The sequence below is a fragment of the Quercus robur genome, chromosome 9 (genome assembly GCF_932294415.1).
Source record: "Quercus robur chromosome 9, dhQueRobu3.1, whole genome shotgun sequence".
NCBI classification, from domain to species: domain Eukaryota; kingdom Viridiplantae; phylum Streptophyta; class Magnoliopsida; order Fagales; family Fagaceae; genus Quercus; species Quercus robur.
In genome coordinates, this window is record NC_065542.1 from 14,869,417 (window position 1) to 14,937,078 (window position 67,662).

The 67,662-nt window shown below is 34.9% G+C and overlaps 1 protein-coding gene across 3 annotated transcripts; it reads left to right on the top strand.

The window, feature by feature from the left end:
* Nucleotides 1-1,666: 1,666 nt before the first annotated feature.
* On the top strand, nt 1,667-31,685 carry LOC126698919 (uncharacterized). 3 transcript variants are annotated; one of them, XM_050396436.1, is made up of 4 exons: nt 1,667-1,859; nt 2,295-2,621; nt 3,163-3,255; nt 31,414-31,685. In XM_050396436.1, the coding sequence occupies exons 1-4, from the start codon at nt 1,784-1,786 to the stop codon at nt 31,503-31,505; spliced, it is 588 nt and encodes a 195-aa protein (XP_050252393.1). In that variant the 5' UTR covers nt 1,667-1,783; the 3' UTR covers nt 31,506-31,685. The 3 variants fall into 3 exon arrangements, with proteins under 3 accessions (XP_050252393.1, XP_050252394.1, XP_050252392.1); XM_050396437.1 differs by lacking the exons at nt 2,295-2,621; nt 3,163-3,255 and adding an exon at nt 30,445-30,771 and having other exon boundaries at nt 31,321-31,685; XM_050396435.1 differs by lacking the exons at nt 1,667-1,859; nt 2,295-2,621; nt 3,163-3,255 and adding exons at nt 29,816-30,003; nt 30,445-30,771 and having other exon boundaries at nt 31,321-31,685.
* Nucleotides 31,686-67,662: the final 35,977 nt, after the last annotated feature.

The window sequence follows — 67,662 nt, forward strand, 5'->3', positions numbered from 1 at the left end:
AGTTACAAAAATACTTAATGAAAGAAGTGTTGTTAGGGGTATAAGAATTGGGTCTTGCTGACTTATATCTTGAGCAATTAATTTCCCAGGTGACGCTAGTAGCAACTTGCAATTTCCATTCAATGTCAAATTCCCCAATTTTTGTCATATTTAACTTTAACTTTCATATATTATCACATGATTGAAAAACAAAATGAAAAATAAGCATGTAATGAGTAATCATGTGATAATCTTATTAAAGCAAGCATAATGAATCTTAGAGAACTTCTTATGGCAAGGGGCTAAGGGCAAGCTGCAACTCACCCTATAATATATAGTATTAAAAATTAGAATAAAATGATCATAAATAGTATTAAACTTACGTAAGAATTTTAATATGCATCTAATTAAGTTTATTTTTCCTAATGATTCAATCAATTATGTATATTCTTATGATTAATAAAATTTGTTTATTTCGAAATGCAGTTATACATATGCATGAGTTACATGCTAGTATAATAAAGGAGAAGAAGAAAAATAATAATAATAAAATTTGAAACACAGTAAAAATTTACAATAGTTTCATAACATTCTTATATTAACCTACTACTTCATATATGCGTTCACTACAATTTGTAATTTAATTTTTTTGATAAAGTGGTAAATTAATTTGAAAATATTGTAAATATTTATTGTACTCCTAAGATAACTTAAAAGAAAAGTACTTAATTGGTTTGAAAAGTTGCTCCTTGCAAGGAACACATTTGTCAAGTTAATGGTAAGGTACCAAATTTCCAAAGACATTACGCAATGCATTCTTTTCATTCTCATTTTGTAAGGGGGAAGTCAAATCAGTTGAAGAGTTTACATTCTTATTATTTTATGGACAAAGTGTGGTTGCAAACTTAATTGTAGCCTAAGACTACAAACGTTTTTTAAAAACAAATTAGCATGCTACATATCTTAAAATCCTTTACACTTTTAATATACATGTCAAATTTTGCGTTAATCAGATGTTATTTACCATGTGATCCAAAAACTTATTTTTTAAGCATAATTTTAGACTACAAAAATTTTCAATTTAAATAATTGATTGATGACATAACTATTGATCTTTAATCTCTAAAAAATTTTACAAGTAATGTAGATATAAGAAGATAATGTGATCTATTGGTGGATTTGTTAAAATTCAAATCCATTAAAAAGATATTAAGTGAAGTTGTAGCTTTAAGCTACAATAAAGTTTGTAACCAAACTTTATCTTTATTTTTATTCTTGGAAGGCACATGTGGAAACAAAAATCAGCATCGATCATGTAAACAATTTTCAAATAAGCAACCTCTAATGTACCGTGCCAACCAAATTATATATAATTATTGAAAACCATATTTTTGTTTTTACATGCCGGTGGCGTATATGTTACAGCCATGCCTCCGCCTTTGATAGCGGCAGTGATTGACTAGTAATTACCAATCTTCTGGGGCCTCATAAAAAAAAAAAAAAGACCCCGACATTCTCAATTTCCTCATGGTGGGGTCACACAAAATGGACCATAGCTTCACACGTTTCTAAAGTAAAGGTTCACCAAGACTTTTCGCATTTCTTAACATTGAAATTACATTCTACGTGGTCGTAGTTTTTGAAGTCTACAGTGCATTTAAGCAACTATAAAATGGTCCTAACGAACCATGAAACTTCACAGCATTCCTCCAAGTAGAAACACAAAGTTTTACTAGCTTTACGAAAGCCCTTTAGCTAATTTGGCCTCAGCACCAGCTCTTCTTTTTGCATTTAGAACTGTGCAATGGCCTCTCATATTAGCTTGAAGACCCTGGCAGTCTTGGTTCTTGCAATTGCCCTCTTTGTGCAAGGCACTCTAGGTATGAATATAATTATTTCCAACACCAAAACCAATTAGTAAACCTTCATTTTTTTTTTGCTTCCCTTACATTCACTCATCACCTATTTCTTGATGCTACAAAAATTTAATTAGTTTTTTTTAGCAATCTTACAATTCAAGGGTAGAATTTATCATTATATTCATAAATCCAGAAAATTTACGTGCATTTTTTTTCTTGAAAATGAACCATTTGAGATTCTTTATTCTCTCATTTGGAGTGTAATATATAAAGTTACACTACAACTTTATATACCATTTGAAATAAATGTGTTTCGTGTCAAATCTTAAGATGTATTTAGTGCCTTAAAGTTTTAAATAACATGATAATCTATACGCCGTAAACTCTAAAAACTAAACTTTCCATATACTTCCAAACCATAGCACCTTATCTAGTTTTCTTTGTTGGTGGTTGCAGGAGCAATAACATGTGAGAATCTGGACGAGAACACATGCGCATTCGCAGTGTCATCCTCCGGCAAACGCTGTGTGCTTGAGAAGCATGTAAAAAGGAGCGGAGAGGAAGCATACACATGCCGTACATCAGAAATTGAGGCAGACAAAATACAAGACTTGATCGAGACTGACCAGTGCATCAAAGGATGTGGGCTTGACCGTAAAACACTTGGAATCTCATCTGACTCTCTCCTTGAGCCTCGTTTCACACAAAAGCTTTGCTCAACTCAGTGCTATGGAAGCTGCCCCAACATTATTGACCTATACTTCAATCTTGCCGCTGGTGAAGGTATAAACATATATCATTATAAATTATTAAAGACCAACCATTTAAATAAAAAATACCTTCTCACCATGAGTATATTGATCATTTTATAGTCAACCAATTAAGAATATCCCATGCCATGCTTTTTTTTTTCTTGTAAAATAACTAAAGTTTTAAAGTAAAGATAAAGATAAAAAGACACATGACATATTATGGTTAGTAATAGTATATAAAGTATAACGCTTAGAGCGTAATAAAGAATATTTATTCCAATTATTTACTCTACAAACTTTGTGCATGCAAGCCTTATTGCTACCTCTGTGTTTGAGGAATGCTCGAGTTAACAAATTTCACAACCTTTTTAATAAATTCTGATTACTATAACATTAATTTATGGGTTTACTTATGAGTTATAACCCTAAATTTATGGTACAAAAATGAAAGTCAATTCAATGGTTTTAGAAAAAAGTTATGAGATATTTTATATTGCTATATTTAATGTTGATATTTATTATTTAGGTACTCATTCAATTTTTTTTTTCTTTTTTTTTGGTTGTCGATTTAGGTGTATTTCTACCCAAATTATGTGAAGCACAAGGAGCAAATACGCGACGAGCAATGTCTGAGATGAAAAGCTCTGGTCATGTTGCTCCAGGACCTGTGCAGCCTGGGAAGTTGACGGGTGCACCAGGACCCGTGTTGCCTGTGGAATTCACTATTGCACCAATAGTTGCCCCAGCACCATACTAAATTCACAGTAAAAAAGAATTGTATACGAAGCTTAATTAGTTTTTATTAATTTGGTTTCAATAATAAGTCACACCAGGGTCAGTAATCTCATTGATTTGGTCTGTGCAATCACGTTGATTATGACTCCGGTGTGTTGTATTATATTAAGGAATAGATTAATAAATTTAGTTGTTTACAGACTTGCTTAAAACTGGAAAGATATAAACAACTAACCTAGTGTTCTATTCTTTATAGTGCAAAGCGAAATGACATACCAATCCGTACATAAATAGTTCATACAGATCATAGGCAGAAATCATAATCCCAAGCAATTCCAAACTAATATTTGTGGCCACTTGGAGCACAGAGCACATGAACCCTTAATAAGGACCTGCAATAATCAACTGTATTTCCCTCAGAGTATGCTTTTATCAAGTTACATGCTCACCGTAATACAATACTTTATGATACAAATGTGCAAGAAATACTCGTCACAGTGCCAACTCTGTTTCCTTCAGTAGCATTGTGTTCTCAAATAGTTTAAAAATGAAGTACGCAATTCTAAATGAACCATATTTTGTATGACAATAATCAACAAAACTATTAAAACTGAAAACATTGGCACCACCTTAGTATGAGCATATTTCTGAAACCAAAATCCCACTAGGTAGAAGGTTGGCTACAAATTAAATCAAATTGCGAATGCAGTACCTACAACGTCACCATTAAACAAGACCACACAATTATTAAGGACATAATGTTTAAAGCATACCTTATACAATACATAACCAGGAATTTTCAAAGACAAACCAAATATGCCCCAAAGCAATTTCGCAGAAGAGAACAAATGTATTTAAAAGATTTACTCAACTAGACCCATTTAATTGTTAATTCGAAAGATTGTATAGAATATGAGAGAAATCAAACCTGAGCTTTTTCAATTCTCCTTTGAAGCGGTATTTGTCAGATTCCAATGAGAGAGAGATTGAGTGTGAAAGTGAGACTAGAGAGAGCCATAAAAAGAGAGATACGATGTCGTCTGTCGGTCTGTGTATGAGAAACATACGAGGAGCATGAATTACTCATTTGCCCTTCACTTTATGATTTTAAATAATCTTGAAAAAATGGAAATAATCTGTACTTTCTTATTTTGATTTGGATATAATTAAAACATAAATTTCCATATTTTGATTCTATTTTTTTACCATGCAATTTTTTTTTTTTTTTTTGGAAGTACATGACCATGCAGTATTAATTCTTAAAAAAAAAAGATAAAAAATTCATGCTTTGAATTTTAAAATGAAAGTGTTTCTTTGTTTTATAACTTTTATAAAAGGACTAAGCATTTATATACTTCCACTGTATTCAAAAATTAAATAAATAATCAAGTACTACAGAAATAATGCATATTTTTTCATTTTTGTTACCCTTTAGTTACCACCAATGTTATGATCTATGGACTGATTGGTCCATTAACAATTGTTAAAAACATGCTCCACCCATTTTTGGACTAAAACTCTCACTTTGGTTTATCAAAAGAAAAGCCCATTGGACATAAAAATATACCATCTTATTTAAAAGTTTCTCTCTTTAGAACAAAACTTTTACCATTTGCTCACATAAAAAATATTTGTTCATGGCTCATTTTAAATTAGATTTTTTTACTTTGCTCCCCAAAACAAAAGAGTGTATCTTTCTTGGGGCCAACTTTATCTCAACTAGATTGCTCTCCAACTTCAACCAAAACTCTAAAAAACATAATAGTATTTTAAATTTCCCTATATTTAATGATATGATAAGCCATTAATAACACATATACACTGTAAGTATTGTGATGCGGTACAAAAGGTCAAATCATAGATATCCAATCCCTACTTTTGGGGAACATATTTTGTCAACTTTGATGAGAAGACTCTAACAAAGTAAGAGTTAGACATGGCAAAACGGGTCAGAATTTTTTGACCTGACCCGTTTGACCTGCAATCCGATTAGCCTGTTTAAAAATGACCCTTTTTTACCTGCAACCCGATTGACCCGACCTGACCTGCTCGTTTTTTCACGTCTACCAATGTTGAGTAGATTGAGATTGAGGTGTAATTCTTATAAAATATTTATTTATTTTTCTTTACTTAATATGTTATGTATTCCATTATAGTTTGTCATTCTTTACTTGACACCTTCATTTTCTCTTCCTACTTTAAACAGTTCAAAAATTATACCAAGATTAGCTTCTAGAAAGCAGGAATAAGAGTTGTACCAAATTTGGGTATCAAGTGTTTAGTGGTAATTGGTAAGTGGTAACAATATCACTAGTGAGAATCTAATCACAGTTAAGGAACTCAGAAACAATGATAGATTGCATCTATTTCAAAAAAAATAACAAAAAATTCTTGAAAAATACGGGTCAACTCAACCCGTCCCGCGACCCGATTGACCCATTTAAAAATGACCCGTTTTGACCTGCGACCCAATTGACCCAACCTGAACCCAATTTGACCCGCCTGTTTTGCCACATCTAGTAAGAGTGACCATAAGAATGCCAAAAAAAGATAGATTTTAGAGATGTAATAAAATATGTTCAAATAAATAAATTATAAATAATATATATATTCTATCAGAAAATCAAACTCATTAAAAAAATGTTATTTTAATGGAATAATTAATGCATAGTAGGGTACTAAGTTTGCAATCCCCAAGTATTGATGATTGAAGAGCCAAATTCGACCCCTCATTGTTCTAGTATGCTAGGCTATGTTCAAAATCTATTGTAATATTATTGTATGATCGTGTCTTAGCTTCATTTGGCTTCTTCCACCTAAAGTCATGTGTCCTTTTTGCTTTTAACAAATGCAATAATTTCATAATTCGAAGTCTCACAAAAAAAAAAAAAAAAAAAAAAAAAAAAAAACAAAAACAAAAACAAAAACAAAAACAAAAACAAAAACAAAAACCAAACAAAACAAAACAAGATTTAATGCATTCAGAATTTTATGTTTGAGAAATAATTTAGTCACCAGGCACCAATAGATGTGTGCTTCATTGATAATTGTGGAACATAGATGATGATAACTAACATGTTCCATGTACAAGCTTGGTTGCTCAGTGATAACTGAGCTCATTTTTGTAACCAAATCTAAGTTCAAGTTGTTTGGAGAAAAATTACATTAATAGAAAACTGAGGTGTCATTAAATTGCTAAATAGTACATATCATTTTCTTTCCCTCCAAGTCATTACATAATTTAGTTGGATCAGTACAATTTCTCATAAAAGGGAACTGTCCTAAAAATAACTATTTTGTGACACTATTACTCATGTATCATCTATTTTGGACAATTGAGTTATAGCAAACTGAACAAATTTAAAAAATAAAAATTTTCTGGAACTCGAGTTCTGTGAACTTAAGTACCATGTGAAGTACTCGAGTTCATGGAACTCAAGTTCCTTGAAAAAATTCAAGTGGAGCTATACTCGAGTAGTTGAGTTCATCGAACTCAAGTTCCAAAAAAAAAAAATTCTTAAGTCCACGTTCACTATAACTCGATGTTCCAAAAATCGAGTTTTATATTTGGAACTTGATTTTTAGAAAATTGAGTTTCAAAACAGGGGCATTTCCCTAATTAGTTTCAGACGTGAGGCATTTTGTTGGAAAATTTGTGAGAAAGGGGTAAAAGCCCATTTTGGCCTTTGCCCTTCTAACAATTACATTCTGTGCACGTTGTTTTTCTGTCCCTTGTACTGTTTATTCTTTACTAGTGTATGGGCTTATACTAAGCCTGTATGGTGTAATGTCATACTATGAACTCATCTGGCCTAATTACTACTTCTTAGGTTGTTTGCCAATTTTATGGGATAGATATGCAAATCTAGTTGTTTGCCATTTTTATTAATGTACAATTTAGAACAAATACAGGAGGAACTAAGACCTATTACAATTCCAAACTAATTTTTGTGCTCTTTTGGAAAGCATGAACTAGAGCTTCCTTCTAAAGCATGTACAACTAGGAACTGAAATCATCAATGTTATTGCCATTGAGTATGCTTTTAGTGTGTTACATGTGCATTGTAGTGCAAAACTGTACTTTACAAATGTGCGAGAAATAACTTGTTATAGTGCCTACTTTGTTTCCTTCTAAAGCATTGTGTTCTCAAATAATTTTAAAAATGAATTCTGCATTACAAAATGAACCATATTTCATATGACAACGGTCGAAAAAACTAGACTACAAATTGAAAATGTTGGCTCCATTTTAATATCGACATATTCTGAAATAAAATCCCACTGGGTAGACAGTTAAATATAAATTGAATCACATTTGCAGTGCAGTGTGTACAACATCAACAAGACCAAACAATTGTTAAGGACAATGTTTGAAGTATATCTTATAAAACATGATGCCTTTCACTTAATACCAGCTCACTCACAATTTCAATGAACCAATTCACTTTTAACATTGTAATCACATTGATCTTTAATGTCATTGATAAACTGAAAATCATCCTGCCTTGAAGTTCTTTTAAAGAAGAGAACTTTACAGACTCCTTAAGAACCAACCGAATATCCAACTTTCATACCTATACATGACCATGAGTATTTAGAGACACCCTCATTTTTTCTAGTTTCTTTTGAGCATTTTTGGGAAAAGGAGCTCCATTGAGTTCAATATTGGCAATGTAGCTAAATGTATCAAAACTCTTAAGCAGGGTGCCAGGGTTCATGATTGAATCATTCTCAAAAAACTGATGAATGAAAGTTCATGTATGATGTAACCAACAAAAGAAAAACCAAATATGCCATAGCTAATTTCACCAAAATGATTGTATATTCAGAGATCAAGGGATTCCAACAATATCATGTTTCTGGTTTCTAGTATCTTTCCAATCAAATGACTTTGAGACAAGTTCAAGAAACGAAATCCTGTAAGAGCTCAGTAGAAACTGACATAGAAAAGTTGCTTGAAAGGTCAAAGCTTCTTACAAATATGGAAGAATAAAAGGCTTTTACAAAGTGCTAAAGAAAAGAACTGTGAGGTTCATGTTCATTTGAACACCTTGGTATATGTCCTGAGGCTATTATTGACAAAAATCCAATACCAAAAGAGAAGTAGGTTCGCAGATTTTTGGAGGAATATAATTTCACCCATCCAGCTTGGTACAAATCCCTATGAATCTATATTCCAGTCTAGATCAAGAAGCCCATAATGTGTGTAGTTCTGCAGCAATGGAATAGGTACAATTTCTTTTTGGGATAACATAGGGAACCTTTCTAAAAAAGAGTTCATTGGACTCGCATCTAGCAAGTAAAACTTACGGACAATTGACCCCACCTACTAGTATTAATTACCAAGTAATCCAAAGGCATTCACCCCTCATGGGATAAGCAATTTATGCTCATGCCAAAACCAATTATGAAGAAGCAATTGTTGTTCAAGTACAAGGGTTCAAGCTTATACACGGGAGCCAAAGAATTGTGAATTACATCTGAAGGGTTGTTGTTCCCAGTTCACTATGGGCTAAAGATAGCCCATGCATCTGCCAATGATGAGGCTTTCTTGATAGAGATTTATCCGATACAAGCATTCATGTTTTTGGCTTAAAAATGAGGATATTGATATAGAAAAGTAATCAAGTGGAATATTCAAAATTGTTACATTAGGAAATAATCATGTTAGCTGATATTTGAAACAATTTAAGCTAAATCAATGAGTTCAAAATTTAGCAATACCTTGGATGCATTGTCATCATGTTTGTTCTCAGGGAGATTGATCAATTTAAGTTACATAGCTAAAATCTAGAATCGGTCTAGAACCATCTGAAATTGTAAGATGTCCCACTACTTAAGATTGGAAACCATGTAGGAAATTGTGGACCAATTTGACAAGAACTCACTGTGATGGCATTGATTTCAAGAGTAGGAACTCCATTGGAGCTTTCATTCATGACAATAGAGTGTGAAGACAAATCGGCAAAATGCATTTCAGACACATTACCCTCCAAGCAATTTTGTGCAAAGCTCAACCCCTTCCAATTTTGAGAGTGAAACCAAGCTTTCTAGTGTGGTGACATTCAACTAATTCAATTCAAGATGTAATATCAATAAGGTTAACAATTTTCCAAGAGATTCAGGGATGAGACCATAGAAGAAGTTATTATATAGAAAATGATATGCAAGATGCGTCCAGTAAGTTGAGTGCTAGACAAAACATGTCAAAGATGCAAAGATTTAGTTTGGTACTTGGTACTTGGCCTTGTAGATTACTGAAGTCTAAGAATAGGAATGAAAGTTTATTGCTAATTGTTATTATGCCCTTGAAATGGTTCATAGAAAGATTAAGCTATTCAAGGGATTGAAAATTTGACATTTTCAGGGACCAATGTGTGTTATGAAGTTGGTATTGAGATGACCATAATGTTGAAAAGGAAGGGGGTTGATTTATTGTCTGAAGCCTTTTTCTTTTCCCGTTGGAAGGTTCATGCCACTTGCATAAAAATATTGCGGGGGAGAGAGATAAGAAACCCTCCCTAGACCATTCACCTAAAGATATTTTCCCTGTAGGTTAAGGAAAAAAAAAGTGTTGTGATAGATTTCTAGTTTGCTAAGGAATGAATATTATAAATCCTGCAAAGGATAGGTCAAAATATCTAAGTCACTCTAAGTAACCAATATAGCTTGGAATGCCCTTACCGGTAGAATAATTAAACTCAAGTAATCTAGTTGTTCTAGTTTGAGTGATGAAGGATTAATCTTGCACCCGAAGGCAATTTATATCCATCAGCATAATATGAAATTCCTAGGTGGAGCTCAAGCAAATCTTCTACTTATGTTGTCACATCAGACACCAGTCTATCTATAGCAATCTTCTTGAATAAACAAAGAAGAGTCTATTTGAAGGATTTGTAAGAGCTTTGAAACTACAAAGGGCTCGTTTCTTTTTAGAATTGCAAGTTACATTGGAGCTCCTTCGCATAAGATGGATTTGTAGGGTAATATATAGAAAACTGAAGAAAGAGAAGCATAATACTTATGAAAGATATAGGCATGTTAAAGCAATAAATAATGAGGAATTGTGTTCAAAGGAAACTTAACACGTTCATAACAAGCTAAAACAAAAGTTTATGGTTAAATAGGCTTTTAGCCAAATGGCCCAAAACCAGCCATTGATCTAGAGCTCACATATAATGTTTATGACTCTGTTCATTTCCTGTAGTAATTAACCAAGGTAATCATTTATAAATCACCTTAAAAAGAAGTGGAATACTGTTTATGGTATCTTTTTTTAGACACAAAAATTTTTCATATATGCTAAGGTCATGCTTCTCTGAAGAGTTTTAAATAGGATTTCAAAGTTTACGAACTCAAAATTTCTGGGAGAAAGTATTCCATAGGACACTATTTAACTTGCCTTGCAAGTTTCTTTGAGACATTGTCCACCTTAATATATGGCCAATCCCAACTAAGTGTTCAAATTCCTATACAATACCTTTTCACTATTGGTCCTTTGCCAGCACAACTGTGATATTAAATTGATAACATTTATTTAAAAAATAAAATGAACCATCTAGTTTTAAATATTCTAAAACTCAAGGAAAGCACTACTGATAGATATGTTATTTAGGAGAAAGGTATATAGTAAATTAACTGCCATTTGGGAGACAAAAAAGGATTGAATTAACTGCCATTTGGGAGACAAAAAAGGATAGAAGCAGAGCACCACACTTACTACTGTATCAAATTTTTGTTTGCATTTAATTAACATTTTTAAGAAAAAAGAAAAAAAGCTGAAAATCTTAAAATCAAGGTCCAAGGTACTTTTATTTATATCTTTGATATTATAGAATATAACTAAGAATATTCTCCTCAAACATCAAAGGCCAGATTTGGTTGAGGAGGAGAAGTAAACTTTAGAATGCCACTATTTTGTAGCCTAGGCTTCCTTCTTAGAAACTTATTGGAAGGGATCCAACTGATAGCCTAGGAAATTTTCACAAACAGCAACATTTAGATTGCCCAGTTATGTGCAATTTTGTTGTTTTTCATTGAAACTTTACAAAGTGATCCCCAAGAGGTAGATGAGACTAATCAGTGCTTATGTAACCATGGTCTTCCCAGAAGCACGTGGTACGAGACTTTCATTTTTACCAAATGGAAGCTGGCTAGGGTGGCTATTGGACCCACCTTCAGCCATAATTGAATGTGGCCTGTGGTGTACTCGCCTCTTCCCTCGAATCCTATCACTTCTATTGGCCATCCTTGAATCTTACTCTCCGAAATTCCTGCCGCTTGAAGAGTGCCTAATGGGATAAGATTCACGGAAGCGTCGATATCCACCAAGTCTCTCTTAATGGGAATCTGATTTATAGATGCTGCCAAGTAAAGAGGCCTCCTATGATTCGAGTACCCCATTTCCATATCTGAGTCACTAAAAGTGATCTCACATGACTCTTACAGGAGAGCACTGTCACCTGCGACTTCAGCCATTAGACATTCTATCCCTACCCCAAAGGCAATGCTCACCAGGGCTTCTGTAGCTATTGTTCGCACTTTCGCTATGAGCCTCAATTGTTTGAACAAATTCTTAAACTTGGAACTCTTCTATAAGTTGGTAATTACTGCGACAAGCAGGGCTGGCTGTCTTCTTTGTCCTCCCCTAGATCTGTACAAATCACAACTGCTGCTACATCGTTCCCTTCATGGTTCGAGAGTGGGTTTCTTTAAACTTCCGGTTAAGACAGCTTCAGAGTCCCTTCCTTGATTCTACGGTATACCAATCTACGAAGTGCCCAACATTCTGCGATAGGATGTTGCACTTAGTTGTGCAAGTGGCAGAAGCGTGGGTCCCTCTGCTCTTCCTCTGTAGGCTCTCTGAAAACTTAATTAGGATTAAAGACTTCGTCTGCTATCCACTTGTTTAGGAGCACATCTAGCTCATTTAGAGTGCATAGTAGTGGTGGAGGGGTATCATATTCCCATCTGTCAACTTTCCTCTTTCTTTCGTCAATGGATACTGCCATAGCTTGTGGAGTGCTTTTTTTTTTTTTTTTGGTCAAAGCTCAGCTTCACTGACTGAGCAATCTTTCTGGCCTTTTGCAACAACTATGCAAACTGGGAGATTTCGAAGTTTTTCGAGACAACTTTGTACTCCTTGATCATATTTGTCATACATATTTCCACCAATGTCTTTTCTTCGCAATGATCATAGCAATCAAGTGCTATGTCTCTGAATCTTTTGATGAATTCCTTTAAATCCTCACCATTCCTTTGCTTAGTTGCTTGCAAGATCACAAGCGTTACTGCTTCCTCTCCATGGAAGTATTTTAGTGCAAAATACATACACCATGTCATCCCAAGTTGGGATTGATCTTGACTTTAGACCGATGTACCAGGTATACACACGATCACATAGTGATTTAGAAAATTCCCGAAGACATAAGTCCTTATCTGCCGCATAAAGGCCAAGAGTATTGATAAACTTGGTTACGTGCTCGACAGCACTTCCCTTCCTGCCATCATACTGCGCAAAGATTCGTGGTTCATATCTCTCTAGGTATGATTTGCTGAGTATCCTTAATGGGTAAGGAGGTCATTGTGCATAGAATCTCTCCTTTGGTGCCCTGGCCCTCTCCTACTCTAGAAGAGCTGTTACTTCAGCCATAATGATGAAACGTTGTTCCGCATTCTATGGAGCACCTCCAACTGGTGTCTCCTCTTTGTCTGTCGCATGCTCCAGGTCATGCTAGCTCCCTTTCTTCTTAGTCTTGTCTGTTTTCAACTGACGAATTTCTTCCATCATTTGTTGCTGTAAGTGCCATAATGATTGCAACACCTCAATAAAAACGATGGCATTGTCAGTGGGGATCCTTGGCTGTGGTTGGGTTCAACCCCATTCTGTTGATACCTTTCGCCTAGTTAGGTTGTTGTTGGTGAGGCATTGTTGGTCTAGACTCTGCTCATGAGGGCATGACACTAATGTTTTGTGTTGTTCTAGCTTTTAGGGGCATTTATTTGCAAGGGTTTCTGTCTTCCGTTCCTATCTGTTTCCCAACTCCCCAGCAAAGTCGCCAATTTAAATGCGGTGGGCTTTTTGAGATTTTAGGCAGGACTGCCTCCTACTGCACTAGGCCCAAGTGTTCTGGATAAGAGAATTGGGACTAGTCCAATTGCAACTCACCTTGGTCCGGTTTACACACAAACTATACCCCGTTTGCCGAAACTTTGGTCACATGCCCATGGCAAGCGAAGCTGCTACAGAAGAGTTATAGCAGATAAATGTAATAAAACAATAATAAAAGAAATACGTTATTGTTAGGCAACGCAAGTAAGAGATCCTTAATTAAAATAGGGGAAAAGAACGATATGGCAACAAGAAACATTATAGGTGAAATTGCAAAGACAAGAGAGGAAACAATGGTAATAAGTGATAAAATCAAAGAAGGAAAAGATCAGTTTGCTGTGTTCAGTTTTGTTACGGGGCTAAGGCTAAGGAAGGAACCACTTCCTTAACGTGGGTAACCTTACAAGAGGATCTTGCTGCAGAAATTTTCCACTTTAAGGGAACGAGCTTGAATGGCTTGTGCCCAAATGAGTTCTTTATCCTCCACAGAGCGTAGGCTTTTAGAGGGAGAGAAGGGACTAGCCTAATGGAGAATGCCTGTCATTCTACACTCTTTATTTCTCTTCTTTCTCTTTTTTCTCTGTTTTGTTACTTTGATTCTTCCCCACTCCTCTTTGTTCTTTCTTAGTGCTTACTTGTGTAGTGTTATGGTGATGGTGGTGCTATGATTCTCTCCTAGTGGTTGCTACTGTTGCGATGATGCTACTGTGCACGGTAAAGACCCTTTATATACTACCTGTCGTGATTGATTTTACCATTTTAGCCTTTAACTACTTCTGTCTAGTTTAAGGTGTTCTTCCTGACCACCCACTGGTTTGTCAACTTCCCAGCTACCACCACTTACCTATGCTGGCTATGCCACTCCCCATTAGCAGACAAAGAAGACTGTTTTGTTTGCTTGCTCACTATGGTATTCTTATCCACCACAGTGTGGGTATTTTCTCTTACTATCCCTCATGGCATATACCTAGTAGTTCCAACTCATCCTTCCTTCTTTTGGGTGGTATGTCATCTTAGCAGGACATCACCTCCAAAAGAATCTGAGCATGAACCCCAAAATAGGCTTTCCCTTCTCCCCACTACTAAACCATACCCTCTCTTACCTCTGACCCATGACCCATCACTAGACATGGCAAAACGGGTGGGTCAAGTCAGATCAATTGGGTTTACAGGTCAAACGAGTCACGGGTCAAAACAGGTCAATCGGGTTGCGGGTCAATTAGGTCACGGGTTGAGTCAGGTCGCAAGTTGGGTCGAGTTGACCCGTATCTTTCAAACAATTTTTTTTTTTTTTTAAATAGATGCAATCTGTCAATTATTTATGAGTTCCTTAACTATGATTAGATTCTCACTGGTGATATACCAATTACCACTAAACACTTGACTTGATACGCAAATTTTGTGCAACTCTCGTTCCAGCTTTCTAGAAACTAATCTTGGTATAATCTTCGATCTATTTAAAGTAGAAAGAGAAAATGAAGGTGGCAAGTAAAGAATGACAAACTATAATGGAGTACATAACATATTAAGTAAAGAAGAATAAGTAAATATTTTATAAAAATTACACCTCAATCTTAATCTACTCAACGTTGGTAGATGTGGCAAAACGGGCGGGTTGGGTCGGATTCGAGTCGAGTCAATCGGGTTGCGGATCAAAACGGGTAATTTTTTAAACTGGTCAATTGGGTTACGGGTTGAATGAGTTGCGGGTCAAACGGGTCTGACCCGTTTTGCCATGTCTACCCACCACTCCTGTATTGGTTGGGTACAAGTTGGTAGTGTTTGGGCCTTGTGCGTGTTTCACTTCCTGTGTACGTCAAAAGCTTATCTGTTGCTCATGCATTTGCCATGATCTGGAGGCTCATCTGTGCATTCTGCCGCTTATCCTTGACCTCTTATGGCGTAAACTATTTTCTGATTTTCCATTCTTTATTGACTTGCTCCTTTCAAGGGCTGGGCCTTACTTGATTGTGGGTTTTCCCCTCTTTGGCCCATTCTTTGCTCCTTCCGTAATCTTGTTGCCATTCCTGCCATACTACTCTGCTATTCCTACCGTGGTTTTTTTTTACTTGTGCTTGCTGGGCCTACTTCCTATTCTTCTCTCAATGACTCAATATGGTCATTGGATTTATACTCATGCCACTTTTGGCTTTCTTGACCCATTACATTGCTTGTGGGCTCCTTTGTCCCATTTCTTTCTTCTTGGGCATCCTTAGCCCATTTGATTTCCTTGGGCATCGTCGGCCCATTTTCTTATTCTGCATTCCCATGAGCTTTTACTAACTCTTTTGAATTTTCCTGGCCCAATTACCTTATCCTTCATCCTTGGGGCTCATAGGGTTCCATCAACCTTTTACTTTCTTACTTCATTACTTTGGGCTTGCTGTGGCCCATTCTTACTTTTCTATATCACATAATACCTATAGGTTTACTACTTCTCTCTTTGGGCTCCTTTAGGCCCATTTGCTTTCCTCAAGGCCCATTTATTTATTTTATGGCCCTATGAATCATTATTCCTACCATTCAAGTTTAATGGTTTTTCTATCAATCCACGAACTCTTCTTTGTCTATATTGTTGGGCTTCTTCTTGGTATTAAGTCTCTACCTATATTGTTGGGCTTCTTCCTGGTTTTTCTATCAATCAACTAAGTCTCTCTAAAGTGAGTTTTTTTTCCCCCATATTCTTCAAATTTTCCAGATTAATTTTGTTGGTGATGTGCCATCAGAGAGCTCAAGTGCCAACAACATTGGTTCCCATAAACCAACCAAAAAATATCTTAAAACTATGATTATTCACAAGGACACTGACACAAGGATTGGTCACGATGTGTAAAACAAATGAAAACATTTCCAATGGAAAAACCATTACATGATGCAAATAGCCTCATAGAAAGTTCACCAAAAAAATATACCGTCAGCAACTTGCAAAACCTTTGCCAACCTTGACTCTATGCAACCTCTGCAAATGACCCACTTGCCTTCAATAGTCCTAGAACATGTGTACTCTTTCTATATAGAGATTTCCTTTGATTTGGCTACGTGGTTTCAATGTCACAAACATTCAAACTGGGATTGACATATGTGGGCTAATACATACAATGGGTATTTGATTGAGCACTTGGCGTGGCTATTTTTTGATAGCTATTTCATGGGGGTGCAAAACAAAGGCTTTAGACCAAGAACACAACTCTCTCGATTTTTCAAATAGCCAACAACAAAAGAATCACAATGGGCTTTTACTACTATAGTTTAGGTGGTCGTTAATCATGGATGAGTTTTTTTCCACTCTTGGATACCTCTTAGGTGTATTTGTGTGATGTATTCACCATTATGGATAAATATTTCTCTTTGTGTATGCGTAGCATAAATCAGTTCTGTTGTATGTACATATTAGTTGTCTCATGAATGTAGATGCATAACTTAATACAAGATATATTACTTTTTTTGGTTTTGTATTGTCACAAATTTAGATATTATTATAGGAGAGACCAATTGAATTCAATTGAGATTCCTATCACAAGTCCTCTCTCTTCTTCTTATTATTTTGATTTAATTTTTGTTTGAGTTACTACTTAGCTATTTTGAAAGTCAAAATTTCAATTTATATTAGAACACAATCTTGGCTATGTATTTGAGTGTGCTTATCGGTTATTTGACTAATATCAACGGTATTTTTATGATAAGTTTTGATTATCATAATAATATCTTTTAAGAGAAAGAGAATTTTGAATAGCAAATTTGAAACTTAAAAATTTAGTTGTAAAGAAAAAAATTAGGAAAACATAACGCACTATATGAACCATCTAAAAATGAATAAATATCAATCAAATACACCCAAAAATAATAGAATGGTATATTTGTAGAAATAGAAAGATGAAAAATAATTTTAGAAATTGTTTAATTTTTTTAAAAGTGCTACGTCTACAACGTTTTCACAACAAGTTATAGTTGACAAGTTGTTATCAATTCTAATTTAAACCTATCACTAAATTTACTTTTTTGCCCACCAATAACAATCAATAATAACTTGCTACGTATGATTTGTTGTGGAAGGGTTGTAAAATTATTATCGAAATAACATTTCTCTTAATTTTTAGGGAGAGCAAATTATTTTCAACAAATTTAGGAGAACAAATTATTCTTATGTCAAAATTACGAAGTAATTATCTATTCCCACGCATTGCGTGGTTCTGCGACTAATTTTGTTTTAAAAGTAAGACAAACAAAGACTAGGCGTCATTTCAAGGTGTAGTATGCTACTTTTAATGAATCCATTGCTTGTATGAACTAAAATTTAATTTTACAATATTAATCTACAGGGATTAAATGAAACTACAACTATTGACATTCATAGGAAGAAACACCATATTCATATTTGCCAATGGAGACAATTAACTAACACAAAGATGTTATAGACATCATCAAAATATTGATTAAGATGATCACATGACATTTGCACTAAATATTAGGAATCTTAGAACTTACTTACAATGAAATAACACCTTTAAGCTTGTACCTTGTGTGACCTAAGAATTGAAAGTAGATAATTCTCCATTGCTTGTTCAATAGTAAAAGACCACATATACTCCAAAAACCAACCACAAAGCCAAGTGCCATGCTCACGTAGAACCAATCCACTTCAAGCTCATTTGAATAGGCAGAAGCTCATCTAGTAGTCCGTACTTTCTTATAGATGATTGCATGAGGAATTTTATCAACACAACAATTATTACAATAGTTGATTTGGCAAGTTTTTAGAAAAAGAAAATTACATTTTACCCCTCTAAACTATACCCCCTCATTTACTCTCTAAATTATGAGAATGCATGTTTCTCCCCTTAAAAATTTAGGTTTGGCTTATCTCCAGTAATTTTTTAACAGAAATCTCTTTTTATTTTAATGAGAAATTACCACATCACCTACTAACTAAATAAAATGTGGAAATTAAAACCTATTACCACTTGCTATTGTGTATTTAAAGTAAAAGGACACCTCCAGTTAAAAAAATACTTAAGATAAGTCAAACTCTAAAAAATTACTCATCAAACACCAACATGTCACTTAACCACCATATAGGCAAGTCCACTAATGAAGGGGCTATTTTTGCTAATAGAGAGAAACTTTAGGAAGTGAAATCCAATTTTTCGAACTTTAGGGTGTAAAATCCAAGTAACCCCAAAATTTAGGGGTGTACTTTGCAACTCAATGCTTTTTGGGTGAAAAACTTAATTTTGTTAAACAGGGGAATAGATTTAACAATCCCTAGTGAATAATCTATTTTTATATATAGTTAACCAATCTATAAAACTATGCTTGGGAATAGATTTAAAAAATTAGATAAGCTTACACCACTCCAATTATTTCAGTGGGGTAATTTTAATAGCATTCCATGTTGCCCAAAATTTGAAATTCCTGGATTTTTGACATTGCTTACTGCATTATGATCTATGTTTAATAGCATTCCCAATTTACCTGTCTTGAATATGAAACTTAATCACATATCTTGCCGGTTGCCAACTTTAGTTTCCTGCACTGAGAGCTGCTTAGACCTTTGCATTCACAGAACTGACTGAGTTATAAATGATTCAAGGTCCATATTTAAGCAATAGAGGACACTCAAGATGCCAATTATCTAGCCAAAGATAAGTACTATATTCATATCCAATATGATGTCAAAGGAACTGTCCAGCTAAATAAGGGTCCAAAATAGTGCAAGACTTCCATATGGCCAATCCCAAGTAATTGTCCAAATTCCTTTTCACATTGTTCCTCTTCTGCATTTATTTAAATAAATGAACCGTCCAAATTTAAATTTTTTGAAGTTACTAGAGAAAGCCCAAGCCAAAATGTTGAATAAAGGAAAGCACCATTGAGAGAAAACTCATTTGGGAGAGAAATATAATTACTTAAAACTATCATTTGCCAAACTTGAGCAAAAATAAGTGCAGCACTAAACTAATTTATCAATGTCCTAGGTAATTAAACCTTTTATTTATTAATTGAAAAATTATCTGAAAAAGATAATTTTCTTTGGAGATTATAGAAAATAACTCTAAATATATTCTCAATAAACATTTAAGGTCAGATTCTACACAGGAGAAATAGACTTTAGCAACCAACTCTTCTGCAGCTTGGGCTTCTTTCTTACATACTTGTTGCAAGAATCCACAAAATTTTGGAAAATATGGCTAAATAAACAAGTTTTGATTCAACAATACAAACCCTAAAAAATTAGCAATGACAAAAATAAATAGATAGAGTTAGAAAGATCTCACAAATTATAGAATCATGCAAAATGCATTATCTTTAAAGATTGATTCGTGCCACCCGGAGTAGAACTCGGTGTGAATGGCTCTCTTGGCCGAACAACCCCCCGAGATTAGAGTATAGTAATTTCTTCAAGTTGATTACATACTCAAGTAAGAAGAACTAGGAACAACCTTACTTACCTTTCCTTTCTTTAAAAAAAAAAAAAATTGAAGCTGAAATTTCTGTGCAACAAAACAGAGGGGAGATACAGCTGGAGAAGAGGAAGAAATATGATAAATGAATAGTGTGTGTTGTAGGGTTTAATAAGCTAAGTTCAGGACATAGGCTACTCCCAATGGTTACTGTGCAAGCCAACAAGCAGCACAATAAATGCCCCAACGAGCTGCTGTTTAATGCCCAACGGGCAGAACCAAAATGGGCTAAAAACAAAAGAAATGGAAAAGAAATGAGGCCCAAGAGAGATAGAGACTAGCTTAAGTCCAACCCAAGCCTAACTCCAACCTTTAGCCATTATCTTTCAAGCTATCACTTAAGAGGTGCAATGGTTTATAAACCTACATGAGAACTCATCTCTAACCAATGTGAGACACAAGCATAGTTTAAGAGTTTGAAACACACATACTCCAACAATCCCCCACATGTTACAAACACTAAAATAGGAAAGGCAATAAACTCAAGAAGGTATGCATCAATATGGTACCATAAGGTTTTAACCATACTTAAGATAAATAAGTAGGAACTACTAGACAATGGTAGAGTTAGACTCTTTTAACCAATCTATTAGATAACCAAACTTACCACCCATATACCTTTCTTTACCAAGGTTGTTCCATAAGTGGGTTGGCGCCTTATACAAGCCATGCGCCATTGGGTTTCATGAGAGCTCTAGAGACCTACCCAAGTCTCATAGGAAGCGACACAACTTCCACTCCCACATAGGTGGCATGAGTGTGCGCAGTACACCTTATCCCAACAGGTAGGGACTATGGATCCATTAAGAGCTAGAGGTCAACCTTCAACAATATGCAACTTAGCACTGTCTCATGCCATAGAGATGGACTCATCACTTATCTCCTCAATAAGATAGCGAAACACATAAAAACTGACAGTCCCCCATATGGACCACAAATGATTTCTACCCATTTAACCCCTTGCGTGGAATCACTTATCATAGAGGTTGGGCATTGGCCATAGTGTCACAATTTGGGTATCAGTCCTATCCCCCTTGATGTCTCACTCACCAGCCTTCTTACTAGTGGCATGGTCAAAGGATCGGCCAAATTCCTTTCTAACCTCACAAAGTCCAAGGACATTACACCATTATCAATGAGCTACCTCACAATATTGTGCCTCCATCGGATATGTCGACTTTTCCCATTATTGATTTTGTTATTAGCACGTGCTATGGCAGCCTGGCAATCACAATGTATGCAAATAAAGGCAATAGAGTTAGTATACAATGGTATATCAATTAACAAACTCCTAAACCACTTGGCTTTGGACCCAGCCTTTTCTAAGGCTACTAACTCTGATTCTATGGTGAATCTCGCTATGCAAGTCTACTCAGATGATTTCCAAGAGATAGCCCCTTTAGCTAGTGTGAACACATATCCACTAGTGGGCTTTACTTCATATGTATCAGAGATCTAATTAGCATCACAATATCCTTCTAATATACTAAGATAACCATAATATGACAAACCATAATCAAAAGTACCCTTTAAATATCTTAACAATCTTGATATTGCATCCTAATATTCAATACTAGGATTATAAGTATATCTACTCAATCTACCAATAACATATGCAATATCAGGGCAAGTCTAGTTTGTCAAAAACATCAAACTATCAATAATTTGTGCATATTTATCTTGTGAAACACTATCACCACGATTTTTAAACAAGTGCACCTTTGAGTCAAAAGGAGTAGACATAGATGACATATCAAAGTGTTTAAACTTTTTAAGAATTTTCTCTACATAGTGAGATTGTGATAGTGTAATGCAATCATTATCCCTAAAGATCTTGATGCCCATGATTATATTTGCCTCATCCAAATCTTTCATATCAAAATTAGAGGCAAGAAAGTGTTTAGCATCATTCACAACATCAAGGCTAGTTCCAAATATAAGCAAGTCATCAACATATAAACATATAATAACACCTTTATTATTAATAAACTTGCTATATATACATTTATCGGCACTATTGATCACATACCCATGTGTAAGCATAACATTATCAAATTTTTCATGCCATTGTTTAGGTACTTGTTTCAAACCATTTAAATATTTAACTAACTTACAAACTTTATGTTCTTGTCCAAGAACTACATAACCCTCGGGTTATTCCACATAAATCTCTTCTTCTAAATCACCATTTAGAAAAGTAATTTTAACATCCATTTGATGTACTACAAGTTTGTAAATAGTAGCAATGACAAATAAAATTCTAATAGATGTAATTCTAGTAATTGGAGAATAAGTGTCAAAATAATCCACATTATATTTTTGCTTATAGCCCTTGGCTACTAAACGAGTTTTAAACTTATCAATTGTACCATCCGGTTTTAATTTCCTTTTAAACACCCATTTGCAACCAATAGGTTTAATCTTGGGTAGAAGCTCAACTAATTCCCAAGTATGATTAGACATAATAGATTCTAATTCATTATTAATTGCTTCCAACCAAAAAGGCATCTACGGATTTAATTGCATTTTAGTAACTTACAGATTCATCTTCAACAACATAGGCAAGAAAATCGTTACCGTAATCCTTTTCCTTCCTAGCATGTTTGTTCCTTTTTATTTCTTGCACATCATCAACAAAGTCATTAGAAATTTCAATAAAATGATGCAATTCTTTTTCCTTATTTTTCAAAGGAAACACATGCTCAAAGAATATGGCATTTTCGGATTCAATAATAGTGTATGATTCTAATATATCACTTTTGATAACAAGAAATCTATAGCATGGACTATTACAAGCATAGCCAATAAACAAACAATCATATGTTCTAGAACCAAGTTTTCTCCTTTTAGGCTCGGGTAGCATGACCTTAGCCAAGCACCCCCACACTTTGAGGTATTCCAAGTTAGGCTTACGCCCTTTCCAAAGTTCATAAGGAGTTTTACCGGTTTTCTTATGAGGTACCTTATTTTGAATATGGCAAGCTGAAAAAATGGCCTCCCCCCACATGTTGGAGGATAGCCCAGAACTAACAAGCATAGCATTCATCATCTCTTTAAGAGTTCTATTTTCCCTTTCGGCCATTCCATTAGATTCCGGTGAATAAGGTGGAGTTACCTTATGTATTATGCCATTTTGTTCACAGAATTCCTTAAAAGGATTAGACTCATTTTCACCACCTCTATCGATTCTAAGTCTTTTAATCATGTTATTCTTTTGGTTCTCAACTTCACTTTTATACTTTAAAAACATCTCCAAAGCTTCATCTTTGGTTCTTAGTAAATAAAGTTTAGTGAATTTAGAGTGGTCATCAACAAAGATCACATAAAATCTTTTACCACCTTTAGTCATGTTGTGTTTAAGTCACCCAAGTCACTATGTACCAATCCAAGAAGCTCGGTTTCTCTTGTTATAGATTTACAAGGTTTCTTGGTGATTTTAGTTTTGGCACAAATTTCACGTTTGTCCATATTAGCTTCACTTAGTGAGTTAATAATTCCACATTCTTTCATTTTCTTTATATAGCCAAGATTAACATGTCCAAGTCTACCATGCCAAACATCAATGGAATCAACTAAGTAAGCATAAGAAGATGGACCTTTTTCATTAATAACTTGATCGACATTAAGTACAAAGAGACCTTCATCATCATAGCCCTTACAAACAAAGACTTCATTCTTAGTTAAAGTAACTATGCCACAATCAAATAAAACTTTAATACCGGCCTTACCAAGCAAATGTACCGAAATGAGATTGTGTCGAAAGTGAGGTACATGAAGGACATTATTGAATGAAAGAATTTTACCAGAAGTTAGCTTCAAGAGTACTTTCCCTTTACCACTCATCGGCACAAACCTACTGTCCCCAACATAGGCACATTCGGTGCCTTCCGCCATAGGAGTGTACGAACTAAACTCCTCTTTGAATCACCAATGTGTCTTGTGCAAGTCGAGTCAACTACCCATCCCTTCACTTTTATCACCAAGTGTGCCTCACACCACGGCCGCAATGATCTCTTCGGTTTGCAACACATTTGCCTTATTTGAAGTAGAGCCTTTGTTGTTCTTATTGTTGTTGAAGTTGCCCCTCGCCCTACATGTTGCCGCATAATGACCTACCTTGCCACGAATAAAAAAATTACCTTTTTTCTTTTGGATTTGAGGATTTGGGCCATTTTTATTATGAAATTTTCCTTTTCCCTTGAAATCATGTTTCTTATTATGTTGTAAAGGTCTAGAGGGTCCTCCCTCTACAACATTAGCCCTGGAAGTAAATTCCTTAACTGTAGAAACTTTTTCCGACATCCTATTTGCTTCTTCAATTTGAATATCAATGATAGTTTGTTGAAGATTAAGAGATTTAAAATATAAATTTCCCTAACAAATATTTGATGTCCATAATTTTTTTTTCTTTGAAACCAAAATGTGCCTTGCATTATATAGATATGTTAATTGTTTATGAAAAGAATCTACTACAAATTAGGTGAAAGTTGTCAAGAGTTTTGTAATTTAGTAATACTATAGTCTAAACTTTCCAAAATCAAGATTCAAATCTCTCATCCTCAATTTCCTCTAGGGTGGCTTAGTGATAATAGTATTTTTTGTGGTGTCCCAAATCCCAATCTCTATGTTTGTAGTTCGAATCTCACACCTCCCTCTACTTATTTCAGCAACAACAAAAGAAATTAAAAAAAATTATTTCCTTATTATTGTAATTATCGAATTATTAAAAAATTAACCATATTGAAAAATTATCAATAGTTCATGAATAAAATTAAATTTTGATGTACCATATATGGACCAAAATTGTTTTTGATTGGGTAAAAAAAAAGTCAGCAAATACCAAATTAATTGAACTTTTCCTTCTCAAAACGAAAAAAAAATAATAATTGAACTTTTAAGTTTTAAGTTCTGCCTTTACTTTTCGACGGTGACTCTTGAGTCTTGGCAATAAAAGCTGCAAAACAAAGGATAATAGTGTATAAATGGTGATTATGATTTATGGGTGAGCGGCTATTCCAAAAGATAATAGAAACGAGACACATAGTTTAAGGTGATTTGGGTTCTAAGCTGATGAAACACCGTTTTTTTTTTTTTTTTTAATGGCCGAAAAGTGGGGTGGGGGCAAAAATCTCATAGTTTGCCCATTGAAAATCGAACATGGGATTTAGTGCTCCTGCGTTCACACCGAGACTACTAGGCTACCTCTCTCAATGGCGATGAAACACCGTTTTTGTAATACTAATTTTTTTCTTGCCAGTTCATTATGTTGCCCTCACCTTTCACTTCCTTAGTATAGTCAAGATTAGAATATATATATATATATATATATATATATATATATATATTTTTTTTTTTTTTTCGATGGGGTTAAGAATAGAATAGTTGATTGTACTTGAATTAATTTCATCATGGGTGTCAACATCAAAAAATCAAATTAGTCATTTTAGTGATTAAAATGGAACCTATAGTGTTTACGAAAGTTCGGGATCTAAAAAAATTAGTAGAATATTGAAGTACATTAAAAAGCGTATCCCTAGTTTCAATTCATCCCATAATCATGGGAATTGCTAATTGCTAAAGTTTTCAAATCCACTTGATGATCAAAGTTACAGTCCACACTAACAACTAACTCCGTCCTCGTTATTCATGCTCCCTAACAAAAATAACATTGATAACTTGTAACCTTTGCCCCGCAAACACCGGGGAAGAAAAGTCCAAGAAATTGAACTAATGGCTGACTAATACCAAATTTATTTCCCATATATATATATATATATATATATCAAAGTTCAACTCATAACTAACTCTATATAGACTATAGACTATCATTATGGAGCCCCCCATGCCCCAGTCGGCCAGTCCCTTTGCTCACTAATGTCGTCGTGAGGTTAGGGTATAGCTATGGTTTTACAGCTTCCTTCCTTAAAACTCCACTAGGTGAGAGTATTTATTATAGTCGCACTCGATCAAGTAGAGAAGTCATTCATGATGTCATCTTCTCTTTATTCTTCTTTCATTACATAATAATAATAATAATAATAATAAAATGTTCATTTGGAAGAACTGAAGAAATATTTTATACATCTGATATATGTATTATCTCTCTAATGAATTTGGAGATTTTACATTGTAGGACTCATATATTGTGGTAGATTTTAGTTAAATTAACAGGTAAAGTCTTATGTCATCGAATGAGAGATATAAGATTCAAACCTTGCATACCAAAAAGACAAATAAATAATTAGTGTCCTAATATGATAATAACAACCAGTAATCATCATGAAGTGGATGTTATAAGGTTTGAGAGAAATGAAAAAATTTGTGTCCTAATATGATGATAACAACCAGTAATCATCATGAAGTGGATGTTATAAGGTTTGAGAGAAATGATATGTATATTAGATGTATGAGATACATATCAATCCTTATGGCCTAACAAAATATTTCATTACTTTTTTTCTTTTCTTTTTTTCCAGTTTTGTTAGTGGAGGAAAATAAAGAGGAGCTTCGTAGAAATTTTCCTTTTATTTTCTTAGGAAATTATTTATTTGACCATAAACTTATTTTCTTAACTAGGGAATGCTTTGTTTGAGTTTGACCAGAAAATTGGTTCGTTTTTGAAGGCGGTCTTACATTGAGATACAATCATTAAAGGCAGGTCCTCCTTTCTTGCGTTCCTAACACTGCCAAGAAATCATTGCCAAGAAAGTGGTAAATTATTAACTATACCGTTAAAATTTATGTGTCTCGTATTAAATTCCATAGCTTATTATGAATAACGTAGGAACAAAAGATGCTTTTGGTTTTGGGAACTGAAATCTCCAAATTACCTTGCGCAATGTCGTATACGGCAATCTCTCCTCTCCCTCTCCCTCTCTCTAATCTCTATTATCTAGTCTTTATAGACTTAAGCTTAATTAAAATTTATGGTCTTATACTCTTATTTCAAATCAATACGACTTGTTAACCATTCTCAAAAAAAAAAAAAAAAAGAAGAAGAAGACTCATAAACACTTATAACCTCTTGAAATCCAAATGTGCAACTAGTTAATTGGGTGATAAATACCATCGCATGCCCTTAGAGCGATAGTTACTCAACAAGTATAAGTGTTTGTGTAAAGGTCATCAAATAGCCCATGACCTACAGCCTGACCCAGAAACCTAATGGTTCACCGGGCTAATGGGCAGCTCGACCTGTTGTTATTGAGGCCCATGGGTAACCCACTAGCCCTGTGGGCCTGGCCATGGGCTACTTTTTATGCCTATGGGTACCTGGTGGCCTAGCCCAGTTGCCCAGCCTGTTGGCCTAACCCATTGGCCCAGCTCAATGACTCATAATTCATTACAAAAATATATAGGAAGTGTATGAAGGATTGATCTTGAGATATTATAGAGGGATTTCTTAAGAGAACTTCCTCAACCACTAAGATACTCAAAGTAATTATACAAAACTTAGTTTACTAAATATATGTTTTTCTAATAGTCTAGCAAATCTGAATTAACCATTTGACTTTTTTTTTTTTATTAAAGATAAAAGTAAAAAAATATTTAAAGCCTTAATAAAAAAAAATTAAATAGGTTTCCATCAAAAAAAAAAATTAAATTGATTTGACTGAACAAAAAAAAATTGTAATTAAGTATTAAATTCTTTAATTTTTCCTTTAAAAAAATAGATTGATTATTCCCTTATAAAAAACATAATTTTTTGTTTATAAAAATAATAAAATAATATGCTAACACAAACCCATGGATAACCCATTAGGCCCAACTCAATAGCCTAACTCGCTAAAGACAAAATGAGCATTGCCTATGGGCAGGGTCATGGGTTGAGGTTTTCTCTTTCGGCCCAGCCCGACTTGGCCCATTAACTAGTTAATGGCCCATTATGCCCAGTCCATTGTGCCCTTGGGCTAGGTAAAAATGGGTCGGGCTAGCCCAACCTGGCCCATTAATGACCCTTTTGTTTGTGGGTGTGTGAGGATAGGAATCGAAATTCAAGTCTCTAGGAGAGAGTTTCACACATTTATATTAGACTAGGGTAGAATTTCTATTTTATCTAAAAAAAAAAAAAGTGATAAATAAAAGGCCAATAGATTTCTAGGCTTGTGTTTACGAGTTATAGCTTCTTGAAACCCAAATTTGCTACTAGTTTGATGATAAAAAAAAGGCCATGCCAATAGATTTCTAGGCTAGCGTCTAAGAGCTGCCTTCATTTAACTTTTATCAGAAGTTTAAGTTACAAAAATACTTAATGAAAGAAGTGTTGTTAGGGGTATAAGAATTGGGTCTTGCTGACTTATATGTTGAGCAATTAATTTCCTAGGTGACTAGTTGCAACTTGCAATTTCCATTCAATGTCAAATTCCCCAATTATTGTCATATTTAACTTTAACTTTCATATATTTATCACATGATTGAAAAACAAAATGAAAAATAAGCATGTAATGAGTAATCATGTGATAATCTTATTAAAGCAAGCATAATGAATCTTAGAGAACTTCTTATGGCAAGGGGCTAAGGGCAAGCTGCAACTCACCCTATAATATATAGTATTAAAAATTAGAATAAAATGATCATAAATAGAAACTTACTTAAGAATTTTATACGCATCTAATTAAGTTTATTTTTTCTAATGATTCAATCAATTATGTATATTTTTATGATTAATAAAATTCATTTATTTCTAAATGTATTTATGCATATGCATGAGTTACATGCTAGTATAATAAAGGAGAAGAAGAAAAATAATAATAAAAAAATTTGAAACACAATAAAAATTTATAATAGTTTCATAACATTCTTAAATTAGCCTACTACTTCATATATGTGTTCACCACAATTTGTAATTTAATTTTTTTTTTAATAAAGTGGTAGATTTATTTGAAAATATTGTAAATATTTATTCTACTCCTAAGATAACTTAAAAGAAAAGTACTTAATTGGTTGAAAAGTTGCTCCTAGCAAGGAACACATTTGTCAAGTTAATGGTAAGGTACCAAATTTCCAGAGACATTAGGCACTGCATTCTTTTCATTCTCATTTTGTAAGGGGGAAGTCAAATCTGTTGAGGAGTTTACATTCTTATTATTTTATGGACAAAATTTGGTTGCAAACTTAATTGTAGCCTAAGACTACAAATGTTTTTAAAAACAAATTAGCATGCTATATATTTTGAAAATTTAACTATTGGATTGTCTGTCCTTTACACTCTTAATATATATATCAAATTTTATGTTAATTGGATGTTATTTATTATATGATCTATAAACTTATTTTTTAAGCATAATTTTATACTACAAAAACTTTCAATTTAAACAATTGATTAATGACATAACTATTGATTTTTAATCTCCTAAAATTTTACAAGTAAGGTGAATATAAGAAGATAAAGTGATCTATTGGTTGATTTGTTAAAATTCAAATCTATTAAAAAGATATCGAATGAAGTTATAGCTTTAAGTTACAATAAAGTTTGTAACCAAATTTTATCTTTATTTTTATTCTTGCAAGGCACATGCAAGAACAAAAATCGGCATCGATCATGTAAATAATTTTCAAATAAGCAGCCTCAAATGTACAGTGCCGACCAAATTATATTGAAAACCATATTTTTGTTTTTACATGCCGGTGGCATATATGTTACAGCCATGCCTCCGCCTTTGATAGCGGCAGTCATTGACTAGAAATTACCAATCTTCTGGCGCCTCATTTAAAAAAAAAAAAAAAAAAGACCCTGAGATACTCAATTTCCTCATGGTGGGGTCACACAAAATGGACCATAGCTTCACACGTTTCTAAAGTAAGGTTCACCAAGACTTTTCGCATTTCTTAACATTGAAATTACATTCTACGTGGTGGTAGTTTTTGAAATCTACAGTGCATTGAAGCTGCTATAAAATGGTCCTAACGACCCATGAAACTTCACAGCATTCCTCCAAGTAGAAACACAAAGTTTTACTAGCTTTACGAAAGCCCTATAGCTAATTTGGCCTCAGCACTAGCTCTTCTTTTTTCCATTTAGAACAGTGCAATGGCCTCTCATATTAGCTTGAAGTCCCTGGCAGTCTTGGTTCTTGCAATTGCCCTCTGCGTTCAAGGCACTCTAGGTATGAACATAATTATTTCCAACACCAAAACCAATTAGTAAACCATTTTTTTTCCTTCCCTTACATTCACTCATCCCTTATTTCTTGATGCTACAAAATTTTAGTTTTTTTATATAGCTATCTTAAAATTTAATGGTAGAATTTATCATTATATTCATAAATCCAGAAAATTTTCTTTCTTTACATACATTTTTTTCTTGAAAATGAACCATTTGGGATTCTTTTTTCTCTCATTTGGTGTGTGATATGTAAAGTTATTACACTACAACTTTATATACCATTTGAAATAAATGCCTTTCGTGTCAAACCTTAAGGTGTACATGTATTTAGTGCCTTAAAGTTTTAAATAACGTGATAATCGATACACTGTGAAATTCAAAAACTAAACTTTTACTTCCAAACCATAGCACCTTATCTCGTTTTCTTTGTTGGTGGTTGCAGGAGCAATAACATGTGAGAATCTGGACGAGAACACATGCGCATTCGCAGTGTCATCCTCCGGCAAACGCTGTGTGCTTGAGAAACACGTAAAAAGGAGCGGAGAGGAAGCATACACATGCCGTACATCAGAAATTGAGGCAGACAAAATACAAGACTTGATCGAGACTGACCAGTGCATCAAAGGATGTGGGCTTGACCGTAAAACACTTGGAATCTCATCTGACTCTCTCCTTGAGCCTCGTTTCACACAAAAGCTTTGCTCAACTCAGTGCTATGGAAGCTGCCCCAACATTATTGACCTATACTTCAATCTTGCCGCTGGTGAAGGTATAAACATATATCATTATAAATTATTAAAGACCAACCATTTAAATAAAAAATACCTTCTCACCATGAGTATATTGATCATTTTATAGTCAACCAATTAAAGAATATCCCATGCCATGCATTTTTTTTTTTTTTTCCTTATAAAATAACTAAAGTTTTAAAGTAAAGACAAAAGATAAAAAGACACATGACATATTACAGTTAGTAATAATATATAAAGTAAAACGCTTAGAGCGTAACAAAGAATATTTATTCCAATTATTTACTCTACAAGCTTAGTGCATGCAAGCCTTATTGCTACCTCTGTGTTTGAGGAATGCTCGAGTTAACAAATTTCACAACCTTTTTAATAAATTGTGATTATTATAACATTAATTTATGGGTTTACTTATGAGTTATAACCCCAAATTTATGGTACAAAAATGAAAGTCAATTCAATGGTTTTAGAAAAAAGTTATGAGATATTTTATATTGCTATATTTAATGTTGATATTTATTATTTAGGTACTCATTCAACTTTTTTTTTTCTTTTTTTGGTTGTCGATTTAGGTGTATTTCTACCCAAATTATGTGAAGCACAAGGAGCAAATACGCGACGAGCAATGTCTGAGATCAAAAGCTCTGGTCATGTTGCTCCAGGACCTGTGCAGCCTGGGAAGTTGACAGGTGCACCAGGACCCGTTTTGCCTGTGGAATTCACTATTGCACCAATAGTTGCCCCAGCACCATACTAAATTCACAGTAAAAAAGAATTGTATACGAAGCTTAATTAGTTTTATTAATTATGTTACAATAATAAGTCACACCAGGGTCAGTAATCTCATTGATTTGGTCTGTGCAATCACGTTGATTATGACTCCGGTGTGTTGTATTATATCAAGGAATAGATTAATAAATTTAGTTCTTTACAGACTTGCTTAAAACTAGAAAGATATAAACAACTAACCTAGTGTTCTATTTTTTATAATGCAAAGTGAAATGACATACCAATCCGTACATAAATAGTTCGTTCAGATCATAGGAAGAAATCATAATCCCAAGCAATTCCAAACTAATATTTGTGGCCACTTGGAGCACAGAGCACACGAACCCTTAATAAGGACCTGCAATAATCAACTATATTTCCCCCAGAGTAAGCTTTTTAGCAAGTTACATGCTCACCGTAATACAATACTTTATGACACAAATGTGCAAGAAATACTCGTCACAGTGCCAACTCTGTTTCCTTCAGTAGCATTGTGTTCTCAAATAGTTTAAAAATGAAGTATGCAATTCTAAATGAACCATATTTCGTATGACAATAATCAACAAAACTATTAAAACTGAAAACATTGGCACCACCTTTATATGAGAAACTTACGAGGAGCATGAATTACTCATTTGCCCTACACTTTATGATTTTAAATAATCTTGAAAAAATGGAAATAATCTGTACTTTCTTATTTTGATTTGGATATAATTAAAACATAAACTTCCATATTTTGATTCTATTTTTTTACCATGCAATTTTTTTTTTTTTTTTTTTTGGGAAGTACATGACTATGCAGTATTAATTCTAAAAATAAAAAATAAAAAATTCATGCTTTGAATTTTAAAATGAAAGTGTTTCTTTGTTTTATAACTTTTATAAAAGGACTAAGCATTTATATACTTCCACTGTATTCAAAAATTAAATAAATAGTCAAGTACTACGGAAATAATGCATATTTTCTCATTTTCGTTACCCTTTAGTTACCACCAATGCTATGATCTATGGACAGATTGGTCCATTAAGAATTGTTAAAAACATGTCCCACCCATTTTTGGGCTAAAACTCTCACTTTGGTTTATCAAAAGAAAAGCCCATTGGACATAAAAATATACCATCCTATTTAAAAGTTTCTCTCTTTAGAACAAAACTTATACCTTTTGCTCACATACAAAATATTTGTTCATGGCTCATTTTAAATTAGATTTTTTTACTTTGCTCCCCAAAACAAAAGAGTGTATCTTTCTTGGGGCCAACTTTACCTCAACTAGATCGCTCTCCAACTTCAACCAAAACTCTAAAAAACATAATAGTATTTTAAATTTCCCTATATTTAATGATATGATAAACCATTAATAACAGATATAGACCGTAAGGATTGTGATGTTGTACAAAAAGTCAAATCATAGATATCCAATCCCTACTTTTGGGGAACATATTTTGTCAACTTTGATGAGAAGACTCTAACAAAGTAAGAGTTTGACATGGCAAAACGGGTTAGAATTTTCTAATCTGACCCGTTTGACCCGCAAACCCGATTGACTCGTTTAAAAATGACAAGTTTTGACCCGCAACCCAATTGACTCGACCTGACCCGCCCGTTTTGCCAAGTCTACCAATGTTGAGTAGATTGAGATTGAGGTGTAATTCTTATTAAATATTTACTTATTCTTCTTTACTTAATATGTTATGTACTCCATTATAATTTGTCATACTTTACTTGCCACCTTCATTTTCTCTTTCTACTTTAAACAGATTGAAGATTATACCAAGATTAGCTTCTAGAAAGCTGGAATAAGAGTTGCACCAAATTTGGGTATCAAGTGTTTAGTGGTAATTGGTAAGTGGTAACAGTACCACTAGTGAGAATCTAATCACAGTTAAGGAACTCAGAAACAATGACAGATTGCATCTATTTCAAAAAAAAAAAAAAAATTTCTTGAAAAATACGGGTCAACTTGACCCGTCCCGCGACCCAATTGACCTGTTTAAAATGACCAGTTTTGACCAGCGACCCGATTGACCCGTAAACCCGATTGACCCAACTCGAACCCAATCCGACCCGCCCATTTTGCCACGTCTAATAAGAGTGACCATAAGAATGCTAAAAAAAGATAGATTTTAGAGATGTAATAAAATATGTTCAAATAAATAAATTATAAATAATATATATATATATATATATTCTATCCGAAAATCAAACTCATTAAAAAAATGTTATTTTAATGGAATAATAAATGCACAGTAGGGTACTAAGTTTGCAATCCCCAAGTGTTGATGATTGAAGAGCCAAATTTGACCCCTCATTGTTCTAGTATGCTAGGCTATGTTCAAAATCTATTGTAATATTATTGTATGATCGTGTCTTAGCTTCATTTGCCTTCTTCCACCTAAAGTCATGTGTCCTTTTTGCTTTTAACAAATGCAATAATTTCATAATTCGAAGTCTCACAAAAAAAAAAACAAAAACAAAAACAAAAACCAAACAAAACAAAACAAGATTTAATGCATTCAAAATTTTATGTTTGAGAAATAATTTAGTCACCAGGCACCAATAGATGTGTGCTTCATTGATAATTGTGGAACATAGATGATGATGACTAACATGTTCCATGTACAAGCTTGGTTGCTTAGTGATAACTGAGCTCATTTTTGTAACCAAATCTAAGTTCAAGTTGTTTGGAGAAAAATTACATCAATAGAAAATCAAAGGGTCATTAAATTGCTAAATAGTACATATCATTTTCCTTCCCTCCAAGTCATTACTTAATTTAGTTGGAACAGTACAATTTCTCATAAAAGGGAACTGTCCTAAAAATAACTATTTTGTGACACTATTACTCATGTATCATATATGGTTGCCGATGACCTTCTAGCCTGTTGAGGATTTCCAAAAAAATAAGATTTTTTTTTTTTTTTTTTCATTTGCATGCATAAAGACTACTGTTTTTTCTTTGGTGTACATAGTAGCATGTTGATATAAAGAATAAAGGAAGGCACCATTATTAGTACTCAAAGAAATGAGCCTTGACATTGTACAAGGGCGGCAATTTAATTTTTTTCACTTCACCATTTTGATGTTTTGCCCTTTGGAGAAAATGGGCATTTGCCCCTTTCGCCAAAACTTTTTAGTAACATCCTCCATATCTGAAACTAATTAGGGAAATGCCCCTGTTTTGGAACTTGATTTTCTAAAAATCGAGTTTCAATTTAAAACTCGATTTTTGGACAATTGAGTTATAGCAAACTGAAAAAAAATTTCAAAAAAAAAATTTCTGGAACTCGAGTTCTGTGAACTCAAGTACCATGTGAAGTACTCGAGTTCATGGAACTTGAGTTCCTTGAAAAAATTCAAGTGGAACTATACTCGAGTTCATGGAACTCAAGTTCCAAAAAAAAAAAAAATTCTTAAGTCCACGTTCGCTATAACTCGATGTTCCAAAAATCAAGTTTTATATTTGGGACTCGATTTTTAGAAAATCGAGTTTCAAAACAAGGGCATTTCCCTAATTAGTTTCAGACATGAGGCATTTTGTTGGAAAATTTGTGAGAAAGGGGTAAAAGCCCATTTTGGCCTTTGCCTTTCTAACAATTACATTCTGTGCGCATTGTTTTTCTGTCCCTTGTACTATTTATTCTTTACTAGTGTATGAGCTTATACTAAGCCTGTATAGTGTAATGTCATCCTATGAACTCATCTAGCCTGATTACTACTTCTTAGGTTGTTTGCCAATTTTATGGGATAGATAAGCAAATCTAGTTGTTTGGCATTTTTATTAATATACAATTTAGAACAAATACAGGAGGAACTAAGACCTATTACAATTCCAAACTAATTTTTGTGCTCTTTTGGAAAGCATGAACCAGAGCTTCCTTCTAAAGCATGTACAACTAGGAACTGAAATCTTCAATGTTATTGCCATTGAGTATGATTTTAGTGTGTTACATGAGCATTGTAGTGCAAAATTGTATTACAAATGTGTGAGAAATAACTTGTTATAGTGCCTACTTTGTTTCCTTCTAGAGCATTGTGTTCTCAAATAATTTTAAAAATGAATTCTGCATTACAAAATGAACCATATTTCATATGACAACAGTCAACAAAACTAAACTACAAATTGAAAATGTTGGCTCCATTTTAATATCGACATATTCTGAAATAAAATCCCACCGGGTAGACGGTTAAATATAAATTGAATCACATTTGCAGTGCAGTGTGTACAACATCAACAAGACCAAACAATTGTTAAGGACGATGTTTGAAGTATATCTTATAGAATATGATGCCTTTCACTTAATACCAACTCACTCACAATTTCAATGAACAAATTCACTTTTAACATTGTAATCACATTGATCTTTCATGTCATTGATAAACTGAAAATCATCATGCCTTGAAGTTCTTTTGAAGAAGAACTTTACAGACTCCTTGAGAACCAACTGAATATCCAACTTTCATACCTATACATGACCAAGAGTATTTAGAGACACCCTCATTTTTTCCAGTTTCTTCTGAGCAGTTTTGGGAAAAGGAGCTCCATTGAGTTCAATATTGGCAATGTAGCTAAATGTATCAAAACTCTTGGGCAGGGTGCCAGGGTGCATGATTGAATTGTTCTCGAAAAACTGATGAATGAAAGTTCATGTATGATGTAACCAACAAAAGAAAAACCAAATATGCCACAGCTAATTTCACCCAAATGATTGTTTATTCAAAGATCAAGGGATTCCAACAATATCATGTTTTTGGCCTTTTTATGGTATCTTTCCAATCAAATGACTTTGAGACGAGTTCAAGAAATGAAATCCAGTAAAAGCTCAGTAGAAACTGATATAGAAAAGTTGCTTAAAAGGTCAAAGCTCCTTACAAATATGGAAGAATAAAAGGCTTTTACAAAGTGCTAGAGAAAAGAACTGTGAGGTTCATGTTCATTTGAACACCTTGGTATATGTCCTGAGGCTATTATTGACAAAAATCCAATACCAAAAGAGAAGCAGGTTGGCAGATTTTTGGAGGAGTATAATTTCACCCATCTAGCTTGGTACACATCCCTATGAATCTATATTCCAGTCTAGATCAAGGAGCCCACAATGTGTGTAGTTCTGCAGCAATGGAACGGGTACAATTTCTTTTTGGGATAACATAGGGAACCTTTCTAAAAGAGAGTTCATTGGACTCGCATCCAGCAAGTAAAACTTACGGACAATAGACCCCACCTGCCAGTATCAATTACCAAGTAATCCAAAGGCATTCACCCCTAATGGGATAAGCAATTTATGCTCATGCCTAAAACAAATTATGAAGAAGCAAACCAATTATGAAGAAGCAATTGTTGTTCAAGTACAAGGGTTCAAGCTTATACACAGGAACTAAAGAATTGTGAATTACATCTAAAGGGTTGTTGTTCCCAGTTCACTATGGGTTAAAGATAGCCCATGCATCTGCCAATGATGAAGCTTTCTCGATAGAGATTTATCCGATACAAGCATTCATGTTTTTGGCTTAAAAATGAGGATATTGGTATAGAAAAGTAATCAAGTGGAATATTCAAAATTGTTACATTAGGAAATAATCATGTTAGCTGATATTTGAAACAATTTAGGCAAAATCAATGAGTTCAGAATTTAGCAATACCTTGGATGCATTGTTGTCAAGTTTGTTCTCTGGTAGATTGATAAATTTAAGGTACATAGCCAAAATCTAGAACCAGTCTAGAACCATCTGAAATTGTAAGATGTTCCACTGCTTAAGATTGGTTACCATTTAGGATATTGTGGACCAATTTGACAAGAACTCACTGTGATGGCATTGATTTCAAGAGTAGGAACTCCATTGGAGCTTTCATTCATGACAATAGAGTGTGAAGACAAATCAGCAAAATGCATTTCAGACACATTACCCTCCAAGCAATTTTGTGCAAAGCTCAACCCCTTCCAATTTTGAGAGTGGAACCAAGCTTTCTAGTGTGGTGACATTCAACTGATTCAATTCAAGATGTAATATCAATAAGGTTCACAATTTTCCAAGAGATTCAGGGATGAGACCATAGAAGAAGTTATTATATAGAAAATGATATGCAAGATGCGTCCAGTAAGCTAAGTGCTAGACAAAACATATCAAGGATGCAAAGATTTAGTTTGGTACATGGTACTTGGCCTTGTAGATTACTGAAGTCTAAGAATAGGAATGAAAGTTTATTGCTAATTGTTATTGTGCCATTGAAATGGTTCATAGAAAGATTAAGCTATTCAAGGGATTGAAAAATTGACATTTTTTGGGATCAATGTGTGTCATGAAGTTGGTATTAAGATGACCATAATGTTGAAAAGGAAGGGGGTTGATTTATTGTCTGAAGCATTTTTCTTTTCCCCTTGGAAGGTTCATGCCACTTGCATAAAAATATTGCGGGGGAGAGAGATAAGAAACCCTCCCTAGACCATTCACCTAAAGATATTTTCCCTATAGGTTAAGGAAAAAAAAAAGCGTTGTGATAGATTTCTAGGTTGCTGAGGAATGAATATTACAAATCCTACAAAGGATAGGTCAAAATGTCTAAGTCACTCCAAGTAACCAATATAGCTTGGAATGCCCTTACCGGTAGAATAATTAAACTCAAGTAATCTAGTTGTTCTAGTTTGAGTGACGAAGGATTAATCTTGCACCCAAAGGTAATTTACATCCATCAGCATAATATGAAATTCCTAGGTGGAGCTCAACCAAATCTTCTACTTATGTTGTCACATCAGACACCAGTCTATCTATAGCAATCTTCTTGAATAGACAAAGGCGAGCCTATTTGAAGGATTTGTAAGAGCTTTGAAACTTCGAAGGGCTCGTTTCTTTTTAGAATTGCAAGTTACATTGGATCTCCTTCACATAAGTTGGATTTGTAGGGTAATACATAGAAAACTAAAGAAAGAGAAGCATAATACTTATGAAAGATATAGGCATGTTAAAGCAATAAATAATGAGGAATTGTGTTCAAAGGAAACTTAACACGTTCATAACAAGCTAAAACAAAAGTTTATGGTTAAATAGGCTTTTAGCCAAATGGCCCAAAACCAACCATTGATCTAGAGCTCACATATAATGTTTATGACTCTGTTCATTTCCTGTAGTAATTAACCAAGGTAATCATTTATAAATCACCTTAGAAAGAAGTGGAATACTGTTTATGGTATCTTTTTTTAGACACAAGAATTTTTCATATATGCTAAGGTCATGCTTCTCTAAAGGGTTTTAAATAGGACTTCAAAGTTTACGAACTCAAAATTTCTGGGAGAAAGTATTCCACAGGACACTATTTAACTTGCCTTGCAAGTTGCTTTGAGACATTGTCCACCTTAATATATGGCCGATCCCAACTAAGTCTCCAGATCCCCATTTAGTACCTTTTCACTATTGGTCCTTTGCAAGCACAACCGTGATATTAAATGAATAACATTTATTTAAAAAATAAAATGAACCGTCCAGTTTTAAATATTCTAAAACTCAAGGAAAGCACTACTGACAGGTGTGTTATTTAGGAGTATATAGTAAATTAACTACAATTTGGGAGACAAAAAAGGATAGAAGCATAGCACCACACTTACTACTATATCAAATTGTTGTGTGCATTTAATTAACATTTCTAAGAAAAAACAAAAAAGCTGAAAATCTTGAAATCAAGGTCCAAGGTACTTTTATTTATATCTTTGATATTATAGAATATAACTAAGAATATTCTCCTCAAACATTGAAGGCCAGATTTGGCTGAGGAGGAGAAGTAAACTTTAGAGAGCCACTATTTTGTAGCCTGGTCTTCCTTCTTAGAAATTTATTGGAAGGGATCCAACTAATAGCCTAGGAAATTTTCACAAACAGCAACGTTTAGATTGCCCAGTTATGCACAATTTTGTTGTTTTTCATTGAAACTTTACAAGGTGATCCCCAAGAGATAGGTGGACGAGACTAATCGGTGCTTATGTAACCATGGTCTTCCCAGAAGCACGTGGTATGAGACTTTCGTTTTTATCACATGGAAGCGGGCTAGGGAGGCTATTGGACCCACCTTCAGCCATAGCTGAATGTGGCCTGTGGTGTACTTGCCTCTTTCCCCAAATCCTGTCACTTCCATTGGACATCCCTGAAACTTACTCTCCAAAATTCCTGCCGCTTGAAGAGTTCTTAGTGGGATAAGATTTACGGAAGCGTCGATATCCACTAAGGCTCTCTTGATGGGAATCTAATTTATAGATGCTGCCAAGTAAAGGGGCCTCCTATGATCCGAGTACCCCATTTCCATATCCAAGTCACTAAAAATGATCTCACATGACTCCTGCAGGAGAGCTCTGTCACCTGCGACTTCAACCGTTAAACATTCTATCCCTACCCTAAAGGCAATGCTCACTAGGGCTTCTGTAGCTATCGTTCGCTTTATCGCTATGAGCCCCAATTGGTCTAACAAATTCTTGAACTTGGAACTTTTCTATAAGGTGGTAATTGCTGCAGCAAGCAGGGATGGACTGTCTTCTTTGTACTCTCCTAGATTTGCACAAATCACAACTGCTGCTATACCCTTCCCTTCATGTTTCGGGAGGGGGTTTCTTTGAACTTCTAGTTGAGACAACTTTAGAGTCCCTTCCTTGATTCTACGGTGTACCAATCTACAGAGCGCCCAACATTCTACAGTAGGATGTTGCACGTAGTTGTGCAAGTGGCAGAAGCGTAGGTCCTTCTACTCTTCCTCTATGGGCTCTCTGAAAACTTGATTAGGCTTAAAGACGCCGTCTGCTATCCACTTGTCTAGGAGCACATCTAGCTCATTTAGAGTGCATGGTAGTGGTGGAGGGGTATCATATTCCCATCTATTAACTTTCCTCTTTCTTTCATCAATGGATACTGCCATAGCCTATGGAGTGCTTTTTTTTTGGTCAAAGCTCAACTTCACTGACTGAGCAATCTTTCTGGCCTTTTGTAACAATTGTGCAAATTGGGAGATTTCCAAGTTTTCTGAGACGGCTTTGTACTCCTTGATCATATTTGTCATACATATTTCCACCAATGTCTTTTCTTCGCAATAATCATAGCAATCAAGTGCTATGTCTCTGAATCTTTTGATGAATTCCATTAAATCCTCACCATTCCTTTACTTAGCTACTTGCAAGGTCGCAAGCGTTACTGCTTCCTCTCCATGGAAGTATTTAGTGCAAAATACATCCACCATGTCATCCCAAGTTGGGATTGATCCTGACTTTAGACCGATGTACCAGGTATACGCACAGTCACATAGTGATTTAGAAAATTCCTGAAGACATAAGTCCTCGTCTGCCACATAGGGGCCAAGAGTATTGATAAACTTGCTTACGTGCTCGACAGCACTTCCCTTCCTGCCATCGTACTGCGCAAAGACTCGTGGTTCATATCTCTCTGGGTATGGTTTGCTGAGTGTCCTTAATGGGTAAGGAGGTCATTGTGCATAGAATCTCTCCTTAGGCGCCCTGGCCTTCTCCTGCTCTAGAAGAGCTGTTACTTCAGCCATAGTGATGAAACGTTATGCATTCTACGGAACACCTCCAACTGATGTCTCCTCTTTGTCTGTCGCATGCTCCGGGTCATGCTAACTCCTTTTCTTCTTAGTCTTGTCTGTTTTCAGCTGACGGATTTCTTCCATCATTTGCTACTGTGAGTGCTGCAATGATTGCAACACCTCAATAAAAATGTTGGCATTGTTAGTGGGGATCCTCAGTTGTGGTTGGGGTTTAACCCCCATTTTGTTGATACCTTCCGCCTGGTTAGGCTGCTGTTGGTGATGCGTTGTTGGTCTAGACTTTGCCTGCGAGGGCACAACACTTATGTTTTGTGTTGTTCTGGCTTTTGGGGGCATTCGTTTGCGAGAGTTTCTATCTTCTGTCCCTACTATTTCCTAACTCCCTAGCAGAGTCGCCAATTTAAATGTGATGAGCCTTTTGTGATTTTGGGTAGGACTGCTTCCTATTGCACCAGGCCTAAGTTTTCTGGACAAGAGAATTGGGACAGGTCCAATTGCAACTCACCTTGATCCGGCTTACACATAAACTATACCCCGTTTGCCGAAACTTTGGTCATGTGCCCATGGCAGGCGAAGCTGCTACAGAAGAGTTATGACAGATAAATGTAATAAAACAATAATAAAAGAAATATGTTACTGTCAAGCAACACAAGTAAGAGATCCTTAATTAAAATAGGGAAAAAGAACGATGTGGTAACAAGGAACATTATAGGTGAAATTGCAAAGACAAGAGAGGAAACAATGGCAATAAGTGAGAAAATCAAAGAAGGAAAAGATCATTTTGTTGTGTTCAATTATGTTATGGGGCTAAAGCCAAGGAGGGAACCACTTCCTTAACATGGGTAACCTTACAAGAGGATCTTGTTGCGGAAATTTTCCACTTTGAGGGAACAAGCTTGAATGGCTTGTGCCCAAACGAGTTCTTTATCCTCCACAGAGCGTAGGCTTTTAGAGGGAGAGAAGAGATTAGCCTATTGATGCATGCCTGTCATTCTACACTCTCTATTTCTCTTCTTTCTCTTTTTTTTTTTTTTTTTTCTGTTTTGTTACTTTGATTTTTCCCCACTCCTCTTTGTTCTTTCTTAGTGCTTACTCATGTAGTGTTATGGTGATGGTGGTGCTATGATTCTCTCCTAGTGGTTGCTACTGTTGCGATGATGCTACTGTGCACGGCAAGGACCCTTTATATACTGCCTGCCGTGACTGATTTTACCATTTTATCCTTTAACTACTTTTGTCTGGTTTAGGGTGTTCTTCCCGACGAGCCACTGGTTTGTTAATTGTCCAGCCACCACCATTTTCCTGTGTTGGCTGTGCCACTCCCCAATAGCAGACAAAGAAGACTGTTTTGTTTGCTTGCTCACCGTGGCATTCTTATCCACCACAGTGTGGGTTTTCTCTCTTACTATCCCTCATGGCATGCATCTAGTGGTTCCAACTCATCCTTCCTTCTTTTGGGTGGTATGTCATCCCAGCAGGACATTACCCCCAAAAGAATCTGAGCATGAACCCCAGAATAGGCTTTCGCTTCTCCCCACTATCAGACCATACCCTCTCTTACCTCTGACCCATAACCCACCACTCCTGCATTGGTTGGGTACAAGTTGGTAGTGTCTGGGCTTTGTGTGTGCTCCACTTCCAGTGTACGTCAAAAGTTTGTCCGTTGCTCATGCATTTGACATGGTATGGAGGCTCATCTGTGCATTTTTCCACTCATCCTTGACCTCTTATGGTATAAACTGTTTTCTGATTTTCCATTCTTTACTGGCTTGCTCCTTTCAAGGGCTGGGCCTTACTTGATTGTGGGTTTTCCCCTCTTTGGCCCATTCTTTGCTCTTTCCACAATCTTGTTGCCATTCCTGCCATACCACTCTGCTATTCCTACCGTGGTGTTTTTTAACCGATGCTTGCTAGCCCTCTCTTGGGCCTGCTTCCTATTCTTCTCTCAATGACTCAGTATGGTCATTGGATTTATACTTATGCTACTTTGGGCTTTCTTGACTCATTACATTGCTTGTGGGCTCCTTTGTCCAATTTCTTTCCTCTTGGGTATCCTTGGCCCATTTGCTTTCCTTGGGCATCCTCCACCCATTTTCTTATTCTGCATTCCCATGGGCTTTTACTAACTCCTTTGGGCTTCCCTGACCCAATTACCTTATCCTTCATCCTTGGGGCTCATAGGCTTTCCATCAACCCCTTACTTTCTTACTTCATTACTTTGGGCTTGTTGTGGCCCATTCTTACTTTTCTACATCACATAATGCCCATGGGTTTACTACTTCTCTCTTTGGGCTCATTTAGGCCCATTTGCTTTCCTTAAGGCCCATTTATTTACTTAATGGGCCTATGAATCATTATTCCTGCCATTCAGGTTTAATGGTTTTTCTATCAATCCACTAACTTTTCTCTGCCCATATTGTTGGGCTTCTTCTTGGTACTAAGTCTCTACCCATATTGTTGGGCTTTTTCCTGGTTTTTCTATCAATCCACTAAGTCTTTCTAAAGTGAGTTTTTTTTTTTTTTTTCCCATATTCTACAAATTTTCCAGATTAATTTTGTTGGTGATGTGCCATCAGAGAGCTCAAGTGCCAACAACATTGGTTCCTGTAAACCAACCAAAAAAATCTTAAAACTATGGTTGTTCACAAGGATACTGACACAAGGATTAGTCACGATGTGTAAAACAAATGAAAACATTTCCAATGGAAAAACCATTACATGATGCAAATAGCCTCATAGAAAGTTCACCAAAAAAATATACCGTCAACAACTTGCAAAACCTTTGCCAGCCTTGACTCTATGCAACCTATGCAAATGACCCACTTGCCTTCAATAGTCCTAGAACATGTGTACTCTTTCTATATAGTGATTTCCTTTGATTTGGCTACGTGGTTTCAATGTCACAAACATTCAAATTGGGATTGACATATGTGGGCTAATACATACAATGGGTATTTGATTGAGCACTTTGCGTGGCTATTTTTTGATAGCTATTTCATGGGGGTGCAAAACAAAGGCTTTAGATCAAGAACACAACTCTCTCGGTTGTTCAAATAGCCAACAACAAAAGAATCACAATGGGCTCTTACTACTATAGTTTATGTGGTCGTTACTCATGGATGAGTTTTTTTCCACTCTTGGATACCTCTTATGTGTATTTGTGTGATGTATTCACCATTATGGATAAATAATTATCTTTGTATATGCGTAGCATAAATCAGTTCTGTTGTATGTACATATTAGTTGTCTCATGAACGTAGGTGCATAACTTAATACAAGATATGTTACTTTTGTTGGTTTTGTATTGTAACATTGAGATTCCTATCACAAGTCCTCTCTCTTCTTCTTATTATTTTGATTTAATTTTTGTTTGAGTTACTACTTAGCTATTTTGAAAGTCAAAATTTGAATTTATATTAGAACACAATCTTGGCTATGTATTTGAGTGTGCTTATCGGTTATTTGACTAATATCAACGGTATTTTTATGATAAGTTTTGATTATCATAATAATATCTTTTAAGAGAAAGAGAATTTTGAATAGCAAATTTGAAACTTAAAAAATTTAGTTGTAAAGAAAAAAAATTAGGAAAACATAACGCACTATATGAACCATCTAAAAATGGATAAATATTAGTCAAATACACCCAAAAATAATAGAATGGTATATTTGTAGAGATAGAAAGATGAAAAATAATTTTAGAAATTGTTTAATTTTTTTAAAAGTGCTACGTCTACAACGTTTTCACAACAAGTTATAGTTGGTAAGTTGTTATCAGTTCTAATTTAAACCTATCACTAAATTTACCTTTTTGCCCACCAATAACAATCAATAACAACCTGCTACGTATGATTTGTTGTGGAAGGGTTGTAAAATTATTGTCGAAATAACATTTCTCTTAATTTTTAGGGAGAGCAAATTATTTTCAACAAATTTAGGAGAACAAATTATTATTATGTCAAAATTACAAAGTAATTATTTATTCCCACACATCACGAGGGTCTGTAACTAATTTTGTTTTAAAAGTAAGACAAACAAAGACTAGGTGTCATTTCAAGGCGTAGTATGCTACTTTTAATGAATCCATTGCTTGTATGAACTAAAATTTAATTTTACAATATTAATCTACAGGTATTAAATGAAACTATAACTATTGACATTCATAGGAAGAAACACCATATTCATATTTGCCCATGGAGACAATTAACTAACACAAAGATGTTATACACATCATCAAAATATTGATTAAGATGATCACATGACATTTGCACTAAATATTAGGAATCTTACAACATTTACTTACAATGAAATAACACCTTTAAGCTTGTACCCTGTGTGACCTAAGAATTGAAAGTAGATAATTCTCCATTGCTTGTTCAATAGTAATGGACCACATAAACTCCAAAAATCAACCACGAAGCCAAGTGCCATGCTCACGTAGAACCAATCCACTTCAAGCACATTTGAGTAGGCAGAAGCTCATCTAGTAGTCCGTACTTTCTTATAGATATTTGCATGAGGAATTTTATCAACACAACAATTATTACAATAGTTGATTTGGCAAGTTTTTAGAAAAAGAAAATTACACTTTACCCTTCTAAACTATACCCCCTCATTTACTCTCTAAATCATAAGAATGCATGTTTATCCCCTTAAAAAATTAGGTTTGGCTTATCTCCAGTAATTTTTTAACAGGAATCTCTTTTTATTTTAATGAGAAATTACCACATCACCCACTAACTAAATAAAATATGGAAATTAAAATCCACTACTACTTGCTATTGTGTATTTAAAATAAAAGGACACCTCCAGTTAAAAAAGTACTAGAGGTAAGCCAAACCCTAAAAAATTACTCATTAGACGCCAACATGTCACTTAACCACCATATAGGAAAGTCCACTAATGAAGGGGCTATTTTTGCTAACAAAGAGAAACTTTAGGGAGTGAAATCCAATTTTTCAAACTTTAGGATATAAAATCCAAGTAACCCCAAAATTTAAGGGTGTACTTTGCAACTCAATGCTTTTTGGGCGAAAAACTCAACTTTGTTAAATAGGGGAATAGATTTAACAATCCCTGGTGAATAATCTATTCTTTATATATAGTTAACCAAGCTATGAAACTATGCTTGGGAATAGATTTAGAAAATTAGATAAGCTTACACCACTCCAATTATTTTAGTGGGGTAATTTTAATAGCATTCCATGTTGCCCCAAATTTGAAATTCCTAGATTTTTGACATTGCTTACTACATTATGATCTATGTTTAATAGCATTCCCAATTTACCTGTCTTGAATATGAAACTTAATCACATATCTTGCTGGTTGCCAAGTTTAGTTTCCTACACTGAGAGCTGCTTAGACCTTTGCATTCACAGAACTAACTGAGTTATACATGATTCAAGGTCCATATTTAAGCAATAGAGGACACCCAAGATGCCAATTATCTAGCCAAAGATAAGTTTATATTCATATCTGTAAGGTTGAATTTAATCAACCATTTTATTGGCTTTATTCCGTGCCAAATTTGCTTGTATTTCAGCATTTAGTAACCCTGTATTTAGGTGGGTTTTGTTTTAAGGGTAGTGAGTGAGATAGAGTGTTGATTGCCCAAGAGTGTGCAAGAAAACAGAGACTCGCGGCTTGTTCTCGCGGGTGGCTCGCGGCTGCAAGCCGCCAGACACAACACACGTGCCAAGCATGCCAGAAGGTGAACAGTCATGCTAGCTGGAGCACTACAGGACAAAACAGGACAACTGGCCATACGGTTATCTCGCGACTGGAACTCGCGACTCAGTCAAGTCGCAAGACCAAGCCGCGAGCCACCCCTGTTTTGAAAAACCTAACGTTTCACATTCTTCTCTCACCTCAGTATAAATACCCCTTATACCCACAAATGAAAGAGAGCTACCAGAGAGAATTTTGAGAGAGAAACCCTAAAGAAAAACAAGATTGATTCACTTACAATATATATATTAGAGTCTTTTCAAATTCCTCAACTCTCTTCCTCTCCATTGTCAAATCCTTGAGAGGCATTTTACCAAAACCTTGTTCTCACCATATTCATCACTGTGAGAGGGCTGTTTGGTTTTTCTGGGAAGCAGTTAGGAAGGAACCAATCTACATTGGTTGATGCTACGGTCTAGTAGCGGAATCCGGGAAGTTAGAAAAGAAAAAGGTTCGGCGCAACCTCGTTGGAGTAAGAAGCTTTGAGGGCTTAGGTGCACTGGGTAGATTAGGCTTGGAGGGTCTATTTCTGTCTATGTATCCCAACTACATTTTCTAGTGGATTGTTTACCGCTTGGAGGGTGGCGGAGAGGTTTTACGCCGAGGGCTTCGGTTTCTTCTTCAATAACACATCGCGTGTTGTCTTTGTGTTTGCATCTTCCTTCCCTTTTATCTTTGCCTTTTATTATCTGCTGTGAGTTGTGATTTTAATTTGGCTTAGATTGTTTTTCCAATTCTATATTACAGCTTATGTTCATTTTCCGCACACTAGTTGTTTGACATAAAGCTTGAATTGGTTAATTTGTAAATTGGGGGTATAAACGTTCAAGGGTGTTTATACACATATTTGAACTTTCAATTGGTATCAGAGCGGGTACACTTCTAGTGGTTTCATTACCATTGTGTGATCCTTAACTCCCTTTTGAGATGGATCGGTCTCAATCCCTAAATGCACCTCCATATTTTGATGGTAGTAATTATGCTTTTTGGAAGGTTCGCATGAGAGCTTTTCTGTGTTCTATTGATAAATCTGTTTGGGATGCTGTTGAGATAGGTTGGACCAGGCCTGAGGAAGCCAAATCCACATGGGATAAGGCAGCACTTGCTACATCTAATGCTAACAGTAAAGCACTCATTGCTATTTTCTGTGGTGTCTCCAGATGAATTTCATAGGATCTCTCACATTACCGTTGCTAAAGAAGCATGGGAGATATTGGAGACCACTTACGAAGGCACGAAGAAGATTAAAGACACCAAGCTGCAGATGCTAACCACTCGGTTTGAGGAGTTAAAAATGAGTGAGGATGAGTCCTTTGACTCTTTCTATAGCAAGCTGAATAAGGTGATTGTAAGCAAGTTCAATTTGGGAGAGAAAACAGAGGACTCTAAAATTGTAAGGAAGATCCTTCGATCATTGCTTGAAAGTTTTCGTGCTAAAGTGACAGCGATTGAAGAAAGCAAGGACCTTGACGACATAAAAGTCCAGGAACTGGTTGGTTCTCTTCAGACCTATGAGATGTCGCTGCCCAATCAACGGAAGAGTAAATCTCTTACTCTTAAGACCATTAATGAGAAGATGGAAGATCATGACTCATCGGGAGAAGATGTGGTTGACAAAGATGTTGCATACCTTGTAAAAAATTTCAGAAAATTCTTGAAATTCAAAAATAATAGCAAATTTGGTGATAAAGGAAAATTCCAAAGTTTAGGAAGGGAGAAAAGGGAATTCAAAAAGAAAGATGGAAAAGAATCCAACCTACACAAGGTGTCACTTGTTTCGAATGTAACGGGCATGGACACCTTAAGAAAGAATATCCGAATTATTTGAAATCGAAAGGCAAAGTATACGCCACGACATTGAGTGACTCGGATTCATTCGACTCAGAATCTGAAGAAAGCTGTGATGGAGAGGGGAACTATTTAGCTTTTATGACTATTGCCCATGTTGAGTCTTCAGACAAGTTGAATCTGCTTGTACGAGACCTTGGAGAACATAGTGATGAAGAATCACTGGGAATTGTTGAAGAATCAGATGCTGAAGAAGATGAAAGCACAGCCAATCTTCAAGAGAGTTATAACTCACTCTTGGAGAAGTCGGGTGAGTACACAAGGGTGGCCAAGGCAGCTGTGAGAAAAATGAAGAAGGCAAAGGAGGATTATAAAAGTCTCCTAATCTGATATAGGAAGGCCAAATGTGAAATAGAAACACTGAATGGTAAGCTGTCAGAAGCTTACACAAAAGTGAGATTTCTTAAGTAAGAGATTGTGCAAGCAAATGCTAAAATAGAGAGGGTCATCACCAAGAAGCTAGATGATGTTATTTCATCTCAAAAGAGTTTTTCAGACAAATCCGGATTGGGATATACTGGAGGAAGTAGCTCATCTGGAAATGTCACTAAAGAAGTGAAGTTTATAAAGGCCAAAGAATCAGCTGATGTTGGTCCTACTGCTGAGAAGCCCAAGATAGAAGAGAAGAGAAATGTGGGGAACGAACGGCTGTTGAATTCACGTAATCAATCTATGGGCAGGTCTGAATCTCGAGCCAAGTCTCATCCACAACCACAAAGAGGTCCTAGATCAAATTATGTGTGTCATCATTGCGGACTTTAAGGGCATACTCGACCAAATTGTCAAAAGCTGAGAGCAAAGAATAGTGAAACTCCTCAAAGGTCACGAGGACCCAGAAATGATAGAAGAAATTGGGCAGGAGAACCATCGAGAGATCAAAATGGTGATCCCGAAATGATGAACGTGATGAAGATGATTGGTGCATTTACCAACTGCTTGGAAAGCTTCACGCGAAGGTTTGAAAGCCCTAACTCCCGTACCCAATCCTATAAGGAAATCACCCCAAACGCAAGTGACGTGTGGGTGAAAAAGGGTACTCATGCATAAGCATTACAACATGTCCATGCATTAATACTTCCTATGCTTTGTGACGATGTTTGATTGATTGCTTGTTGTTTATGTTGATGGTTGTTTGCTTGTCTATTTGTGCATACTTTTGATTTTGTTTTTGGTTTTTATCAATCTTTTTCTTCTTGTGTCAAAAATCCAAAAATCACATAAAAATTAGAAAATCAAAAAGTTTGATTGACATTGTTGAGTTTTTGTCTCAAAATTTGTTTTGCCTTGTACCTTTGTGCTAATGGCTTTGTGCATTTTCGATCATATCTTGTCTCTTTGCACTCTTATCACTGTGGGAGAAATCTTGAAATCTATGTGATTGTTGTAAATAGATCTTCAAATTTGTCATGAATGATTAGTGAATGGTTATGATGATCTTGAGACATGCATAGACTTGTGTCTATATATCTTCCCACTCTTTATTTGTATTGTTTTGCTAAAAAGAGCTCACCAAATGTAAATCTCCAAATGAAAAGAGGTATTGAGCTGCAAAAGTCTGTCGCACATTCTAGTATTCGACTAGGAAAAAGGATAAGCGACCTAAAATTAAAGTGAATGTTTATTCAAAAAGCCAAAGACTAGTTCATTAAAGTGAAATATCAAATATCACTCTCACAATGAGAGGTGATTGTCTCGAAAAGGATCAAAAAGATTAAATGTTATGATTGAAAGTGGAGTCAAATGTAAAGCTCCAAGATATGTTATCAAGTTTTGTGGGAGGTCATATATACATATTTCTATAATTAAGATGGATCTCTTAATCTAGTGCTAATTGTGTATGCCTTGGTTGAATTGATCATTGAAACTTCACATTAGACTAAGGACTATCTCATTGTTGATATCCACACACAACACACAAGTGTATGTTCAATAAATGCCATATTCATTTGTGTGATTGTACTTGATGAAATGTGTTTTGACATGCTCAATCTTTGTTAATTCAAACACAAAAAGATTTTTGAGTGTTTTAGGTGTTTTTGGAAAGTATTTTGTTCTTAAAATTTGAAAATTTCAAAAATTCATTTTTGCCCTGTTTTGGCAACTCAGTCGCGGGTAAGTCAAGTCGCGGACCTCAGTCGCGAGTTCGCGGGTCAATTTTGGCGACTTGTTCGCGAGTGGAAGGTCCAGTCGTGAGGGTTACTCAGAGATTTTTGCGGCTCAGCTTGCGACTCTCTCGCAAGTAGACCTTCCCATCGCGAAAAACACTTAGAAAATTTTTTCAAAATTCTGTCTTTAAGTGTTTTGGCGGCTTGACTTAGCGACTCACTTCAGTCGCGAAAAACGCATGTTTGGCAAAAATAGGGGCAGTTTTTAAATCTTTTTCAGTTTTCCCTCGAACTTTTATGACTATTCATCTTCTTTCTCAACTGTCTCCTTCCCAAACACTCTGTGTACCCATTTTCAAACTCCATTGTTGCTTCCTTTCAACTCAAAAACTTCAAGTAACAGGTATAGGTTTTCTTTCTCGAACTCTATTTTACTTGATTTTGTGCTTTTCCCTCTTGTTTATTCGCATTTGTGTATGTTTTTGAGATTTTTTTTGTTTCGGCAGGTGCTTTTTATTCATGATTAGCTTGTGGAAGCTATTGATTTAGTTTGAGCTTAATTAAGTTGTTGACTTTGTTCTTCATCATGTGCTTAGCTAGGGTTTGTTAATTGTTTACTCATCTTGTCTGATCTTATGTTGATGTATTGATTCATAATGTTCCTATTTTGGATGTGAGGTTTACTGTGCTGAATGTGCCTGTTCCTCTATTGTGTGAATCTACCTTTTGTTCTTTGAGTCATGTCATTCTCATCATAATGTATGTCTCATTGACATATATCTGTCTTTAGGATGTTTTCAATCTCTGCGGCTTTAATACTACCCTGCATTTAACCTATTGATCTTGTGTATCCTCTTTTAGGCTTGTTCATCCGTGTGGTTGATTTAAGTAGCATAAGGTTTAAGTGTTTAAGTTCATCTGTGTGGTTGCAATTTTTTTTGTTCTTAATTACATAGTAATGATTAGTTCTATACATGTATTGTTCTATGTTGTTGTGGCCTCTTCTAATTGTTCACAGATGGTACCTTCATCCCCAAAGAAGAAAACACCTGCAAAGAAGGCAGATAAGAGAATGAAAATGGACCCTAACTTGTTCAGGTATGTTTCCCACTTTGAGAGATACAAGGACTTCTTCTTAAAAGCAGGAATTATTCAAGAAAAGTTTGTGGATTTGGAGGATTTAAGGGACACTTTTATCCCCAACTGTTTTGAAGGGAGAGGATGGGATAAGCTTCTGTGTGATCTCCCAGTTGGGTGTGAACCCCTAATTAGGGAGTTTTATTCTAATGCTGTGATAAAGGAGGACGATCTAAGCTACTGGGTTAGAGGTAAAGAGTTCACTTTGGATGCACATGACATTGATGATGTGCTAGGTCTTGAAGGATTAGAAGATCAGGAGTTTGTCAATTACAAAGATAAGATTGTGTCTATTAAAACTGTTCAACAGAGGATAGGTGGACAGAGAGAAGGGAAATGTCTGAATACCACAGCTTTTCCAGTGGACATGAGGTGTCTCACTATAATCATGATGTTTAACCTATATCCCATAAGGAAGTTAACTACAATCAACTATGTAAGAGCAATTTTTCTAATGGATCTCAAAGAAAGGACATTCATTGACATCAATTCCCACATATATGACACTATTGTGGATGAGACTAGAACCACTTCTAGACCTAAACTAATCTTCCCTAGTCTGCTGATAAGGATCTTTAGAAAGAAAGGTGTTCCAATCCCTCGAGACATCAGTCCTATGTTCACACCCTTTGCAATTAACAAGCTAACCTTCAAAAGTTTAAGTGTTCGGCTTCCAAGTGAAGAAGATGAAGGTGATGAAGGAGAGGGTGTCCCAATGGAGACTGAGGCAGAGGTAGCAGGGCATGCATCAACCTCAACACCCAGGAGGAGTGGCAAAAGGACTAGAGCATCAACTTCTTCAAATACACCTCCAGATGCATTTCAAGTCATTCTGGAACGACTTAATGGAATCAGAAAGGTCCAGACTGAGCACTCTGAGAGGATAGCAGCCATGCAGGACCAGATTGGTATTCTGTCTGCAAAACTTGACAGCTTCACCACCCAGTATGGACAGTGACCCTTTGGCCATTCCGGTCAAAAAGGGGGAGACATATAAGTTTGTTTTGTTGAGAAGCAGAAAAGAAACTCTTAAGGGGGAGTAATATGTTGAGGGGGAGCAGTCCATAATCAAACATTGTTTATCTGTGCTTATGTTTTGGGTATTTTGTATTGTTGATACACTGTGGTTTTGGCGTATTTTTGTTTCTAACTCATAACTTGAACTTGGTTTACTTTTTTATATATATTGTTAATGTTATTTTGATATTGCGTTTTGTACCCATGTTGCTTTTGTAAGTTTTTAGGGTTATGTTTTATGCATATTTGTAGGCTTTATGGTTTGTACCTTGCTTAATGTAGCCTTTTATACTTTGTTTAAATCAGTACTTCTATCTAAATGTCTTGTATTTTGTTTTAAGTACTGTCACTCTTATGCCCTTGTAGGATTGTTCCTAGATGCATATACTTAGCGTATTATGCGTTGGTTGAGTGTTGAGCATACAAGTATCTTGCTTTGTTCTTGTTATCTTGTATGTTCAAGTGTTCATTCCAAGTGTGAATGAGCACTGTGATCACTACCTTGTGGTGACTACTTGGTTAATCAAGCCATGATTTGATACTTCACTTCATCTTTGCTTGATCACCTTAAGCCTGTTTCATATGCATTTCATACTTTTCTGCATACAATGATCATGGTGTATTGTTGTGTTTCAGGAGTTTCATGTTCTTATGATTCAAGTGCTTCACAGCTTCTAGAGTTAGGTATGAGTGAGTTTTGTTCAACTGCTCCCAACTCACATGTTAAGTCTAGAGTCTGTTTTAGAGTTTTGTCATGGAATAGCCAAAGGGGGAGATTGTAAGGTTGAATTTAATAAACTATTTTATTAGCTTTATTCCGTGCCAAATTTGCTTGTATTTCAGCATTTAGTAACCCTGTATTTAGGTGGGTTTTGTTGTAAGGGTAGTAAGTGAGATAAAGTGTTGATTGCTCAAGAGTGTGCAAGAAAACAAAGACTCGCGGCTTGTTTTCGCAGTTGGCTCGCGGCTGCAAGCCACCAGACACAGCACACGTGCCAAGCATGCCAGAAGGTGAACAATCATGCTAGCTGAAGCACTACAGGACAAAATAGGACAACTGGCCATACGGTTATCTCGCGACTGGAACTTGTGACTCAGTCAAGTCGCAAGGCCAAGCCGCGAGCCACCCCTGTTTTGAAAAACCTGACATTTCACATTCTTCTCTCACCTCAATATAAATACCCCTTATACCCACAAATGAACGAGAGCTTCCAAAGAGAATTTTGAGAGAGAAACCCTAAAGAAAAACAAGATTGATTCACCTACAATCTATACATTAAAGTCTCTTCAAATTCCTCAACTCTCTTCCTCTCCATTGTCAAATCCTTGAGAAACATTTTACCAAAACCTTGTTCTCACCATATTCATCAATGTGAGAGGGCTGTTTGGTTTTTCTGGGAAGCAGTTAGGAAGGAAGCAGTTAGGAAGGAACCAATCTACATTGGTTGATGCTACGGTCTAGTAGTGGAATCCGGGAAGTTAGAAAAGAAAAAGGTTCGGCGCAACCTCGTTGGAGTAAGAAGCTTGGAGGGCTTAGGTGCACTGGGTAGATTAGGCTTGGAGGGTCTATTGCTGTCCATGTATCCCAACTACATTTTCTAGTGGATTGTTTACCGCTTGGAGGGCGATGGAGAGGTTTTACGCCGAGGGCTTCGGTTTCTTCTTCAATAACACATCGCGTGTTGTCTTTGTGTTTGCATCTTCCTTCCCTTTTATCTTTGCCTTTTATTATCTGCTGTGAGTTGTGATTTTAATTTGGCTTAGATTGTTTTTCCAATTCTATATTACAGCTTATGTTCATTTTCCGCACACTAGTTGTTTGACATAAAGCTTGAATTGGTTAATTTGTAAATTGGGGGTCTAAACATTCAAGGGTGTTTATACACATATTTGAACTTTCAATATCCAATATGATGTCAGAGAAACTGTCCAACTAAATAAGGGTCCAAAACAGTGCAAGACTTCCATATGGCCAATCCCAAGTAATTGTCCAAATTCCTTTTCACATTGTTCCTCTTCTGCATTTATTTAAATAAATGAACCATCCAAATTAAAATTTCCTAAAGTTACCAGAGAAAGCCCAAGCCAAAATGTTGAATAAAGGAAAGCACCATTGATAGAAAACTCATTTGGAAGAGAAATATAATTACTTAAAACAATCATTTGCTAAACTTGAGAAAACATAAGTGTAGCACTAAACTAATTTATCAATGTCCTAGGTAATTAAACCTTTTATTTTTTAATTGAAAAATTGTTTGAAAAAGATAATTTTCTTTGGAGATTATAGAAAATAACTCTAAATATATTCTCCATAAACATTGAAGGTCAGATTCTGCACAGGAGAAATAGACTTTAGCAACCAACTCTTCTGTAGCCTAAGCTTCTTTCTTACATACTTGTTGCAAGAATCCACAAAAAGTTGGAAAATATGGCTAAATAAATAAGTTTTGATTCAACAATACAAACCCTAAAAAATTAGCAATGACAAAAATAAATAGATAGAGTTAGAAAGATCTCACAAACTATAGAATCACGCAAAATGCGTTGTCTTTAAAGGTTGATTCGTGCCACCCGGAGTAGAACTCAGTATGAATGGCTCTCTTGGCCGAACAACCCCCCAAGATTAGACTATAGTAATTTCTTCAAGTTGATCACACACTCAAGCAAGAAGAACTAGGAACAACCTTACTTGCCTTTCCTTTCTTTAAAAATAAAATTGAAGCTGAAATTTCTATGCAACAAAACAGAGAGGAGATATGGCTGGAGAAGAGGAAGAAATATGATAAATGAATAGTGTGTGTTGAAGGGTTTAATAAGCTAAGTAAAGGACATGGGCTGCTTCTAACGGTTACTGTGCAAGCCAGTGGGAAGCACAATAAATGCCCAAACGAGCTGCTGTTTAATGCCCAATGGGCAGAACCAAAATGGGCTAAAAACAATAGAAATGGAAAATGAATGAGGCCCAAGAGAGATAGAGACTATCTTAAGTCCAACCGAAGCCCAACTCCAACTCTTAGCCCATTATCTTTCAAGCTATCACTTAAGAGGTGCGATGGTTTAAAACCTATATGAGAACTCATCTCTAACCAATGTGGGACACAAGCATAGTTTAAGAGTTTGAAACATACATACTCCAACAATCCCCCACATGTTACAAACACTAAAATAGGAAAGGCAATAAACTCAAGAAGGTATGCATCAATATGGTACCATAAGGTTTTAACCATACTTAGGATAAATAAGTAGGAAGTACTAGACAGTGGTAGAGTTAGACTCTTTTAACCAAGCTATTAGATAACCAAACTTACCACCCACATACCTTTCTTTACCAAGGTTGTTCCATAAATGGGTTGGCGCCTTATACAGGCCATGCGCCACTAGGTTTCATCAGAGCTCTAGAGACCTACCCAAGTCTCATAGGAAGCGGCACAACTTCCACTCCCACATAGGTGGCATCCATCAAGAGTGTGTGCAGTACAGCTCATCCTAACGGGTAAGGACTATGGATAAATTAAGAGCTAGAGCTCAATCTCCAACAATCTGCAACTTAGCACTGTCTCACACCATAGGGATGGACTCATCACTTATCTCCTCAACAAGATAGCGGAATACATAAAAACTGATAGTCCCCATATGGACCACAAATGATCTCTACCAATTTAACCCCTTGCGTGGAATCACCCATCATAGAGGTTGGGCATTAGCCATAGTGTCACAATTTGGGTATCAGTCCTATCCCCCTTGATGTCTCACTCACCAATCTTCTAGCTAGTGGCTTGGTCAAGGGATCGGCCAAATTCCTTTTTGACCTCACAAAGTCCAAGGACATTACACCATTATCAATAAGCTGCCTCACAATATTGTGCCTCCATTGGATATGTCGACTTTTCCCATTATCGATTTTGTTCTTAGCACGTGCTATGGCAGCCTGGCAATCACAATGTATGCAAATAGAGGCAATAGAGTTAGTATACAATGGTATATCAATTAACAAACTCCTAAGCCACTCAATTTCTGGCCCAGCCTTTTCTAAGGCTACTAACTTTGATTCCATGGTGGATCTCGCTATGCAAGTTTGCTCCGATGATTTCCAAGAGACAGCCCCTCTAGTTAGTGTGAATACATATCCACTTATGGGCTTTACCTCATATGTATCAGAGATCCAATTAGCATCACAATATCCTTCTAATATAATAGGATAACCACAATATGACAAACTATAATTAAAAGTACCCTTTAAATATCTTAACAATCTTGATATTGCATCCCAATGTTCAATACTAAGATTCTGAGTATATCTACTTAGTCTACCAATAGCATATGCAATATCAACGCGAGTACAGTTTGTCAAAAATATCAAACTACCAATAATTTGAGCATATTTATCTTGTGAAACACTATCACCACGATTTTTAAACAAGCGCACCTTTGAGTCAAAAGGAATAGACATAGGTGACATATCAAAGTGTTCAAACTTTTTAAGAATTTTCTCTACATAGTGAGATTGTGATAGTATAATGCAATCATTATCTCTAAAGATCTTGATGCCCAAGATTATATTTGCCTCATCCAAATCTTTCATATCAAAATTAGAGGCAAGAGAGTGTTTAGCATCATGCACAACATCAAGGCCAGTTCCAAATATAAGCAAGTCATCAATATATAAACATATAATAACACCTTCATTATTAATAAACTTGCTATATATGCATTTATCGGCACCATTGATCACATACCCATGTGTAAGCATAGCATTATCAAAATTTTCATGCCCTTGTTTAGGTGCTTGTTTTAAACCATATAAAGATTTAATTAACTTACAAACTTTATGTTCTTATCCAAGAACTACATAACCCTCGGGTTGCTCCATATAAATCTCTTCTTCTAAATCACCATTTGGAAAAGAAGTTTTAACATCCGTTTGATGTACTACAAGTTTGTAAATAGTAGCAATGGCAAATAAAATTTTAATAGATGCAATTCTAGTAACTGGAGAATAAGTGTCAAAATAATCTACATTATGTTTTTGCTTATAGCCCTTGGCTACTAAGCGAGCTTTAAACTTATCAATTGTACCATCCGGTTTTAATTTCCTTTTAAACACCCATTTGCAACCAATAGGTTTAATCTTGGGTGGAAGCTTAACTAATTCCCAAGTATGATTAGACATAATAGATTCTAATTCATTATTAATTGCTTCCAACCAAAAAGGTGCATTTACGGATTTAATTGCATTATAGTAACTTACAGGTTCATCTTCAACGACATAGGCAAGAAAATCGTTACCGTAATTCTTTTCCTTCCTAGCTCGTTTGTTCCTTTTTATTTCTTGCATATCGTCAACAAAGTCATTAGAAATTTCAATAAAATCATGCAATTCTTTTTCCTTATTTTTCAAAGGAAACACATGCTCAAAGAATATGGCATTTTCGGATTCAATAATAGTGTATGATTCTAATATATCACTTTTGATGACAAGAAATCTATAGAATGAACTATTACAAGCATAGCCAATAAACACACAATCACTTGTTCTAGAACCAAGCTTTCTCCTTTTAGGCTCGAATAGCATGACCTTAGCCAAGCACCCCTACACTTTGAGGTATTCCAAGTTAGGCTTATGCCCTTCCCAAAGTTCATAAGGAGTTTTACCGGTTTTCTTATGAGGTACCTTATTTTGAATATGGCAAGCCGAAAAAATGGCCTCCCCCCCACATGTTGGAGGATAGCCCAGAACTAATAAGCATAGCATTCATCATATCTTTAAGAGTTCTATTTTTCCTTTCGGCTATTCCATTAGATTCTGATGAATAAGGTGGAGTTACCTTATGTATTATGCCATTTTGTTTACAAAATTTCTTAAAAGGATTAGACTCATATTCACTACCTCTATCAGTTCTAAGTTTTTTAATCCTTTTATTCTTTTGGTTCTCAACTTCACTTTTATACTTATAAACATCTTCAAAGCTTCATCTTTGGTTCTTAGTAAATAAAGTTTAGTGAATCTAGAGTGATCATCAACAAAAATCACATAAAATCTTTTACCACCTCTAGTCATGGTGTATTTTAAGTCACCCAAGTCACTATATACCAATCCAAGAAGCTCGGTTTCTCTTGTTATAGATTTACAAGGTTTCTTAGTGATTTTAGTTTCGGCACAAATTTCACATTTGTCCATATTAGCTTCACTTAGTGAGTTAATAATTCCACATTCTTTTCTTTTCTTTATATAGCCAAGATTAACATGTCCAAGTCTACCATGCCAACATCAATGGAATCAACTAAGTAAGCACAAGAAGATGAACATTTTTCATTAATAACTTGATCAACATTAACTACAAAGAGACCTTCATCATCATAGCCCTTACCAACAAAGACTTCATTCTTAGTTAAAGTAACTATGCCACCATCAAATAAAACTTTAATACCGGCCTTACCAAGCAAATGTATTGAAATGAGATTGTGTCGAAAGTGAGGTACATGAAGGACATTACTGAGTGAAAGAGTTTTACCAGAAGTTAGCTTCAATAGTACATTCCCTTTACCACTCACCGGCACGGACCTATTGTCCCCAACATAGACACATTCGGTACCTTCCGCCATAGGAGTGTAGGAACTAAACTCCACTTTGAATCACCAATGTGTCTTGTGCAAGCCGAGTCAACTACCCATCCCTTCACTTTTGTAACCAAGTGTGCCTCACACACCACGGCCGCAATGATCTCTTCGATTTGCACCACATTTGCCTTATTTGATGTAGAGCCTGTGTTGTTGTTCTTATTGTTGTTGAAGTTGCCCCTCGCCCTACATGTTGCCGCATAATGACCTACCTTGCCACAAATAAAACAATTACCTTTGTTCTTTTGGATTTGAGGATTTGGGCCATTTTTATTATGAAATTTTCCTTTTTCCTTGAAATCATGTTTCTTATTATGTTGTAGAGGTCTAGAGGGTCCTCCCTCTACAACATTAGCCTTGAAAGTAAATTCCTTAGCTCTAGAAACTTTTTCTGACATCCTATTTATTTCTTCAATTTGAATATCAACGATAGTTTGTTGAAGATTCAAATAGGTTCTATGGTGGCTATACCGGTGTTTATACTCTTTCCAAGAGTCCGGTAACTTAAACACTAGGCCATGAGCCACAAACCTCTCGGGTAAAACATCACCCTCTTTAGCTAGGGCAGATACTAATTTTTGAAAATCTTTGATTTGGCTAGAAACACTTTTTTCCTCAACCATTTGAAAAGACATAAATTTAGCCGTAGCAAATTGTTTAGCACCCACATCCTTAAACCCATAACGACCATTAAGTTCATCCCATAAATCTTTAGCACAAGTAAAATGACAATAATTATCGAACAACTTGTTAGATAAACCACACTTAATAGTATGAATGAACAATTTATTTGTTTTTTCCCACTTTGCTATATTTTTAGGATCTTCTTCGAGTTTAGGCTCATAAAGAACCCGGTCAATTTCAATAAATTCCAAGATGGGCAAAACTCTTTCTTTCCAACGTTTAAAATTATTTCCATCAAAAGCCTCAAGTTTTTAATATCCGAAATGACCTTAAAAGAATCAACAACTTGTTTCTTCATTTTTAAAACACAAATATCAACCTTTAAAATTGTTGGAAAATATGGCTAAATAAACAAGTTTTGATTCAACAATACAAACCCTAAAAAATTAGCAATGACAAAAATAAATAGATAGAGTTAAAAAGATTTCACAAACTATAGAATCACGTAAAATGCGTTGTCTTTAAAGGCTAACTCATGCCACCCGAAGTAGAACTCGGTGTGAATGACTCTCTTGGCCGAACAACCCCCCAAGATTAGACTATAGTAATTTCTTCAAGTTGATCACACACTCAAGCAAGAAAAACTAGGAACAACCTTACTTGCCTTTCCTTTCTTTAAAATAAATAGTAAATAAATAAAAATTGAAGCTGAAATTTCTGTGTAGCAACACAGAGCAAAACAGAGGTGAGATACGGTTGGAGAAGAGGAAGAAATATGATAAATGAATAGTGTGTCTTGTAGGGTTTAATACGCTGATTAAGTAAAGGACATGAGCTGCTCCCAATAGTTACTGTGCAAGCCAATGGGCAGCACAATAAATGCCCCAATAGGCTGTTGTTTAATGCCCAACAGGCAAAACCAAAATGGGCTAAAAACAAAAGAAAGAGAAATGGAATGAGGCCCGAGAGAGATATAGACTAGCTTAAGTCCAACCCAAGCCCAACTCCAACCCTTAGCCCATTATCTTTCAAGCTATCACTTAAGAGGTGCAATGGTTTATAAACCTACATGAGAACTCATCTCTAACCAATGTGGGACACAAGCATAGTTTAAGAGTTTGAAACACACATACTCCAACATAAAATAGCCTTAAATTTTGTTACAATGAGCCATTTAGTTTGCGCAATTATGTAGAATCTAGTCGACTTTTGTTTGAGACTTAGATTGCCTATTGGAATGTATCAATTTTCTTTTTAAATAGCAGAAACGAAGGCTAGGTGTCAACAATTAGCTCACTTGTGGGAATATATCATCTTTTCTTTTTAAGTAATAGAAACCAAGGATGTCAATACCGTACCGGAGGCCGTACTGGTTTGGCAACCGGTACGATATATTTCGGATACCGGTCAATACCGGTGTACCGTTTCGGGTTTACTGCTATTTTTTATATTTATAAATATAAATATATATATATATATATATATATATATATGTGTGTGTGTGTGTGTGTGTATGTATGTGTCTGTGTATATATATATTATAATAAATATAAAAGTTTACCATAAAACATTTCCTCAATTTAGAACTAATTATTCATGGTTTTAGACTTTAGTATCAATTAAAAGGGAAAAAAAATAAATAAAATAGAAAGCTTAAAAGTTACCATTGCATACTAAGAAAACAAATAATAATAATAAGTTAATATAAATAAGTTACCATTCTGTCCTAACAAAAATTCAAAAATTACAAAACTTTAAAAAAAAAAAAAAAAAACTTTTTTCTGTACCGGCCGGTACGCCCGGTACCGGCTGGTATTGCCCGAAATTGGCTGGTTCGGTCGGTACGAGACCGGTACGGCCGGTATTTTTTCCGGTACGAAACAGGAGGGTCGAGTGTACCGGATTGCTGGCCGGTACGGTATATTCCGGCCGGTACGGTACGGAATTGATAACCTTGATAGAAACAGAGGTTAGGCATCATTTCAAGGTATATTATATTACTTTTAATAAATCATTTATTTGTATGGTACTACATATTGGATCGCCATTGACCTTCTTCAAAGAAAGAAACCTTTTTTTTGTTTAAGAACCAGAAGGAAACACCAGTTTTATATATGCCAACGGAGTGAATTTAACTACTATATAAGTATAAACCAACACAAAGATTATATAGAAATCATTGAAATACTAATGATTAACATGATCACGATATTATACTAAATATTAAGAATCTTACAGCAATTACTTACTACTACAAAACAACACCTTTTAAGCTTGTACCCCATGTGATCTAGGAACTCAAAGTACATAATTCTCCATGGCATGTACAATAATAAAGGACTACATACACCAAAAAACCCAACAACAAAGCCAAGTGCCATGCTCACATAGAACCAATCCACTTCAACTCCACTAGTATCTTTACTCCCTATATTTACATTGTTGGGTTTTACTTCATTTACAATACAATTATCAGTAAGTGGTGGTCTGCAGAGTTTGTTTTCAATAATATTGGACGCATTGAAGCTCTGTATCTGAGTGCTCAAAGGGATTTTCCCAATCAAATTGTTGTTTGACAAGTTCAAATGATTTAGAAATGTCATATTTGACATACTTAAGGGAATTTGACCTGAAAGCTTATTCACCGAAAAATCAATAGACTCCAATGATCCCATAGAACCTATGTTCTCAGGAATACTTCTGCTTAAGAGATTATATGACAAATTCAATGATTGTAATCCTTGTAAACTGGTCACTTCTTTGGGGATCTCTCCTAATAAATTGTTCTTGGATAAATCCATACTTTTTACCAGTTGGAGAATGGTGCTATACTTAGAAACTTTCCTCTTTATCACAAGCAATTCAATTTCAAGAGAAATATATTCACCATAAAAAATTGTCAAGCGATTAAAAGTCATGTCATGATTTGAATTATTTTCAATGGCCATGGCACTTAAATTTTTAACACATGTTGGTATGCTTCCAGAAAACTTATTATGTGAAAGATCCAAGATTTGGAGTAAAGTTAGAGCACAAAGTTCCTTTGGTATGTGACCATAGAAATTATTTGATCAAAGGTTGAGAACCATTAAGCTTGAACATCTATGTCCTATCCAAGAAGGTATGATTCCTTCAAACTTATTTTCAGCAACATCAACAATCACCAACTTTTAAAATTTTTCAAAGAAGATGGTAAATTTCTAGAGAACTTGTTGTTGTACAGCTACAAAGACTTAAGAAGAGTCAAGGATCCAATCGAAGCTGGAATGTTGCCAGTGAAATTGTTGTTTTCCAAATTCAAGACCACCAAACTATTCCATTTCATCCAACAATCAGATATTTTTCATGATAAAAGATTTTTACCTAGATTTAGAAGTTTTTGGTGTATTTGAATACTGCTTATTTTGCTGAAAACTAAAAATACTGTAATAAAATAATTTTTAAATAAGTGAATAGTACTGTAGAACCCAATTTTAAAGTTTTTCTTAATAAAATACTTGCGGGTCTCATTAGAATAAGCATAATTTTTCTTTCTATTCCTACACGGGACCTCTAGTACACGTGAAACGCTCTTCTAAAAACAAAAATGAACCGCAGCCGCAGTGCTTTTCAGTACTACCTAAAAGCACTACCTAAACGAAGGCTAATTGTCAATTATTTCAATATATGGTCCTAGGAGTTTCAAAAACGTCCTAGCTACTTTGTCGTCATAATGCATTAGTGCTATCCTCATTCTGGCTACTTTATCGTCATCATGCTAATGACAACTGCTGATGTAATAGATGTTTTTCATACAGTTGTCCTTACTTTTATTATAGGAGTAATGCTTATGTGATATGTTAGATCACATGTTGGTCTCATAAATCGGTGTATATATATATATATATATTATTCAGTAAAAAAAAAAATAATCGGTATATATATAAAGTGAATTTAATTTCTTTTAAAATAACATATTAATAACAAATTCAAAAATTACATTTGAAATCCTATAGTTTTGGGGTGTCCAAATTAAACATTGTAACTTCAATAGTAACAAATTAAATCTAGAAATTAAAAAAAAAATCAAATTCCATAATTTTAAAAGTAAAAAATTATGTAAATCGTAAGATTCTAAATTGTAAGATTTAAAATATAAATTTCCCTAACAAGTATTTGATATCCATAAATTTTTTTCTTTGAAACCAAAATGTGCCTTGCATTATATAGATATGTTAATTGTTTATGAAAAGAATCTACTACAAATTAGGTGAAAGTTGTCAAGAGTTTTGTAATTTAGTAATACTGTAGTCTAAACTTTCCAAAATCAAGGTTCAAATCTCCCATCCTTAATTTCCCATAGGGTGGCTTAGTGATAATAGTATTTTTTGTGGTGTCCCAATCTCTATGTAGTTTGAATCTCACACCTCCCTCTACTTATTTCAGCAACAACAAAAGAAATTAAAAAAAAAAATTATTTCCTTATTATTGTAATTATCGAATTATTAAAAAATTAACCATATTGAAAAATTATCAATAGTTCATGAATAAAATTAAATTTTGATGTACCATATATGGACCAAAATTGTATTTTTGATTGGGTAAAAAAAAAATTCAGCAAATACCAAATTAATTGAATTCAAAAAGAAAAAAAAAATTGAACTTTTTAGTTTTAAGTTCTGCCTTTACTTTTTGAAGGTGCCTCTTGAGTCTTGGCAATAAAAGCTACAAAACAAAGGATAATAGTGTATAAATGGTGATTATGATTTATGGGTGAGCGGTAATTCCAAAAGATAATAGAAACGAGACATTTAATTTAATTTAAAGTGATTTGGGTTCTAGCTGATGAAACACTGTTTTGTTTTGTTTTAGTTTTTTTTTTTTTTTAATGGCCGAAAAGGGGTTGGGGGCAAAAATCTCATAGTTTGGTTTGCCCATTGGAAATCGAACATGGGATTTAGTGCTCCCGCGTTCACACCGAGACTACTAGGCTACCTCTCTCGATGGTGATGAAACACTGTTTTTCTAATAATAATTTTCTTACCAGTTCATTCTGTTGCTCCCACCTTTCACTTCCTTAGCAAATAGTCAAGAATAGAATTACTCCCTCCGTCCCACTTTGTTTGTCCTGTTTGAAAAGTCAAACTTTTTAAGGGAATATCATTTATTGTTTTATCTACCTTTTAAAAATGTATAAGTTTCCAAAACTACCCTTAAATAAATTTATTAAAAAATTAAATTAGTAAATTAATAGGGGTATAATAGGAATATTAGTAAATTAATGACTTTTATTTTTAGAAATAGGACAATATTTTGGGACATCTCAAAATGAAATAGAGGACAAACAAAGTGGGACGGAGGGAGTATTATTATTTTTTTTTTTTTTCGATGGGGTTAAGAATAGAATAGTTGATTGTACTTACTTTGAATTAATTTCATCATGGGTGTCAACGTCAAAAAATCAAATCAGTCATTTTAGTGACTAAGATGGAACCTATAGTGTTCACGAAAGTTTGGGATCTAAAAAAATTAGTACATTAAAAAGCGTATCCCTAGTTTCAATTCATCCCATAATCATGGGAATTGCTAATTGCTAAAGTTTTCAACTCCACTTGATGATCAAAGTTACAGTCCACGCTAACAACTAACTCCGTCCCCGTTATTCATGCCCCCCTAACAAAAATAACATTGATAACTTGTAACCTTTGCCCCCCGCAAACACCGGGGAAGAAAAGTCCAAGAAATTGAACTAATGGCTGACTAATACCAAATTTATTTCCCATATATATATATATCAAAGTTCAACTCATAACTAACTCTATATAGACTATAGACTATCATTATGGAGCCCCCCCATACCCCAGTCGGCCAGTCCCTTTGCTCACTAATGTCGTCGTGAAGTTAGGGTATAGCTAGGGTTTTACAGCTTCCTTCCTTAAAACTCCACTAGGTGAGAGTATTTATTATAGTCGCACTCGATCAAGTAGAGAAGTCATTCATGATATCATCTTCTCTTTATTTCTTCTTTCATTAAAAAATAAAAAATGTTCATATGGAAGAACTGAAAAAGTATTTTATACATCCGATATATGTATTATCTCTCTAATAAATTTGGAGATTTTACATTGTAGGACTCATATATTGTGGTAGATTCTTGTTAAATAAACAAGTAAAGTCTTATGCCGTCGAATGGGAGATATAAGATTCAAACCTTGCATACCAAAAAAATAAATAAATAATTAGTGTCCTAATATGATAATAACAACCAGTAATCATCATGAAATGGATGTTATAAGGTTTGAGAGAAATGATGCGTATATTAGATGTATGAGATACATATCAATCCTTATGGCCTAGCAAAATATTTCATTACTTTTTTCTTTTCTTTTTTTCAGTTTTGTTAGTGGAGGAAAATAAAGAGGAGCTTTATAGAAATTTTCCTTTTATTTTCTTAGGAAATGATTTGGTTGACCATAAACTTATTTTCTTAATTAGGGAATGCTTTGTTTGAGTTTGACCAGAAAATTGGTTCGTTTTTGAAGGCGGTCTTACATTGAGATACAATCATTAAAGGCAGGTCCTCCTTTCTTGCGTTCCTAACACTACCAAGAAATCATTGCCAAGAAAGTGGTAAACTATTAACTATACCGTTAAAATTTATGTGTCTCGTATTAAATTCCATAGCATATTATGAATAACGTAGGAACAAAAGATGCTTTTGGTTTTGGTAACTGAAATCTCCAAATTACCCTGCGCAATGTCGTATACGGCAATCTCTCCTCTCCCTCTCCCTCTCCCTCTCCCTCTCTCTAATCTCTATTATCTAGTCTTTATAGACTTAAGCTTAATTAAAATTTATGGTCTTATACTCTTATTTCAAATCAATACGACTCGTTAACCATTCTCAAAAAAAAAAAAAAAAAAAAAAAAGACTCATAAACACTTATAACCTCTTGAAATCCAAATGTGCAACTAGTTAATTGGTTGATAAATACCATTACATACTCTTAGAGCGATGGTTACTCAACAAGTATAAGTGTTTGTGGGTGTGTGGGGGGTAAGGATCGGAGTTCAAGTCTCCAGGAGAAAGTTTCACACATTTATATTAGACTAGGGTAGAATTTCTATTTTATATATATATATATATATAAAAAAAAAAAAAAAAAAATTGGTGATAAATAAAAGGCCAATAGATTTCTAGGCTTGTGTTTATGAGTTATAGCTTCTTGAAACCCAAATTTGCTACTAGTTTGAGGATAAGAAAATTAAAGGCCATGCCAATAGATTTCTAGGCTAGCGTCTAAGAGCCGCCTTCATTTAACTTTTATCAGAAGTTTAAGTTACAAAAATACTTAATGAAAGAAGTGTTGTTAGGGGTATAAGAATTGGGTCTTGCTGACTTATATGTTGAGCAATTAATTTCCTAGGTGACTAGTTGCAACTTGCAATTTCCATTCAATGTCAAATTCCCCAATTATTGTCATATTTAACTTTAACTTTCATATATTTATCACATGATTGAAAAACAAAATGAAAAATAAGCATCTAATGAGTAATC

Excerpts from the sequence above, each read along its gene's own strand:
- LOC126698919 (XM_050396436.1), top strand. The coding sequence starts at position 1,784 with ATGGCCTCTCATATTAGCTTGAAGACCCTGGCAGTCTTGGTTCTTGCA. Across the intron at positions 1,860-2,294 it reads CTTTGTGCAAGGCACTCTAG|GAGCAATAACATGTGAGAAT; the intron begins GTATGAATATAA and ends TGGTGGTTGCAG. Across the intron at positions 3,256-31,413 it reads TGGTCATGTTGCTCCAGGAC|CTGTGCAGCCTGGGAAGTTG; the intron begins CTGTGCAGCCTG and ends TTGCTCCAGGAC.